This window comes from Poromitra crassiceps, assembly GCF_964638095.1.
Source record: "Poromitra crassiceps genome assembly, chromosome: 5".
Taxonomy (NCBI): domain Eukaryota; kingdom Metazoa; phylum Chordata; class Actinopteri; order Beryciformes; family Melamphaidae; genus Poromitra; species Poromitra crassiceps.
In genome coordinates, this window is record NC_139642.1 from 16,264,361 (window position 1) to 16,336,449 (window position 72,089).

General features: G+C 43.3%; 2 protein-coding genes across 2 annotated transcripts; both read right to left on the reverse strand.

Moving 5' to 3' along the window:
* Positions 1-26,385: 26,385 nt before the first annotated feature.
* On the reverse strand, positions 26,386-37,873 carry LOC310776339 (adhesion G-protein coupled receptor G7-like; the record flags this gene model as incomplete). The annotated part of the gene is made up of 9 exons (XM_083636535.1): positions 26,386-26,983; positions 28,047-28,215; positions 28,959-29,117; positions 29,981-30,062; positions 30,803-31,161; positions 34,205-34,317; positions 34,724-34,876; positions 37,175-37,300; positions 37,859-37,873. 9 exons carry the CDS (start codon positions 37,871-37,873, stop codon positions 26,720-26,722), a joined length of 1,440 nt encoding a protein of 479 aa, XP_083492661.1. The 3' UTR covers positions 26,386-26,719.
* Positions 37,873-45,648, reverse strand: LOC310776340 (adhesion G-protein coupled receptor G7-like; the record flags this gene model as incomplete). Its single annotated transcript, XM_083636536.1, has 6 exons — positions 37,873-37,898; positions 38,229-38,342; positions 41,193-41,341; positions 41,664-41,740; positions 43,784-43,924; positions 45,580-45,648. 6 exons carry the CDS (start codon positions 45,646-45,648, stop codon positions 37,873-37,875), a joined length of 576 nt encoding a protein of 191 aa, XP_083492662.1.
* Positions 45,649-72,089: the final 26,441 nt, after the last annotated feature.

Sequence of the window (72,089 nt, forward strand, 5' to 3'; positions counted from 1 at the left end):
CCCTGCTAATAATGTCAACTAATCAATGTTGACGTGCTAATAGATTAAGGCGTAAGGATACAGTAGTAGGCTACATGCTTGAATTCCTTATAGTTTTAGCTAAGCATTGTTCTAAGCAGACCGGATGGCATCCAGCAGATGATAGAACGCTCACCCATAAGACTTTTGAAGTTTCAGGTGACAGAAGGAATTACAGCGACAGTTCTAGTTCTCCACAAATGTTTAATACCCACATCAGGAACTAAGGGCTCATTTACTTAGAACTCATAAAAAATGCAAACCCCCACACATCTCTTGCTCAGTGAAAGGCTTCTATGAATAATATCTTATCAGGAGACTCATTCCTTTTGCATTTTCAGTTGTACTTACACACACTCACAGCAGCATGTTGGAAAAGATTATCATATTTAGCCTAGTCAAATACTGTATAAAACACACAGATACTGCTGTCTCTTCTACCACGACCTGGCAAACTCTTGTGTAAAATGTACAGATATTGCCATAACAGACCAAAAGCTATACAGTAAACACACATTTCTACGAATAAAATAGGAAAACCCCCATTTCATACGATGATGCATGGAACATTATATGCTCACAGTATTATGATCATGATCATCGAGGCAAAAAGGTGGTCCTGGACACAGCTATTGTAGCAGGAACTACCACAGAACCTTGCAAGATACAGTCACAAAACTTTACAGGTTGACATCAAAACAAAGGTCAAGTTTGAAAATGGGCGTGATCCCATCAAAGATGATTGAGTTTTATTTGGTATTGGATGTTATTTTATTTTTTAGCATTTTTGCCTTTATTTAGACAGGACAGTTAGGCAGATAGGAAAGGTGGGGAGAGAGAGAGGGGATGACATGTGGCAAAGGACCTCTGGTCGGGTTCAAACCCACGTTGGCAGCGTGAAGGACTGAGCCTCCGTCGTACGCGTGCTACCAGGTGAGCCACCAGGACGCACAGATGTTATTTGTTTTCTACACCCCAGAGAGCACAAAACGTTTTTTCAACATTGATTTTTAGTTGAAATCTGGGTGATATTGGGTTTGAACGTCTAAGACCTCATTTCACCCTCTTTTCAAGCGAGGTTCTCTGGGCAGTGGGCACCAGTGTTGGGCAAGTTACTTTCAAAATGTAATATACTACATATTCCTAGTTACTTTCATTTGAAAGTAATAAGTTACTTTACAATATTACTTTCTGTGTAGAGTAACTCGTTACTTATTACACTACTTTTGCATTACTTTCACCAAAACAAAAGCAGCAGCAGAATGACATCGCCGCCCCGGAACATCCCGAAAAATAATTTCAACCGCCTTGAAGTCAGTGTAAACAATCCAAAATTCTAAATGTTATTATTTTCCTTTGTTATTGTCATCTATAGTGGTTATTTGTATAAAAACACACAGTTTGATTAGGAAATGATTGTATCTTTTTTAAATTTGTGCTTTGATTGAATAAAATGTAACTCAATTTGTAACTTGAGTTACTTGACAAAGTAACTGGTATAATATTACTTTAATCCTATAAGTAATAAGTTATATTACTGAGTTACTGCTAAAAGTAATATATTACATGTAATATGTTACTTTTGTAATGAGTTACCCCCAACACTGGTGGGCACGCTATGTTATTGTAACAGACTGTATACGAGGCTCTGTGTACCCCCTGAGTTGCTGGTGTTAAATGAAGTTAACCTAAGCCGTACAGCCTACAGGCTATAACCGCACACACACAGTCAACATAATTTTAGTCTGTTACATAATATAATAGTCTCGTACACATCACATAAAATAACCTGTCCTCCTGATCGTTGAGCCTGTGGTATCGTACAATCGTGTAGTCTACAAGTTGTGTGCGAGATAGAGTATATATGTGCCCGGCGCCCTATGTATTATAAGTAAATTTATAGCCCTGTTCGTAGACCGCCGTGGCCACGTGGGAGAATGTGGTTCGAATCCCGTGTGAGGTGCTGCATTTTAATTTAAGATCCTGGTGAAATATGGTCTAAATGTGAACGGTCAATCAACGCCTGCAAATAGTCGGTGAAAAAACGTTCACATTTGAACCTTTCTTGTACGTTTTTTCAACGTTGACCCTAAACGTTTTTTTAAACGTCTTTTCAATCTAAAAATGCTCGTTGGGACTGCTCTTTAGTAGATAAGAAAAAAGGGATTATTTTAGTATTCAGAAACCTTTAGTTTCATTCTTTTTGAACACTTTGCTTTCGACTACTTTTTTATGACATGCCCTAAGACTCTTTCACAGTATAGTGTGTGTAGCTGACGTGGCCTGAAGTGGGTTGCTAGTGGATGAAGCTCCACCAAGTTGTAGACCATACAGACACACGTGGCGATGGTGTCCTGAGGCAATGAGCCTTTCACTGAAATTAGGAGAATGCAAAACACTAATCTAATCTACAGTGAACAAACAGACTGTCAGTTGATGTGTCCTGAACAGTCCAGGCGTGGATAAAAGCAGCTACATTTCTACTGAGACTCACAGACCGAGACCGTTGGAGCAGAGCAGATCATCACCTTATGCTGACACTCCTCTCTGATCTGAACGCTACCAAGCAGACAGCACACGCACAGACCGGTGAGTTTCCTCTACTTGACCATCAGACCATATGTTGTTTTTAGCATGATACGCAAAACAATGCAATGTCTCAAAATCAATCTTGCATCATTTATATATTTAGTTATAGACTATGCAATGATTATTATGGTATTTGGAGTCAATCTTAAGCATTCCTGCTGATTACTCACTCTTACACAACTATATAAGATATTCTCTAAGTGTAACATGTACCTTCCATTCATGGAAACTGCCTGGTGACAATCACATTTTTTTTGTTCTGGGATTTAATCTGGTCTGGCTTAATACAAATTGAGGAAGATACGTTATCTGGGACATGGTTTCAGTTCAGTTATGTTTATAGCCCCTTATCACAAAGCATGTCTCAAAGGGCTTTACATCATCACAGTTATATACTACATCATATACACAAAACATAGGTTTCATACTGTACATCATATACATCCTAGACATTTTACTAGATTCCATTATGATACTACACAAACACAGCATGTCTTTGGACATTACAACCACCTGAATGTATAAAATCATTGTATCTATCAATATAAGGTGGAGTAGTGAAAGCACACAGTAGGAAGATGAAACACTGGAGCAAAGCTGATCTCAGTGTCTGTTGATGTGTCTACAGAGCTGATCTTAGTACCTGTTGATGTGTCTACAGAGCTGATCTCAGTGTCTGTTGATGTGTCCACAGAGCTGATCTCAGTGTCTGTTGATGTGTCTACAGAGCTGATCTCAGTGTCTGTTGATGTGTCTACAGAGCTGATCTTAGTACCTGATGATGTCTCTACAGAGCTGATCTCAGTGTCTGTTGATGTGTCTACAGAGCTGATCTTAGTACCTGTTGATGTGTCTACAGAGCTGATCTCAGTACCTGTTGATGTGTCTACAGAGCTGATCTCAGTGTCTGTTGATGTGTCCACAGAGCTGATCTCAGTACCTGTTGATGTGTCTACAGAGCTGATCTCAGTGTCTGTTGATGTGTCCACAGAGCTGATCTCAGTGTCTGTTGATGTGTCCACAGAGCTGATCTCAGTACCTGTTGATGTGTCTACAGAGAGCTGATCTCAGTACCTGTTGATGTGTCTACAGAACTGATCTCAGTGTCCGTTGATGTGTCTACAGAGCTGATCTCAGTGTCTGTTGATGTCAGAGCTGATCTCAGTGTCTGTTGATGTGTCTACAGAGCTGATCTCAGTAGCCTACCTGTTGATGTGTCTACAGAGAGCTGATCTCAGTACCTGTTGATGTGTCTACAGAACTGATCTCAGTGTCTGTTGATGTGTCTACAGAGCTGATCTCAGTGTCTGTTGATGTCAGAGCTGATCTCAGTGTCTGTTGATGTGTCTACAGAGCTGATCTCAGTAGCCTACCTGTTGATGTGTCTACAGAGAGCTGATCTCAGTACCTGTTGATGTGTCTACAGAGCTGATCTCAGTGCCTGTTGATGTGTCTACAGAGAGCTGATCTCAGTACCTGTTGATGTGTCCACAGAGCTGATCTCAGTGTCTGTTGATGTGTCTACAGAGCTGATCTCAGTACCTGTTGATGTGTCTACAGATCTGATCTCAGTGCCTGTTGATGTGTCTACAGAGCTGATCTCAGTGCCTGTTGATGTGTCTACAGAGAGCTGATCTCAGTGCCTGTTGATGTATCTACAGAGAGCTGATCTCAGTGCCTGTTGATGTGTCTACAGAGAGCTGATCTCAGTACCTGTTGATGTGTCTACAGAGCTGATCTCAGTGCCTGTTGATGTGTCTACAGAGAGCTGATCTCAGTGTCTGTTGATGTGTCTACAGATCTGATCTCAGTGCCTGTTGATGTGTCCACACAGCTGATCTCAGTCCCTGTTGATGTGTCTACAGATCTGATCTCAGTGCCTGTTGATGTGTCCACACAGCTGATCTCAGTACCTGTTGATGTGTCCACAGAGTGCTGTGTTGCAGGATGGCCGAAAGCTTTCAGGCTGTGTGGATGGCTTTCCTCCTGGCAGCCATCACTATAATCCTTCTTCTGCCACAACAGGTTTGTCAGATAATCAGCCCAGTCGCCTGAATAAAATGTCGGCATTGTACATTAAGTAGAATCCACGGAAATGTCAAATATGAACATTTCTGAACAAAAATATGTTGCATTTCACGTTTGTAGATATGTGACATTATACACAGTATACAGCAGTCTTGAACGTAATGACAGTCGGAGGTTTAAGTAGGTGAAAGTCACACTAGGGAGGTGGGGTGGGAGTGGTGGACCCGTAGTGTTACAGACTTGTAACTCCCTCGTCACGAGAGTGCTGGTTTGAATCCCTGAACCAAACAATAACCCCAACCAAGTTGCTTTTGCTGCCTAAAGCCAACTAAAAGTTGCTTTTGTTGCCTAAAACCAACCAAGTTGCTTTGTTGTTGCCGGAACTTAATGGGCGATTTGAGCCGTGGCTCCTCCCATGACACGTTGCCAGGCCAAACCAGTTGGTGGTTATGCTTTGCCCCACACAGATACAAACGGAGATTCATTGATTTGTAGTTTGATGGCATCATCTCATTCTAGCCAGGTACCCAAAGTTGGCAACTCTGGTCTAATAACTTTTTGACGAGTTTGAGAGAGTTTTTCTTCTTCTTTTTGTCAACTAAGACTTTTCTCATCGACTAATCGACTATAGGGGGTAACCTAGGCAGGGGCAAGGGAGGCGGGAGTCTCTCCACAGAGTCAAATATTGCGTGGAATCCCCAGATGCTGTTTTGAGGGCGGCTCTAGGGGTCAAAATTGAATGACTGACCGGTCGTAAGCACCATCTGGGAAGTCGTCCTTGGGAAACTTCCTTGAAAAGGGTAGGCATTAAAAAAAGGCAGGGGATTGGATGAAGCATCTGTTCATCACCATCTATCGGGCTTGCTTCTCGCTGTCGACACACTTAAATCCAGCCTGCAGCTACCTCTGACGTTACTGATTGCTGCCCCCAGGATTTCAGGGGAACCAATCACTGGACAGGATTCCGACAGCAGTTTGGAGCTAGAAGTGTCCCAGTCCCAGAGATAGATCTGCAGCATGCAGTAATGTAGTCAACATAGTTAATATAGTGTATCAGACCCAGAGAGAGAGATCTGCAGCATGCAGTTAACGTAGCTAATGTAGCTAACGTAGTGTATCAGACCCAGAGAGAGATCTGCAGCACGCAGTAACGTAGTTAACGTAGCTAACGTAGCTAACGTAGCTAACGTAGTGTATCAGACCCAGAGAGAGATCTGCAGCATGCAGTAACGTAGTTAACGTAGCTAACGTAGCTAACGTAGTGTATCAGACCCAGAGAGAGATCTGCAGCATGCAGTAACGTAGTTAACGTAGCTAACGTAGCTAACGTAGTGTATCAGACCCAGAGAGAGATCTGCAGCATGCAGTAACGTAGTCAACATAGCTAATATAGTGTATCAGACCCAGAGAGAGAGAGAGATCTGCAGCATGCAGTAACGTAGTCAGCATAGCTAACGTATTGTATCAGACCCAGAGAGAGATCTACAGCATGCAGTAATGTAGGCTAGTTAGTGTAGCTAATGTAGTATATCAGACCCAGAGAGAGATCTACAGCATGCAGTAGGCTAACGTAGTCAGCATAGCTAACAATGTATCAGACCCAGAGAGAGATCTGCAGCATGCAGAGTTAGCGTATTAACGTATTGTATCAGACACACAGAGAGATGCAGTAATGTAGTTAGCATAGCTAACGTAGTGTATCAGACCCAGAGAGAAATCTACAGCACGCATTCACGTAGTTAGCATAGCTAACGTAGTGTATCAGACGTAGAGAGAAATCTACAGCATGCATTCACGTAGTTAGCGAAGCTAACGTAGTGTATCAGCGTAGGAACTCTCATGGGTCTGACGTTGAGGCTAGGGAGGAGTTTACTTTGTTCGAGCCGGGACAAGCAGCAAGAGCCGCTATCTGTGCTGGAGGACCAGACGGTATGCAACATATTTTTGTTCATGTGTTGTTCATATTTTACATTTCTGTGGATTGTCGCAACATACAATGTCAACATTTTATTCTGCCGATTTGGTTGCAGATTGTCATAATACATAATTATACTGAATAGTAATTCAATCTGCTCTAGTAAGCTTTGCATTGTCAAAATTCTGAAAATACACTTACACAAAATATATTACACCCCTGGGTCTATGTAGCGGAATGAGGAGAAAGCTTTATAACATTTTTTATTGTTTTAAGGGACAAGCACAGACATTTGAGACGCAAGTCAAAGACAAATGTAACAAATTGCCCAAACACCATCGTCATAGGTAAGAGCACTTTCTGTAAATACATCAAGAGCACTGGTCATGTTCCTCCTCTGTCTGTAGAGCCTCACCAGGTGCTGATGTCAGCATGTTCCTCCTCTGTCTGTAGAGCCTCACCAGGTGCTGATGTCAGCATGTTCCTCCTCTGTCTGTAGAGCCTCACCAGGTGCTGATGTCAGCATGTTCCTCCTCTGTCTGTAGAGCCTCACCAGGTGCTGATGTCAGCATGTTCCGCCTCTGTCTGTAGAGCCTCACCAGGTGCTGATGTCAGCATGTTCCTCCTCTGTCTGTAGAGCCTCACCAGGTGCTGATGTCAGCATGTTCCTCCTCTGTCTGTAGAGCCTCACCAGGTGCTGATGTCAGCATGTTCCTCCTCTGTCTGTAGAGCCTCACCAGGTGCTGATGTCAGCATGTTCCTCCTCTGTCTGTAGAGCCTCACCAGGTGCTGATGTCAGCTGTTAGTCTCCTCTGTCTGTAGAGCCTCACCAGGTGCTGATGTCAGCTGTTAGTCTCCTCTGTCTGTAGAGCCTCACCAGGTCCTGATGTCAGCTGTTAGTCTCCTCTGTCTGTAGAGCCTCACCAGGTGCTGATGTTCCTCCTCTGTCTGTAGAGCCTCACCAGGTGCTGATGTCAGCATGTTCCTCCTCTGTCTGTAGAGCCTCACCAGGTGCTGATGTTCCTCCTCTGTCTGTAGAGCCTCACCAGGTGCTGATGTCAGCATGTTCCTCCTCTGTCTGTAGAGCCTCACCAGGTGCTGATGTCAGCATGTTCCTCCTCTGTCTGTAGAGCCTCACCAGGTGCTGATGTCAGCATGTTCCTCCTCTGTCTGTAGAGCCTCACCAGGTGCTGATGTCAGCTGTTAGTGTAACATGATAGATCATGTTCTTCCTCTGTCTGTAGAGCCTCACCAGGTCCTGATGTCAGCTGTTAGTCTCCTCTGTCTGTAGAGCCTCACCAGGTGCTGATGTCAGCTGTTAGTGTAGCATGATAGATCACATAGTTATACACCTTTTGGTCCATTTTTATTGATGCAACATGAAGCATAATGCGCCTAGCAGCTAGCCAGGGTAAACCCAGCCTCCACGTGACCTCTATGTGCTATCAGTCAACAGATGGCGTCATCACTGTGCGCCCTTTATTATTAGCAAAGGAGCTACCCCGTTCTTTTAATACATCCATGGGAGTTACTAACATTAGACATTCAACGAGCGTCAAATGAGCAGGATTTTTTTTTTGCTCCAGCAGGAATTTCACTTCCGGTTTAGTGATTTTGCCTTCAAAGTAAAAGCATGATAAAAGCATTTTTTTTTTACCATAAAAATTGAAGTAGAAATCTAACTATGTCCAACATAATGAACATAAGAACACTAAGATGAACCTCTAGTTTAATGTTTGAATGAAAATAGACCTACAAAGAAGACGTGTGTTATTTCTTGAAATGCTTTCTACACTAATAGCAAAATGTTGGCAAGTGTAAAAAAATTAAATTACTTATATGGTCGATTCATAATAGTAGGCTTATACTTCTTTATTTAATGGGAAAGCTTATTAAACCCGTAGTTGCCTTATGAGCACAGTGCAGAAATCTCCAGCTCACACTGGTCGATAGAGGGTAGCCTACCTCTCACCTGATTATGGCCTCTCTTCATCAAGAGAAAAGATTATCAAGCTATAGGCTAGGTGACCCATTATGCAAATGAATGAATAATGTGGTCTTGTGGCAAGTAGGTACCATACTTGCCAGATAATTCTAAATCCATGCTTGTTGTGCTCTGCTCTCGCAGACCACCGGAAGGCCATTAAAATTAGCCCATTTTAAATAAATATAAAAAATCCAAAGTCAATCGTTGCAAGTCAAACTCACTTGATACATGCAGCTGCATAGTGCATCTGTCATAGGAAACTGATCTTGAAGCCTGATGTGTGTACATTTGATTGTTTCAGCATAACTAATAATGCATCAACAGCACTAGATATATTGTAGAATAGGGCAATGGCCCTTAATTAGATAAGCCGATGACATAAACAAAACATATTAAACCAGATTAATGAATAAAAACACAAAAAACAAGCACACATTACGTACATTAAGGCAGTGGTTCTCAAACTTTTTCACCTCAAGGACCCCTTAACTGACACAAATTAGACCACGGACCCCAATTTGATAAGATTTTGTGACAGGATCTCCCATTTGATAAGAGCCTTGCATGTTTTATTAGAGAAAGTGTATGAAACTCATGACCGACCCCCTAACCCTCTCAAGAACCCCTGGTCAAGCACTCACCTTGTTTGGCAATGGATCTAAGTTCTCCCAGCTTTGCAAAGCTCGGTCTGAAGGCACCCTTCCCTTTCGCACCATTTTCCCTGTTGGACGAATAAAATACACGCATTACACATGCCCCGCATTCCTTGTTTCCAGGCCGCTGCTCGGCGCATTATGCTTTGTGGTGCATCAATATAAAAAAAAAAAACTTCTCAGGGTGAGTTAAAAATCATAACTAAAGCTGGAAATAACGTCCAGGTTGTGAAAAAAAAGGGAATTCTCCTTTAAGAGTTTGTGACGAGTTTCTTAGTTGTGATGTCTGACTGTTCTTTAAATGTGCTGAAGATAAAACTGTTTTTGCTTCAGTTTATGAATGAGTGAAATTATTATGTTGATTTACTTCAGTGCGATCACTTGTGACACGTTCTGGGAGCAGTTCTTCGAGGCCGTTGTCGGGAAGAAAAAGTCCAAACAAGAAGATTACAACGCCCTGCTCAAGGCAGTGGACCTTCAAATACCCGCGAACCAGGTGAGAAAGCAGCAGTGTCAGTGTTCAGGTGTGAACCAGGTGAGAAAGCAACAGTGTCAGTGTTCAGGTGTGAACCAGGTGAGAAAGCAGCAGTGTCAGTGTTCAGGTGTGAACCAGGTGAGAAAGCAGCAGTGTCAGTGTTCAGGTGTGAACCAGGTGAGAAAGCGTCTGGTGTGAACCAGGTGAGAAAGCGTCTGGTCTTAACTACGCTGGTCGTAGCAATGCACGTCCATGTGAATTGCCGTGGAATGTGCCCTGATTGGCCCAAAAATGTGCCTCGCGCCGTCACCCACTACTGTATGTGCATCACAACACCCTCCCTCCTCCCACCCTCCCTCCTCCTGTGGAAGCTCCGGGGGGAAAATGGCAGCGATTAGTGCCAGGCAGTCTGAATGAAATTGAATGTAACGTTCCCAATTCTATGTATTCAATTCTAAAAAACGACCCTCAACATTTGGGAAGGCTAAGCCACACAACTAGTTCGTTATAATCGAACGTCATGCTTCGAAGGCGACTTTACGACAATGAGGACGGTGAGGACTCAATCACATCAGGTCTCCGCTGATAGACTACCACGGAGATCTCTTACAGGCACAGGCACCTTACGCCTCCTCCTGACCAGGCGTAATATTTACGACCAGTCTTAGTGAGAAAAAGGCTTACGCCCCGTTGGTGCAACCGGCGTAGCTGTTAGGTCGTAAAGTTACGACCGGCGTAGCTTAAGACCAGTCGTAAGACCACTTGGTGCAACTGGCCCCAGGTGTTCAGTGAGTGTAGAACACAATAATGATGTATTATTTGTGCTCTCTTAGCTCCTGCTGTACAGTGGAACCATAGAACTTTTGTATGTTGGGATCAATGTGGACCAAGACCACACCTATGTTCACGTTTACCATACCATATATGGTATCCTACAAGGCATGAAGTGGTGTGGACAGGCAGGCAAGAACGGTAATATTAACATTAATTTCAGTGTTACAGACTGTGCTTATGGCTGTGGTTCCATGTGCTATTTGTCTCTCTAACATTAGCCCTTTTCAGACATGCATTGATCTCCCAAAGATATCCAGACATGACTTAGATGGAGTTTATATGTGAACACAAGCAGCCGATATTTGAACACTAAAAGATATTGTCCAGAGTGAGTGAGTGAGTGAGTGAGTGAGTGAGTGAGTGAGTGAGGGAGTGAGTGAGTGAGAGAGTGAGTGAGTGAGTGAGTGAGTGAGAGAGTGAGTGAGTGAGAGAGTGAGAGAGTGAGTGAGTGAGTGAGAGAGTGAGTGAGTGAGTGAGTGAGTGAGTGAGTGAGTGAGTGAGGGGGCGTGTTCAGTGTTACAGTTTGTTGCACTTGTGATGAGTGTGATTAGAATCAGGTATGACTGTTGTGCTCTTCTCTCTCCTGTAGAGGTCATTACTGCAGGTTGTACAGACAATGCAGTGGATGAGTACTGGGCCGCCGTCTCAGCTGAGGTGAGTGTGTGTGTGTGTGTGTGTGTGTGTGTGTGTGTGTGTGTGTGTGTGTGTGTGTGTGTGTGTGCGTGCGTGCGTGCGTGCATGCGTGCGTGCGTGCGTGCGTGCGTGCGTGCGTGTGCATGTGCGTGTGCGTACATGTGTGTGTTACCAGAAAATATCAAAGTCACCCATGAAAATATTACTTGAGTAAAAGCCTTAGCTGATATGTTCTGTACTTAAGTATCAAAAGTATATATATTTTTTTATATTAAATATACTTAAAAGTATTAAAAGTACAAGTACAAGTAAATCCTGTTTATAAGAAAGCAAGCGGTCCGGATTTTCAGAATTTTGAGCTTTATTGTGAGTTTGCTTATATCTTTAATTTATAGTCTGCCAGATGGAGGTTGACTAAACATCTCATTTGAACTGACTGCAGCTTTAGGCTTTAGGCTATCATGGCGATGAGATACCTCCATGTCAAGGGGAAATATATAATCATCATCATCATCATCATCATCACCATCCATCATGGACATCTCCTCCATATAGCTACTATGCCTGGATATTGTCACAGTCAGATAAACAGTTAATCAATGTAATCACTGTAGAAATGGAATTTGACGTTACCTTTCTGAAACACATGGCAGTATTTGGGCTGTGTCAAAACAGCCACAGTTACTGTACGCCAGACTAGCAACGGAAATACCACGATTTACTTTCAGAATAAAAGGCTTCTCACCTTTGGAGAAACAAAGCATTTCAACGAATGAAACTGAAACTCGAAATACTTGTTGTGATGTTAAGATTACATATGGTGTGAAACTGTGGCTGTAAAGCATTACTCAAGATTAATATTAAGCTTAAGGATTTTATTTTGAAAGCCGTAAGATGGTGCCATACTCCATCATTGTGGACACAATAGAGAGCCGCAGGAACGAGTCCAGAAATCATCGATGTTCACTGTTTTCACCTATGGGAGTTTTGAATGGGTTTTTGGCGCGATGCTTCTTATAATCTCTCTGGGCAACGCTGGCTTAATCAAACGCGAACCAGTGTTTAGTAATATCATCTTCACACACGAGGACCACTTTTATGAGTTTTGAAGCTTTTACGTGCTGTTAAAAGGGCTGCTAGCTAGCAAACGGCTAAATGACACTACACTGTTAAGTTGATGGAGATATGTGTAGTCTTAGACTGAATTTCAATCATGGAAGACCAAATAAGGCATTGATAGAGCACCCCATGCTGTCATACCCCTCAACCCAAATGACGTCACTAAATGACGTCACCATCTCCGACGTCACCTTCTCTATGACGTCACCTTTGCAGTGTGACGTCAGTTGCCCAAATGACATCAGTTATGACATCATAAATGCCCTTCTCCCAAATGACATCAGTCATGACATCATAAATGACATCAGTTATGACATCATAAATGCCCTTCTCAGAATCAGAATCAGAATCAGATATCATTTATTCGCTATTATGTTATGTAACATATAGGAACTTGTTTTGGCATTAAGGTGCATTAATCTTTTTTCACATAAGAGCACAGTAACGCCACAGCAGCCATGGGCTGGTACTATATAAAGCCCCCATCACCACAGCTTAAATCACACTTGTGCAGTCATCACTCACCTTGTGTCAGCATCACGCATTCATCCAGCATCTCCAGAGCAAAAAGCTTCATCCCACCACCTCCCCAGATCACCACCAATGTCATGACTCCTGTTGGAAACAAATCCCCTTAGGGGGGATTTTCTATCTCATACAGCACTGACGCCCCTCCCTCATAGCAAGAGGAGCGTCACATCATGGAGTCATACGCCATACCCAAACTGTCTATTCTGATTCAATAAAGATTGTTGTATTACGAGTCTCTCATGATTGAAATACCGGTACGTCAATAACGTCACCACTTCAAAGGACGAACACGGAAATTCTCTTTCCCTCACCTGGTTCAGCCCCGTTCAGCCCGGGGTAATCAGTGCACACATCAACAACAGTCCAGGTTGAGTGCTGACATGACGTGGAAGCCTATGCGACAGTGTGTAGTTCTGGATTAGCTTAGCTCGAGCTTTTTACTTCTAGGGCTCGCATTTACGCTACAAAACTCATGAAAGTGGTCCTCATGTGTGAAGATTATCCGACTGAACTCTGGTTCGCGTTTGATTAATCTTGCATTGCCCAGCGACCGTATTTGAAGCATCGCGGCAAAAACCAATTCAAAAATCCCATAGACAGAAACAGTGAAGAACCAGGAAGTCCGGGACTTCCGCGTTCTGACTACAAAAATACGTCATCCCTGCGGCTCTCTATGTACAGAGAATTTAAAGTAATTAACCGTCGGATTTCAGCCTGTGGGAACTTGGAACATGGATGAAAAGACTTGGAAGCACTTGCAAGTTGCAACACAGAAGCACTGATTCGCCACAACACCAGCTGTTTGTTTGTTTTATAGTAACGAGTAACGAAGACGCTTTTGGGAAACTTATCGGAGGAAAAGTATAGATTTTATTACGGAAAACCCTAATCTTAACCAATTTTTTTTTTTACTTGCCGCACGTTTTCAGGAACAAGCAATTGTGGTGACCAATCAAATGAGTTTGGGGCGTGGGGCTTTCTTACATAAAGGCCTACTTACAGAAAGGCTTCAGGACTAGCTCGGGCCATGTGCTGTTGTTTTTCAATGGTTTGCCCTATAATGCTGTAAAGTAAATAGTTCCTGGGACTTTTTGCGTTGAGGAATTCAGTGTTGAGGTTTTGATGCTTTGAGCAGCCAGTTCTACAGCTACAGCTTTGGTTTCCTTCTTTCTCCCTCTGGCCTGATAAAAGCTGTTACAACTTTCCAGTTACCGGCTGAAAGAAAACTGTACACAGTTTACATGTTACATACCAGTAATAACACCTCACAGCTATCACCCCTGAAATGTATTACAATCCTGTCTGTCTGACATGAAAGTGATCGTGCTGAAATAACCTGCTGTTTTATGTTTTCACAGTTGACAAGGAAAACATCAGGTATCGTCACGGTGTTACTGGACGGACACAAAGACAAAGGGTACATGACAGAACCTCCAAAAGGTGTAGTTCGGTAAGTACAAACTGGTAAATCACATTCACTTGTATGTTTTATGGATCATTCTCATTCTCAAGCTCCTTATTCCAAGCGTTGTCTGGGGGGAGGCCCACAGTCTCAGACTTTGAAAACCCCTGTTGTAGTCTCATATCTAGTCTTGTACAGTATATGGGTGACTGAAGTTTAATTATCCACCTTATTTTTATAATGATGCGACGCACTGCCTCAGAAATGTAAAGTTTACCCATCTTTTTTTGTTACCACTACACTGCTCCACAGGAAATAAAGAGCTGCTCGACGTTTATAATTGATGGTCATTTAACTTAAGTACGGCAACCATTTTAGGGCATCCTCGTCAGTCAGAGTATAGGCTATCGTTCCTCAGTCTAAGCGTTGTCAGTTGTCATGTCTCCTATAGTAAACCGTCAAGTGTGCTCTGAAACACCTTCAGTCCTCACACGAAAACGCTGTCATTCCTCCTGCCTCACTAATCACTCAAACTAGCTGTCAGGCATCACTCCTCACGTCTCACACAAAAACGTTGTCGATCCTCCTGCAGACTAGCTGTCAGACATCACTCAAACTAGCTGTCAGTCATCACATGAAAACGCTGTCATTCGTTGTTTTTTGTTGTTCTTTCGTGTGTGATGGGGAAACCGCAAGAATGCCTCTGTGAAATGAGCAACAATTTCTTACAACTTCACTTTCGGTTGAGTGATTTTGCCTTCAAAATAAAAGCGTGTTTTTATTTATTTACAATAGATTAAAGTAGTAATCCATGAGACCCAACAGAATTAACATCGTAACACTAAGAGGAACATCCAGTTTAATAATCAAAGATTAAACTAGATGTTCCTCTTAGTGTTACTATGTTAATTCTCCTCCCACACAGAATTAACATAGTAACACTATGTTAGTAACACTAAATCTATATTTGTTTTATACACATTACCCCAGACCTCAACACAGTATGACATATATGGCACTATGAGGTCTATCGTTGCATCGGCCTATGAACTGTGCCCAACGCCAGACACAGCCCAGAGTAATGGGCGTGGACCAGCGCACTCGATATTTTGGTATCGGCGCTACAGGCGGCCTTAAGCATTATAACCACGCCTTTTAAGTGTAAAATTATGCACAATCTGGTCATTGGAGAAGTGCAGTAAACGAATCACAAGCGTCCCTTTTAAGCTCCAATTCCACAGAGCGATCCAGTAAAGCCAGAAAAGCCAAGCGCTCTGCTCCCCCCTCCCTTTCATCCCGTTTGTCTGTCTCCATATATAGGCTATTATTCCATATTATTATGCTTCTCAAACCAATCTAACTGCAGTTTAAATACTGCAAGCATGTAAATACGCTACACTATAGCAAGATCAAAGTGAAAAGAATGTTCTAAACGCATTGGCTAGAAAAAAATAGCCTATCCTTATGTCATGATGAGATTAGATTGGTGAAAGTTTGTCCAGAATGATATCGTTTTCTCTCCCCTGCTGCACAGCTAGGATGATGCACATGAATATAGCTTACATTATGTAAGGTCATTGCAGAAATGTGTTTTTATTGTAAAACTAAATTTGAAGTAGGGCCAATTTATTGGAGTGGACATCACAGTATAGGACATGACAGTAGAACCGCGTTACGCTGTCACTTATCTAAATCACGTTAAATCTGCGAGGGATATATATAGCCCCAGGATGATATGTTTCACATAGGGTTGTGTTTTGATTTCGCAATTTAATTTTGTCCAATATTGAAATGTTCTACAATTGCATGTTGTGTGTTAACATTACACATTATTTCTATCTACCTTTCTATCTATTTAGGCTAATTTGGATGCTATTTATTATCGAAATGTATTAGCCCAATGCATGCTGGGAGATTTCACATTTGTGGCTTTGGTAGGGAAGCCAGGCAGTGAACATTTGTTTGGGCAGAATGATCTCGTTTTCTCTCACCTTTTCTTCTCCCCCACTGCACAGGTAGGATGATGCAACATCCTCTGAATTTCACGGGCTCAAAACTGTCATGTTATAAAAAACTGTCATGTTATAAAAAACTGTCATGTTGTTATACTACGTACGGTATAACAACTTTTTTTTCCCATCGGACTTTGTGCCTGTCTGAGCGCACGAGAGAGGGAGTGAGAGAGAGAGAGAGGGTGACAAACTGTGAGATCAGCAGAGGAGAAGCTGTGCGTGTAATATCCGCGGTGCACTGAATAAGGCCTGGTTTTCAAAAGCGCAAAGCGCTAAATTAACGCGAGGGGGGAAGATATTGTTAGGCCAGTATTTAAGGCCGGAACGCTCATTCTGGCACTGCGCCACGCCTGTTTGACCTAAAGCGCATTTCGGGGCCTATAGCCATGTTGCTATCTTCCCGAGGCAACGTTTTTTTGCGTTTAAGGGCAGTTTTTGCGCCTAAGGCCGGTGGGAGAATAGGGCCCTATAAGTGAAAAATACAATATATGCAACCATTTCTTATTCAGCAGATCCCTAGTTTTGTACAGAATACCAACAGATTTAGCTAGTTTACTTTTAATATATTCTATATGTGGCTTCCAACATAATGTGAAACATATATATTTTCAGTGAGAAGGACAAGACACCGGATCCTCTCTCCCCAAAATCTAACCCCCCACCCCAAAGTCTATAAACCAAAAGGTACATGCCAAAGCAGTCAAGTCCGAAGTCCGGAGTGTGTGTGTGTGTGTGTGTGTGTGTGTGTGAGTGTGTGTGTGTGTGTGTGGTGTGTGTGTGTGCGTGTGTGTGTGTGTGTGTGTGTGTGTGTGTGTGCATGTCTGTCTGTCTGCAAAAAGACCTAACAATAGTAATTCACATGAAATGCATTTCCTGTTTCTGTTTGTTTATTCCAAGTTACATGTATCTTGCCCAGTTTGAAGTGCCGAACATGTCTAAAGATGTGACTGAGCTGCGTGTGTTAATGGTCAACATGCATAAGTAAGTACATTTAACAACATGTCGGCATATTAATGAACAGAACTACAGACAATATTTACCATGTGCTTAATTGTGTGGTTTTAAATCCTCAGATTAATACAAACACATTATGTTACATTATGTCATTTAGCTGAATGTGAGGAACACACATTTCAGCTGGATGTATCGGCCATCTCTGAAGCATTCTCTTCAAAACTTTATGGTTTTAGGAGTTCCTTTGCACTGCGTTGTTACTAGATATTAAAAAAAATTGCGCTCACTACAGTTAGTTCTTTCTAGGTTATTATTGGTTGTAACAGCTTAACATGTGTTAACGTGTTCGTGTGTCCCCCCCCCCCCCCCGTCGCGTTTACAAAGTCAATGCTTTTGCACTTCCTGAACATCCCTTTGACTAAAAAAAGGGGGGAGGAGGAAGTGTTGTGTTGTCTCGTGTTGTGATTCATTTTCCAATAGTCAGTCTCATTGTGAGGATAAATGTGCATTTTCCTGAAGGGATGAAAACACGTGTGAGCACACATCTCTGAAACAACTGAGAAAAGACCTCGACAGCAACAAAGCCCTCACTTGCAGATACATACAAGTGTAAGTTACCTTCACGACAACAGAACTGCCAGTTACATTCATCAATGAAGCACTAACTATTTTTCTTATTATAAAAGGGAGCATGTGGGCAATGTTTCTCTGTTCTCTGTTTCAATTTTTGTCCCACTGATTTATTTGATTTACTCATTCTTTCATTCACTTGTTTTTGTACTGTTTGATGTCTCTGTGTATAGTATTATTATTATTATTCATTTTGAAGTGTAATTTATGTTTAATTTATACAAATGCAATTTGCTAATTTGTATTTGGGTATGGAAATGCGACCTAAAATGTGTCTATTTTCAGGAACACCATGAAAAATGCTGCTCCTAAAGATTGGTGGAATACAGCCAGTGAGTATATTTCAATCAGGGGACACTAGTTGACAATGCTTTATTAACATGAGCAATGATTTAATTACACGTGAACAATGATTATGAATAAACAATGATTATGAATAAACAATAATTATGAAATGTTCAAAGTCTTTGGCGATTAGACTCCATCATGACTCCATCAGGGCCGGTTCCAGAACAAGATGACTAGGGATGCATCCTAGATAGGAAGGGGTGCAGATGCCCGGCCAAAGGCCGGGCCCACTTGGGCGGCCGGCCAAAGGCCAAAATTTGACATGTTATTTTACAAAAAGTGTGAAAAACTAAAGAAATTAGATTTTTGACAGATTTTTTTGGCATACATTATTAAATAGGTGCACTGCATACCCAGGTATTTGAACTAAAAGAAAAGAAAAGTCATTTTTGGGTTCAGCTCGACTTTAAGCTTGCCGCTAACAATGCACACCATGAAACGCTCGGCGGCATGCCTCCTGTGAAAGCCTCTTTGACGCTGCATCTTGATAGGCTGTCTTGCTCTATTTCCACGTCTGATTGGTCCATTTCAACCTCGCGCCCCCTGCCGCAGGAACCGCCCAGTGTTTCGCTGTCGAATCAAGCCTTTTTTCTTTTTTGAGAATCAACCATTTTCATTTTACTGAACTCCACAATTCAGGGGATCTGAAACACCTTCTTGTGTGTGTATTACTGTGTAGTAACACGGAGCCTCTCTCACATGGTAACATCACATGTTTGTGGTGCGGCTGTGTGTGTCCAAGACGAGTCAGGTCAAGTGTATTTATATGTTATATCCGAATCATATAACAAAAGTGATCTGGAGACGCTTTCACAGCAGGGAAAAGACCCAGGTCTTTATTTTAGACACAACAATTGAAACATTTCTCACATGAGCAATGAGGTGAGCTGCATAATAGCGGCAGTCATAACAATCATAGGCTAATAAAAGTAAAAAAACACAACTAGTAATAATAATGCACAGTGCAGTAATAACGACTATAGTAATAGTAAAAATAGCCTGACCCGTATTTATGAGAGCCTAAATTAAAAATGCGTACCACAATACTTCATCACTTGTATATGGTATAATTTTTCTATAATACAATCATCTATTTAAGATTAACTGTACCCATACGTACTTAGGCTGTAAGCATATTCTGTTTTTCTTACAATGAGTGCCACTAATTTTGTTTATAATTTTGGAAATAAACATGAAGACATTAATAAATAGAAGAGACATAATGACAACAAACTATGTAAATTAAAATATTAAGAAAGTTTCTTTTAGGCTTCATAGCATTCTGGACTGTTACACATTGACAGCAACACATTGAATAACCTACAGGCTGTGTGTGTGTGTGTGTGTGTGTGTGTGTGTGTGTGTGTGTGTGTGTGTGTGTGTGTGTGTGTGTGTGTCTGTCTGTCTGTCTGTCTGTCTGTCTGTCTGTGTGTGTGTGTGTGTGTGTGTGTGTGTGTGTGTGTGTGTGTGTGTGTGTGTGTGTGTCTGTGTGTGTGTGTGTGTGTGTGTGTGTGTGTGTGTGTGTGTGTGTGTGTGTGTGTGTTTTTGTCGGAAAATCAGCTGACCCATCTTCCAGTGGCGGTGCCAGTGGATCAAACCAAGTAAGTAGAAAGAGCCGTTAATATCGAACATACTTTGATAACATCTTGATGAGGAAGGAATGAAGAGCTTATGGAAAATGTTTTGAATCATTAGGACCAAGGGGCCAAAGCCAAGGGGAAAGACAAGGGGAAAGCCAAGGGGAATGCAAAGGGTAAAAACGGAAGAAAGAGAAGAGGCCTGGAGGCACACAGAGGCATGGACATTCACACAGAGGCTTGAGTTTCAGGTAAGTTTCAGGAGATTTGGTTGATCAGTGTTATGACATGAAGAGGCGAGCCCTCTCTTATTTAGACTTGTGTTGACTAGAGATCCAAAGATCCAGAGAGAGATCCAAATATTTCGTAAAATGCTATAAAAATAGTTTTCACTTGGTCAAACCAAGCAATTCAGCTATATTCAACTATGGCACGAGGCGAAGCCGAGTGCCATAAACCCTGTACCAGTGGTAAATGTGGCCACAACCCCCTTCCTCGAGTGGTAAATTTATTTTCTACAATAGCTACCACATAATATAAAAAATACACAATTGTAACATTCAATTCATTTATTTACAATCATTACTGGTTTCAGAATACATTTATCCTTCCGCCACAGAATATAGTTCCATACACAAGATCAATGATTGCACTAAACATTTATTTGCCTTTGAGCCAAAAAACAACTAACCTATTCCTTAACAGGATTCACGTTCTTTGTTCACTTCACCTTCATCTTCATCTAACCACTGCTCAAAACTCAATCCACCCAGTAAATCAAACGTTACTACGAAATCGGACATTTCCTTGTTAGAGATTTGTAGACTGACAGGCTAACAGTGGGCGGAGTCAGCACAGGTGTTCTTCATTCATCAGGGAGCGGAGTGATACTGCGGTTGGAGCCGAACTGTAGATTGTTGGCCTATTTACCACTGTTGCTAGCCAATCAGAATCCAGTATTCACTCATGCTGTTGTAGAAATATATATATATACACACGCACACAAACACACACCACACACACACACACACACACACACACACACACACACACACACACACACACACACACACACACACACACACACAGACACACGTGTATATAAACCTCTATTTTTTTTTTATTTTTTTTTTGGTTTGTGTGAAATGTTCCATGGTCTCCCCAGAGTCCCTTTAAGATATTTACCTAGTGATTATTCAGATGTATATATATATATACCGGTATATATATATATATATATATATATATATATATATATATATATATATATTGTAGCGTATAGTAGCCTATAATAAGGGTTTCCTATACATGTAATACAACAGTACCTCTGGTGGCACCTTCAGGAATTGCTCTTTAGAAATGTTTCTGTTTAATGTCCACCCCCAACAGTGAAATGAAATATCCGCCCTTGGGTTGAAGTGCTTGGAACTCACAGTGCCACCTGCTGTTCATTCTGCTACATCTACAACAACATGAAATGAAAATCTATCAAGACTCAAAGTGATTTTGTCAACACAGGAACGTGTCATTTTCTGACCCTCTCTTTGCGCTGATGATGACTGAGGTTTTGTTTTGTTTTGTTTGACACTGGTGGCTGGTTTCTGTGATTTTCTCTGTGCTTTTTAATAAAGCTTCAGCAAAGAGTGGAACTCAGTCTATCATTTCAACTGCATCTCATTCATACACATAACTTTCATGGAAAGGACAAAACAACAAACTACTGTACTTACTGGACACATGATAGGCAGAGGTCCATTATCTGAAGTTATTTTTCATATGATTACATAATACAGTTTTGTTTCATTGAATTATTCATCTTTGTTCATTTCTAATTTTCTATACAACTGCTACATAATTTGATGGTTCTGTTTTGGAAACAACAGAAATAGGAGTAACTCACAACTACAGTACCATTCAACTCTTTCTTTGTTTTCCCTGCAATTAGGGAAGGCAACTTCAGCTTCATGGTTATTTCCAGGAAACTTCCTACGAAATTAACAGTTCTAGGAAATTGCAGACTCGTGTCTACATTTATTGTGACCAACACAGAAAGCTGGATATTGTAATAATAATAATCTCCCAAAAAGTGTAATTATTTATTAATAAAACTATGACAGTAACGTTTCAAGCAAACATGATGCATTTAAATTCTACTTTTTGGGACCATAAACATAATTAGCAGACATTCCTATTTTCAGAATCAGAATCAGAATAACTTTATTGATGCCGAGGAGAAATTGAGTCATGCTGCAGTTGCTTACACCCGTGGAAACAATATAGACATCAAAACATTTTAAGAGGCGTAGGAATATACCATAAAACAAAATAGGAGTTACTTAAGTGGCACAATTTATGTGCTGCCTTCAGTCCTTATCAAGTACCATTTAGCAAAGAGTGAGATTTATGAGGTTCGTAATATTTCCTTATATACAGGTGCATAATATTTCCTTATATACAGGTGCATACTATTTCCATATATACAGCAGTGTGAGTGATAGTCATAGTAATAATAATAATACTAATAAAGAGTAGGGTGCATTATAGGTTGGTCAGTAATATGAACAGTGACATGAATCAGTAACAGTGTGGATTATTTGATTATTGCCCAAATTGCAGTGTTAAGCAGTTATTGCACATTGAGTTTATTGCACTGTCAGAGTAAGATGACCAGTAGCTACATGAGTTTGTTGCACCGTCAGAGTAAGATGAACAGTAGCTATGAGGTTATTGCACCGTCAGAGTAAGATGAACAGTAGCTACATGAGGTTATTGCACCGTCAGAGTAAGATGGCCAGTAGCTACATGAGTTTATTGCACCGTCAGAATAAGATGACCAGTAGCTACATTAGTTTATTGCACCGTCAAAGTAAGATGACCAGTAGCTACATTAGTTTATTGCACCGTCAGAATAAGATGACCAGTAGCTACATGAACAGCCAGGATATTTGACTATTGCCCAAATTGCAGTAGTAGCAGTTATTGCACGTAGAATTTTTTTCTATTGTTGCCCACTCAGATCTCATCATTATCAAAGTGGGTTTTAGATTTGAGGTCCATGAGAGAGTCCATTTATATCATGTGGATTGCTGGTTTTGCCGTGATCCTATATTATGAAAAATATTTGGGGATTTTGGTTGAAACCTGAAACCCTGTTTTCTCATGCATGAATGGAAGTCAGAGGGCAGTTGGTCAGGTCAGTGTGTGTGTTGCTCAAGGGCACTTGAGCAACTACTAGCAATGCCCGGGTTAAATAGGCACAACAATACAAATACAACTGCGTCTTGTGATTGGCCCGGAAATGATGGTCAGGACATTCCCAATGGTTTCCACTTTACACACTGCCCATGACCTTCCCCGGATCATAAGACACCACCATTTTCAGCACAACAACTTTCCTGGTGGTGAACTTTTGTAATTAAGAATTATAGCCATTATTTATTATTTTAAATTAATTTGACATCTTTACTGTAAAAGACGTACCACTAAGTGTGTGTGTGTGTGTGTGTGAGTGTGTATGTGTGTGTGTGGGAGGGGGGGGGGTCAAACTCGCAGCCACGATGCAAGAATATTCTTTTAATGGTAAAATATAATACAACATTTTGACAGAAGTCTTCTTCAGGGTTAAGTATTGTACTAGAAACATAAATGCTGTCTGCATGTACGCATGGCCAGTAAGCAGATAGGAGAATAAACATTCACTTTGTTACACACAAAGCAGGAGAAAAGTACAGGATAACCAAAAATAAAATAGATACAGTGGAATCCGCTTATAGTGATCACGGTTATAGTGATCAACCGCTTATATTGATCAAAAAGCTTCGTCCTGAATCATTCCTATACACACAAATAACTTGCTTATAGTGATCAATACTCCACTTACAGTGATCATTTTGGGCCATGTCCCACGTGAGAACAATGGAAAACATGTTTAAAACTACAGCAAATAAAATAAAAATTAAATTAAAGTTGAGGCTGACGCACAAGTATGTTTTCCGCTTTACCGCTGCACTACCCTGACGCCCACTTCAGTGGACCTTTTGACTTATTGTGCAGTCGTCTCCGCCATGCTTTCCTCTCTCTCCTCTGCTCTCAGCTGAGTGAGAGCACACAGAGACACAGAGCAAGTAGGGTGGGACTGATATCTGAGATCTCTCACACTCGCGTTGTGTTGGAGCGGAAGTAGTCATACATGTGTACATGCATAGCAAATCACAACAAAAAACAAAAACGATATAATGAAGTAGCCCGCAAGACTGAAATGACTAATTGGCCAAACGGAAGGCCAGATCTACCATATGGGCAAGTGCCCAGGGGCCCTCAACAAGAAGGGCCCTCCAATAAACTGTGTTTATGCTGCATGGCTGACCCATAAAGAGATTAAAGTGAACAGGCATAATCATTTATACCATCAATTTTCATTGCTCCTTTGATTCAATAAGGCCATTTCTGCATCCCAAACACTCAGGGAGGTAACCTTTGCACCCCACTTCAACGCCCCAGCAGAGAAATCCAGCACCTGTATCAGATCACATGTCCAACACCTGTATCAGATCACATGTCCAACACCTGTATCAGATCACGTCCAACACCTGTATCAGATCACATGTCCAACACCTGTATCAGATCACATGTCCAACACCTGTATCAGATCACATGTCCAACACCTGTATCAGATCACATGTCCAACACCTGTATCAGATCACATGTCCAACACCTGTATCAGATCACATGTCCAACATCCATAGGCGCTGATTTATGTTTCTGCCAGTGGGTGCCCATGCCAACACAAGCCACAAGCCCCCCCGCCCCCAATGCTATAGTGTGGCGGCCGCCGCCACCCCCCAAAAGATGGCCACTTGAAGCCAGATTAGAAGAATATTAACATAGATTAGACTGTTGTGATGTAATTATTCAGTCGCCTTTTCTCCCTCACCTCCGTGTCACCTCTCCCTGCCCAGCTGCCCTGAGTTAAGCCCTCTGATTACACAATAATTTTGTGCCCAGACAGACCAAACCAGTTTAGCCTTTAGTTTAGACAGTTTATCCAACTTGTTCTCACTCCCATATATCTAATAATATATATCATCATCCTGTCCTCTTTGAACACTGCAATCTGGCTTTGCTAAACCCTGCTCATCTGCTATTAATTTATGCCTTTACCTTTGCTACTAGGACATCCAAGCAAGTTCTGACAGAGAGCAATGCCATTGGAGCATTGGACAAACACATTTGCATATTTCCCCATGCCTTGTTCCTTGTTCCTTACAAACTTTCCTTACACACTTTTGACATGGAAGTAACCAAATGAAATAAGTGCTGGGTGGAAATAATCATTAGCCTATTCTTAGCATGCAGTTTTGGAACATTCAATAAAGACAAATAAAAAATAGACTCGACACCCTAAGTGATACAGACATGGTATGAGAGTGGTATATATACCCGTCACACCAATTTCCGTTTCAGTGTAGAATGGTTAGTTCCTTGCTCTGCTCTCCCCTAGGAGCACTGGGAGCAGGGGATTTGTCCCTCTCAACTTCTCAATGTATAGACAAGTTTCCTGGGCACTTCCGGTTTGCTTCCGGACTCGGCCGCGATCGTGTCTGTCGCTTCCGGTGTTTGTGAATACGGAGAAGCGTAGCGTAGTAGCCATAGCGACCGCTGAAAAAATGCAAACTTGGGATCATTCTGCGAGTCTCCTATCTAATGAAAGAGTGTCTATCCCACACCCGTTGACAGTGGACACATGGGAAGATAATATGTGTAAATGGCCGAACGTAACTACAGGCAGGATTATAGCGTATTTTGAGGAATCAATGGCGGTGGACGGCAACGCGATGAACTATCTCAAAAGCTCCGAAGCGTCAGCCAAACTAACGTTAGGTTACAGTCCTCTCCTCTGTCACAGTCAGTCAGACTAATGTTAGGTTACAGTGACAGTACTCTCCTCTCTCACAGTCAGACTAACGTTAGGTTACAGTCTTCTCCTCTCTCACAGTCAGTCAGACTAACGTTATGTTACTGTCCTCTCCTCTGTCACAGTCAGTCAGACTAACGTTAGGTCACAGTGACAGTACTCTCCTCTCTCACAGTCAGACTAACGTTAGGTTACAGTCCTCTCCTCTCTCACAGTCAGACTAACGTTAGGTTACAGTCCTCTCCTCTCTCACAGTCAGTCAGACTAACGTTAGGTTACTGTCCTCTCCTCTGTCACAGTCAGCCAGACTAACGTTAGGTGTCTCTCCATTCAAAAACAACCCAGTTTGCCTTGATCACTGCAAAACATGACATGCCATGTGTAGCCTCCACACAATAGGGCTACACACGGTAAATCGTGGTAAATACGCAGCACAATACCCGCCGTGGTAAACAGAAGAAGACTGGGATATTAACTTTAAGGCGACTCACTTCTAGACTTGAATGAAATTGTATTCACCTACTATCTGCTCCGTGGATTACCATTTTACAATTTCGGAGACGAAATTGTAACATAGCAACGTTGGTCCACAAACGCTGCTATTTAAAAAAAAAATTGGGAGATCGGGTTGGGATTATAATGTTAGTTTGCCGAGTCGCACCTGGTAATCCAGAAATGGCGTTATGGTACCTTTGTCTACTTGTAGATCATCAAGAAACTTTAAATTAATAACGTTAGATGTGTTTAACAGAGCTGTATATCGGGTCTAGCAGCTGATCAGCAGCTCAGACAGCCTCAAACACGAGGTGATTGTCAGCTCTATAATTCGCAAAATAGCAGTGGATGGAAACGCGCACTGTGTTTTGTGACAGCCACGCACTGCACAATGTGTTCCAGAATAACCCATTGTTAATAACGTCTGCTAACGTTAGTGTAGCTGATGTTATCGATCGTTGTAAAAAAGTTTGGATATTTCGGCTGCTGCCTTCTGATGTGCTCGCTGCTGTGGACGCAATGTGGACTTAAACGGAAGCCGGGGACACGAAAGGCTGCTATGGCGCCGCCCTAGGAACGGCCCAGGAAACTTGTCTATATTGCCATTAGGGACAGACAGACACATCTCTCTCTCCCTCCCCCCCACAGCCAACATCCGCATCAGTGGCAGCCTGGGGGCAGACACCTTGGGGGCAGGGTGCACTCGAGTTGATTTGAATTAAGTTAATGCCAGTGCTTTGCGTTTCCTGTTCTTTTCTTTCTTTCTTTTTGCTCTGGGTGCAGGCAGAAGCGGTATGCCTGATGGCCGTGCAGAAGGCTTTCTTGAAGGTTGGTGTTCTTGCTGTGAAGAAGATGAATATCTGAAAACCCTGGAGAGTGAGCATGAAGAAAGTGGTTAGGATCACTCTTATTTTCTTATTGCTCGAGTTGATTCTTAGCTCAGGAAATGAAAAAGTGACTCTCTGCTGTTCCCTAGAAATTGACGTGCCTTTGAGGAAGGCACATAACCACCAATTGCTCCAGTGGAGGTGATCAGTGGCCACCAGGTGGAGCTAGTGATGGGCAGGCCCATTCTTTTCAAACAACCGGATCATTCAAGTTCATACATGTAAATGTATCAAGTTCATACATGTAAATGTATCGAACCTTCTGAGTTGTGATACTTTTTGCAAAAAACAGTGCCTGTTTCTCTGTGACACACCTACACAGAAACACAGTGCCTGTTTCTCTGTGACACTCCTACACAGAAACACAGTGTCTGTTTCTCTGTGACACTCCTACACAGAAACACAGTGCCTGTTTCTCTGTGACACTCCTACACAGAAAAACAGTGCCTGTTTCTCTGTGACACTCCTACACAGAAACACAGTGCCTGTTTCTCTGTGACACTCCTACACAGAAACACAGTGCCTGTTTCTCTGTGACACTCCTACACAGAAACACAGTGCCTGTTTCTCTGTGACACTCCTACACAGAAACACAGTGTCTGTTTCTCTGTGACACACCTACACAGAAACACAGTGTCTGTTTCACTGTGACACACCTACATAGAAACAGTAAAGTTGGTCCAAAGAAGATGAGGAGGAACCAAAGGTATAAAAGAGATACATGGCTATTGGCTAGCCAAACATTTATTTAGGAAATTGGTTCCAATTGGTTCTAATGTTGTCCATTGATGCCAGTTAACCCCCAGAAAAAGAAGAATACGAGCCAGAATATGGATATTGTTATAACTGGGCACTGGTATGTAACAATTGGTACAGAGGGAGATAGAGTTTCACAAATATCTTCTGGAGCCAGGCCATTTAGTACTTTATACAGTAAGTCATCAATAAAATCTTAAAATCAATTCTAAAACTAACCAGAAGCCAGTGAGAGGTAGGTACTCTAAATAATATTGTACCACAAAGTGGTTGTATTCTTCTAACCAACCTGTGTGGTGGTACAGAGGCAGAAGACGATGCTTAAGATGAGATGGGCCACTCCCTGCTCATGGTTGGTACTGAGCACCATGTAACCCAGTATCCAGGAAAGGCCCAGTAACACAGCCACTGAAAAACTAGTGAGGAACTTCTTCCCCAAAGACTTTGTCTGCTTGGTACTGCACAACAGAAAGAGTAGGATTGGCCGTTATTCTTTAGTAAAACATAGAGTAAAACATTGCAGATAAATACATGTAAAAGTTGATACTGCATGATGGCTATTATCAATAATTCTTGTCCGATGCTGATAATATTGATTACAAAAATATAAAAAATATGACTACATGACTATAGTGACAGTTACTTACTGGGGCCTTCTTTTTAAAATATGTATGCTCCCTCTAGGTTATATCATCAGAAGACAGCATTGAATTCTATGCTGATGACACTCAAGTATATTTACATGTAACCAAATTTGTGACACATTTATATAACTAGTGCAGTGTCTGTTCCCCTCCCTCCCCTTTCCCCCATTCACACATCATGTCCTCCCACTCGTATTTCTAACCCTAACCCTCCCACTCGTATTTCTCTCATTTCTTATATAACTCGCCCGTTTGGAGTAAAATAAACAATATAAAAGGGGGTGATTGGCAGGTCGCCTGTCCAGTGATCGCGCAGCTTGCCGATCATGGACCAATAGTAGAGCGGAGCTGCGGCTCATGGGAAACCCCCATCTCCCGTGAGCTGTGCAAGGACACCAAGATGGCGACTCACAACACTTTGGTGCAAAACGTGAGTCCAAAAGATAGTGTGGTTTGTCCATATTATTTAGGTGAGTGGTTCAAACAGAGCAATAAGATACCTTCAAACAAGAGTTAGCTAAAGAGAATTATCAGGATCAATCTGTGTCCAACATCACCTGTTTAGGTTGGGATTTGTTCTGCATGTCTTTAGTACAAAGAAAAACAACAGTACAGCATTGTAGATGAGGACCAGGCCAACTGGAAGGAGGAAGCCCCAAAACATTGGTTTCCCAAAGTCAAAGCGTCCGTCGCTGTCCAGAGCTGCAAGCCAGCAACTTGAGGGTAAAAAAAGAAATAATAAAATAAAAAATAAAATAGTGACAGTACCGTAAAATTAATAAGAGCTCTTTGATTCTGAGTGACTGACACCAAAATCGGACGTTTACCGCAGATATTTTACATCATGAAACATTTTCTCATATCAAACTCCACTGTAGCTCCTGGAAATATCTGGACGTCACGCGATCTTTAAAATCCCAAAGTGAAAAGGAAAAACATAAACATGTAAGAAAATTAAACATGTTGTCCCCGAGCATTGACGTAGTTCCACTCTTGATTCAGTCACATTCATTGTCAATGCCGCCCTCTAGCGGCACAAAGTCGACATTACAGTGTGACTAACAAACTAACGAAGAGGCCCCCCCTTTGGCGGGGGATAACTAACATAGCAACATCTATAATAAAGGCAAAATATTTGCGCTTTTAGCACTTTTATTGCCCTTTTTGGCGACACCTGATGTGTCCAAAGGGAACCTATTTGTTAGAACAGAAGAGACGAGTGCAGAGAGACAGACAGAAGACAGACAGAAGAGACGAGTGCAGAGAGACAGACAGAAGACAGACAGAAGACAAGAGGGCAGAGAGACAGACAGAAGAGACAAGTGCAGAGAGACAGACATAAGAGACGAGTACAGAAGACAGACAGAAGAGATGAGTGCAGAGAGACAGACAGAAGACAGACAGAAGAGACGAGTGCAGAGAGACAGACAGAAGACAGACAGAAGAGACGAGTGCAGAGAGACAGACAGAAGAGACAAGTGCAGAGAGACAGACAGAAGACAGACAGAAGACAAGAGGGCAGAGAGACAGACAGAAGATACGAGTGCAGAGAGACAGTAAAAGACTGTAATTGACCCACAATTCCTCCCGTCTGTATCCCAAAGGTGTGTGGACACTGTAGGTAGCTCCTAGTGTGATCACCACGATGACAGCTGGTACTCCTAAAATCACACAGGAAATCAAACTAGTTACAGGTGGCTTGAATTCAATATCAACAACGCTGAAGAAGGATTCGTGCTGCAACAACCTAGGATACTTTTTAAATAAACAACCTATAAATTATCAGTTTGTTTTTATGCTACTATGGTCTGTATTCTGTCAAGGTAAGCAATAAACCAAGAAACGTCCACATGGGTCTTGCTCACTCTCACATATTCACTTTTCAATGCAGACCCACATCCCCCTGGCCACTCTCTCTAGCCACCCTATGAACCCTGAGCCTCTATGACCTCCCTACAGTATCCCTATCCTCTACTACCTTCCTATCTCGAGCTTCTCCCTGAGCCTTTCCCTCACCACACCCCTTCCCACCACCCACACCCGCTAGCCATTCCCCCTACACACCCATCCAATCGAAAATCAATCAGTAGCTACTTTTTTATGCATTAAAATTCAAATGGTGTCGGAGGCGTTCTGTTGAAAATGCAAACATTAAAACCATTCATTTCACTTCAGTAGTTTCACAAAACCGGCCAATGTGGGAGCACCCTGATGAGAGCTCATTTGACCTGAAATGCGTCCGTCACTTTGAACTTTTCATTACCCGTGTGACACAAAGACGAATACATTTTGGCTATCCCAACAAACACTATTGTAAAGAGCACCTATTGATTGTTTCCTGCGGTACCATTGTGCTCCTAATCTTCATTCATTTCAAATATTTGAATGTTGAATCTCATACCCCATCCAATAGTAATGCTGAGGGGGATGAAGGCAGGTGGAAGACTGAGGCGCATTTTCTGGATGAGAAACATCAACTGCGTGCCGAACACAGCGTTCCACACAAAGGTCGCCAGCAGGAAGAAGTGGAGAAGAGCCGTCACTGCCGTGCAGCGGCCCTGATCTGGCTCAACATGGACGTCTGAATCAGGGACGGTGGTTTGGGTGCTGGTGGCTTCCACCTGGGTGCTGCTGGCTTCATTGGGGTTGTTGACTCCGGAGAGGAAGATGATGCTGAAGGCCAGCAGACTGATGCAGATACTCACCAGCACAATTGTGGTGATCCGGGCCTTCCGGCGCTGCTGAGCTTTTGCTTGAAAACTGAAGAAGTTGAAAAGCAATCCTTAAAGGCTATTTCTGGTTAGTTTGAACCTCCTGGGCCTCATTGACCTAGCATCATAAAGATTGATTGTGTTAAAACAAATCAGTGAAGCCACTGTAGAGCTTGACATAGCTCTATTTTGTCAGGAACGCTGTCCATACCCTCAATGGCCAAAGCAAACTGTAACAGCTAAACCCAAAAAGCGATTAAAATACGTCAACACAATAACAATCACGCTGCATTTAACATTTTTAGTGAACAGCTATCACATTTCAGTTAAAATAGTCAATTTGATACCTTTTTTTTATTTAGCAGTGCTCAGTTTACTTTGGTGGCTGCTGCTTTTCTACCACGTCCCCACATCCAAATTTGCATGATTGGCCAACTACCACAGACAATACAGTACAATACAATAAAGTACAATTGGTTGTATTATTGTGAATATAACAAATTCTGATCTGTAATTATGCCAGGCTGGAGAAAAACTACCACAGCAGATTGTGGGCCCTATCTTGGTACAGGCCTTGGGCGCAAAAACTGGCGTTAAACGCAAAAAAACGTGCCTTGCGCCTGCCTCGGGAAGATGGCAACATGGTTTTAGGCCCCGAAATGCGCTTTACACCAAAGAGGCGTGGCGCAGTGCCAGAATAGGCCAGAATGGGCGTTTTGGCCTTAAATACCGGCCTAACGATATCTTCCCCCCTGGCGTTTATTTAGCGCTTTTCAAAACCAGGCCTTATTCAGTGCGCCGTGGATATTCTGTGCGTATTTACGCGCAGCTCTCCTCTGCCTCCTCACACTCTCTCTCACTCCCTCTCTCTCGTGCGTCAGACAGGCACAAAGACCAATGGAAAAAAGTTGTTATATCGTAGTTTTGAGCCCCTGTCATTCAGAGGCTGTTCTCTCCCCCTCTCTCTCAAACACTCCCTCTCTCTCGCGCATTAGACAGTCCCTCTCTCTCTCTCACTCCCTCAGAGGCTGTTGAGCCACATGTGAAATCTCCCAGCATGCATTGATGCTAATCCATTTCGACAGGAAATATCAACCAAATCAGTCTAAACTGCCTAAAGTGGTACATAGAAATAATGTTTCTGTTCACACAACATGCAATTCTCGAACATTTCAATATTGGCGAAAATAAAACAGAAATCCAAACACAACCCTATGTGAAACATATATGTAATCCAGGTGGTATAAATATCCCTCGCAGATTTAACGTGATTTAGAGATGAGTGACAGCCGTAACACGGTTCTACTGTGATGTCTTACTGTGATCTCCGCTCTGCAAGACTTGGCTTCGCCTACTTCACATTCACTTTTACAATAAAAACACATTTATGCAATGACTTTTACATAATGTAGGCTATATTTATGTGCATCATCTGCAGCACTGGAGAAGAAAAGGAAGCGAGAGAAAACGATATCATTCTAATCTGGACAAACTTTCACCAATCTAATCTCATCATGACATAGGCCACATGGGATAGGCTATATTTTTCTAGCCAATGCGTTTAGAACATTCTTTTCACTTTGATCTGCTATAGTGTAGCGTATTTACATGCTTGCAGTATTTAAACTGCAGTTCGATTGGTTTGAGAAGCATAATAATATGGAATAATATATGAGACAGACGGGGATGAAAGGGAGGGGGGGGAGCTCAGAGCGCTTGGCTTTTCTGACCGGACTGGATCGCTCCGTGGAATTGGAGCTTAAAAGGGAAGATTGTGATTTGTTTACTGCACTTCTCCAATGAGCAGATTGTGCACAATTTTACGCTTAAAAGGCGCGGTTATAATGCTTAAGGCTGCGTGTAGCGCCGATACCAAAATATGTGCGCTGGTCCAAGCCCCCTAATCTGCCCTGCGTCTGGCGTTGGGCGCAGTTCATAGGCCGATGCAACGATAGAGCCCTGTGTCTATTGCTGTGGGCACGAAAGACCTCCTGTAATGGTCATATATATATATATATATATATATATATATATATATATATATATATATATATCCACATGTGGCTATATTTCAGTATTTATGTTATGCCTTGTCTTAACTCATTGAGTGCCAATGACGTCGATCGGCGTCAAAGTAAATAGTAACATTCAGTACCAATGACGTCGATCAAATGCGTTTTTTGACGGTGGGACGTGGATCAAAGCCTCAGGCATCTCCTGTACAAATATTGTAGCTATTGAAGGTGTATAACCTATTTTACGGACTCATTAGGTGGCGACAGTGCTCTCCAGATTAGAGAAAGGTCAGGAAAACAGCAGGAAAAAGCCCCGTGATGAAAGAGAAACCGCTCATGCTGCAGCCAGAGCCATATAGATTGCTCTGGCTGGAGCTGACGTTGGCTGCGAACAGCAGTCAATCCGCGCCCACAACTGAGCCTCTCTGTCTCTGCTGTATAGTTTCTCCACACGATTAGCCGCCAGAAAAGCAGCACCCGACGCCGAAGGGCCAAACCATTCTCAGCAGTCCGGTTTGGCTTTTCCGTGTCGCGCTGGGAGCCGGCGCACAAAAACGGAGCACTCCGAAAATAGATGCTGGGTGCGTGAGGCTGTGTGTTAGTGTGGGGAGGAGTTTGCAGCTGAGGGGGGGAGAGGGAGGTGGGGCACGCAGGGCACCACACAACTACACCACGTCACTACATCAGAAAATATTAGCTTCAGACTCAGTGAATGTGCTTGAAATGCTTCATTTCACAAAAGGCGGAATATCTCAGCTTCTAATTTGAAACGCCTGTTTTTGCTCAAAACAACCTATCTTCTCCGGCTCATAACTAAAGAACGGAAAATGGTATCAATAAACTTTTTTTTGCTGATGATACAATAGAGTCTCCTCGTTCTTTGTGCGTGTTCGGTGTTTACATAGTAATATCACACAATATTCTGTGGACCTCGAGAAATAACTGAAAACGCTCTGAAACTCTGGCACTGGGAGCGTCCGTTCTCCAAAAGTGGCTGGCACTCAATGAGTTAATGTCCTAATGTCTGTGTCTTGAGATCAGGTTAATTTCTGCATGTGGAGGAAAATAAGGTGTTACCTTTCCGTAATGTGGTGAATGATTGTTATTGTTAAGCCAATGATAGAGAAAGATAGTCCAATGACGGACATATAGCTCAGGGCTTCTGCATATTTGTAATTCTCCCTGAATATCTGTTGGAGAAACAAAATCAGAGGACAGAATCAAACAATCAAACAGTGATTTCTCTACACATTAAAAGTATGTTACTTTTATATTTGACATCACGACAACAGAACAGCACTTCTGGGTGCCACTGCACCAGTAACTTAAAGGTTGCAATTTTTAGAATTGAGTGAATTCAGTAAATAGTACAGCCTTGCTAACAGTGAGACACTCAAGGCTGACTCCATAGAGTCCCATTATAAAGGCTGAACAAAAAAGCCTTAGTGCAAACAGTTTTGGTGCTATCTGCAATCCAGTAATAAGAAAAAAGAAATCATATTTCTCCGTTTACCGTCATCCTATCTGTAATGTTGGTTTGGTAAAAAAACAACAACATTTGAATGAAATTGCCACAATAGAGCCAAAGCACGTTACCATGAGTGCAGCGAAGTTAGTGGTGTGGCTACAGAAACATTGCAGAACTCCATCCGATGCGTTGCCCTTGGTGCAGCCGTGAGTGCTCCAGTCACCCAGTTTGTAGTCCCAGAACACACAGGCGTAGTCATACAGCGCTGCATTGGTGATGATCTAAAACATCAACAACAATAAATACATGTTGCCGGGTTCTGTGACATTAAGGTTAATTTTGATACACTACTGTGTACTTCGACAAAAGCAGCAGTGTTTACAATTATACTTTACTCCAGCACATAGTAAAACAAAAGAACGTTTGTGGGATATGTGTTTGGTCATCTTCCCTTTTTTTTCATGATAAACTAAATAAAATCAGATATAAGCTGCGGCATTGTGATGTAATCTGAGAAGTGCTGAACCAGGAGCCCAGCCGGGCCCAGAGGCCTGTATATGACTTGAATGTCAGCTGACGGGTCATGCTTGACGTGGAGCATTTGTAAGAGGAACGCGCTTTGAATGGTGCTTAAAGGAGAACTTACCTCCAAAACACTTTTTTTCAGCTTTTAACCAATATATATGATTTTGGGGGTGATGTGTGAAGAATTCTGGTCAGAATTTCCACATTTGACACCAAACTGTTGCCATTTTACCATTTGTATCATTTTTCAGCAGCATATCTGGCATAAGCGCCCTCTAAGGGTGGAAAACTGCTTTTTTTTGTGCCCTCAAATGAATGGGATATTTGGTACAACCTGACGTCACGGTGGGTTTAGCGCGTGCATCTGGTGCATCTCCAAAGCCTATACAACTAGGCAAGATGGAAAAACCTTACTTAGTATCAGGCTCCAGAGGGCTCTAACTGAAGTAAAAAAAAATCTGTTTGCTCTTAAAATACTGAACCAAACGTTGTCAAAGTTGGCACATGTCTTAATTATAGTTAGTTTCCCGCTGAATGTGTCATTACTTTATTGATATCTTACCTGGATAAGCTCGAATGATGATGTTTATATTATCAGTCCGAGTTGCAAGCACTGTCTCCAGCCCAGGCAGGCGAGAGTCGTACTGTTACATGGACGAGCCCCAAGCTCCGCGGGCGCGCGCAGCAGGCCAGCAGCAGCTGGGCTCTCTGTGCTCTGAGAGCAGCAGAGAGAGCAGTCTGATATTTCCGCAAACAAATATGGTTGCAGTTTAGCGCACATGTAAAATATAACGCTATACTACGACGTGACAACGTGACAAAGCTTCTCTAAACACATCGGCTACTATCATATTTCCCTGCATCCCTCCTACTGAGATTATATCGGTAATGATTTTGGACAGACTGAATGCGCGGAGGAGGAGGAGAGATCTGCACTGCAGCTGTGCCCTGAGTAGCCCTGAGAGACACTCGCCTCGCTCCGACTACTGTGCCCGTCTGTGAAAAGCGTCCTGTCCAGTCGCACCTTCGCAAACAGATGCGGGATTCCCTCAATCCTGTACCCAATCTCAGACTGTATTCTCTAAATCGCACACCAGCTATTTCTGTCTGTGTTTGTTTGTTGCTCCGTGAGGTTAGAGCGCCCCATGCATGCAGCAGGCTGTTTCGCCAGCCTGGGTCTGGCAGGAGGGAGGAGGCGCAGCCTGCCCTGCACTGCGCTGAGAGGAAAACTTTTGCACAACTTTTAACAAGAATCACGAAAAGCCCCCAAACTAAAATGAAAAAGGGACTATATGGCAACTTGGACGAGGGAATGACGTAGAGAAATCTCGCATTGTGTTACCCCAGAACGGGGGGTTTGTCGTATTGTGCGGTGTGCTGCTGTTAACAAGCCCATGTCACTTTGCTCTCGTAACGTAGTTTGAGTAGTTTCCATAGAGATACATGCAGAAAAATAATTAAATTTCTAGTTCGCCACTGAATTACCAAATTGATATAACTTTCAACCATTTTGAGCAAAGCTCTTTCCAAACAGGCCACCAGCGTTGGCTAGTTGTTGATATTTATAAAGATATGGCCCCTCTCAAATAAATTATTTTTGAGGCAGTAGGCAAACTGTAATGGCGTCGATTTCCGAAAAAAAATCTTGACTTAACACAGCCAAAGAGTCTAGTATAGACAAGAGTATATGTCATTTCTTGGTTTTTTCCATAGGTATTTTCAAATCACTGTTCTAATACATATCTAGGGGGTAAGTCCTCCTTTAAGAATTATTCACAGGTGTGGCCATGGGCCGGCTGGGCGTTACATCAATCAAACCAATCAGATTCCCATCTCTCATTCCCTTTAATAATAATAATAATAATAATAAACGAGCGCGCATAGCTAGGCATGATGGACTAGGCATGCCTAGTAATTCATAATTCCATAACAACTGCAATATTGCTACAGTCCTACACTGTTGGAAGTGGACAGGGTCAGGCTCAGATATGCTCCTTTGAATAATGATAAAATATCCATATAGTGTAAAGGTGATGACAGCTTAGTTATCTTACTGTGGGTGTAAACAGCATTTCCACATAATCCACAGCGCGGTCGTGACCTTTGACCCTGGCTGACAGGACCCTGATGGAGGTGGACTGCTGCCTCCTGTAGAGCCGGGATGTGAAGAAACGATCGTTCTGGTAGAGAACAAAACCCACAGAGACGTTTGATGGCTTTCGCTGTCCAGCCACAGCTTCTTCACACGCAAGAGATCAGACAGAGAGAGAGAGGAATGTCAATTATTATTAGTAGTATTCATAGTAGTAATAGTAATGAATGATAGTTGATGTTGTAGCTGTAGCAGTAGTGGTGATTGTCCTAATATTACAAGCAGATTCCGAGCTGCTTTTAATGTAAAAGGTAAGTCCAAGAAGCCTGCATAGTGAATTTGGTGATATTCTGACTTGTTTATGATGTTCTCATACGACATTAACCCCCGAAGTGCCAGCTCATAGAGCATTGAATCTCTCAATTGGGGATTTATCATGAGAGATTATAGAGTTTGGAATCTAGTGGTCAAAATGACCACTTAACCACCAAGGTGCCAGCTCATACAACATTAACCCCCGAGGCACCAGCTCATACCACATTAACCCCCGAGGCACCAGCTCATACAACATTAACCCCCGAGGCACCAGCTCATATGACATTAACCCCCGAGGCGCCAGCTCATACGACATTAACCCCCGAGGCACCAGCTCATACCACATTAACCCTTGAGGGGCCACCTCCTTACTGACACAGCACAACAAGAACAACATACACACACAACAAGGGGCCGGAGTCCCACCAAACTAGTAATAACAACAATAACAATAATAACAATGTAATAATAATAACAACAACAACAACAACAACAACAACAATGTAATAATAATAATAATAATACTGTAGTACAGGTACTTATTCCTGTGGTGATAGAAGCACTAGCAGTAGAAACTGCAGTATGTAATAATGTATTGTTGTTTTTTAATAGTAGTAGTGGTTTTCAGAGTCTGAAGTGTCTTTTTTGCAGTGGGAGGATGGTTTGTTGTGACTTTTCCAAATAGAGGGAAAACTTCTCACCGTGGGGGAATCGTATGTATATCAGAACGTCGACTAGGGACTCGTTTTCCACCACAATTTCTGAAGTATTGGTGTTCAGCTGAATTCGGTCCGCCACAAAACTGCCAGTAGTTCCTAAACAGTGGGAATCAGAATTGTTAGTATTATTACCATAACCTTTATTTACATTGCATTACTAGGGGTGACCCCAAATAGTCAACGATTCGGCAATTTGTTCTAAGGAGCCTTAACTGATGTTACATCAGTGCCTATGTCATACAGGGCCGCGGGAAGTACGGGTGCTGCAGGTGCTGCAGCACCCCCTAGTGGCGAGATGATTTTTTTTCCAAAATAAATAAATAATAATATATATATTTTTTTACAAATGTAATTAAAAATATTTTGCAGTGCACTATGTTCCTTTCTTGTTTGGGAATGTTTCGGGAAATGATTGCATTATTGATATACTGAAAATGTAGCCTATTTAAATAGAATTATCAACAATAACAATTAAGGAAGTTACATGCTTGCAGGCTAGAGAAGAAGAAGAAGCGTGCATGAGCGCACATGTTGTGTTGAACCAACCAACAAGTTAAACCAATACGAATTGTTTAATCTGGCAATAAAGAAATGTGAACTTGACATGCTATTTTAATAGCCTACTCAAAAATGCACCTCCCACTATACAGCAAAGACAGGAGTCAATGTTGCGGGCCCCACCGAGAGTCCCTTCCTCCCAGTACCCCCTGCTTAACTCATTGAGTGCCATGGACGTCTTTCGACGTCCAATTAAATAGTGACGTAGAGTGCCACGGACGTCTTTCGACGTCCAATGCGTTTTTTGACGGTGGGATGTCGATCAAAGCCTTCCGCATTTCCTGTACAACTATTGTAGCTATTGGAGGTCTATAACCTATTTTACAGAACCCTTAGGTGGCGACAGTGCTCTCCAGATTACAGAAATGTCAGGAATACACAGCCTGAAATAGCCGTGATCAAAGAGAACCCGCTCATGCTGCAGTCCAGAGCCATGTAGATTGTTCTGGCTGCAACTGACGGTGCGTGCGAACACAGTCAATCCGCGCACACGACTGAGCCCTTCCGCCTCTGTCTGTCTGTCAGCATAGTTTCTCCACATGATTAGCTGCTAGAAAAGCAGCAGCCGACACTCAAAAGCCAAACCTTTCACTGCAGTCCGCGTGTGGCTTCTCCATGTTGCGCTGCCTGGGAGGCGGCGCACCAAAAGCACTCCGAAAATAGACGCTTGGTGCGTGAGGCTGTGTGTTACTAGTGTGGGGAGGAGTTTTCAGCTGAGGGGGGGGGGGGGCACGCAGGGCAGGACACAACTACACCACATCACTACATCAGAAAATATTATCTAGAGTCAGTGAATGTGCTTGAAATGCTGCATTTCACAAAAGGCTGAATATCTCAGCTTATAATTTGAAATGCCTGAAAACGCTGAAAACAACCTATCTTCTCCGGCTCATAACTAAAGAACGGAAAATGGTATCAATAAACTTTTTTTTGCTGATGATACAATAGAGTCTCCTTGTTCTTTTTGCGTGTTCGGTGTTTACATAGTATTATCACACAATATTCTGTGGGCCTCGAGAAATCACTGAAAACGCTCTGAAAACTCTGGCACTGGGAGCGTCCGTTCTCCAAAAGTGGCTGGCACTCAATGAGTTAAAGTGACTTCCAGCGGCCCTGATGTCATAAGATGATTTTGCTCTTATGACATCACTGATGACATCAGTCTTATGACATCACCGATGACCTCATCAGTGATGTCATGATGTAGAATGAACAAGTTACATCACTGATGACATCACTTCCAGTTGGGTGACATCACTTCCAGGACAAAAATCACAGAGTCCACTTGCTATGATGATGATGGTCATGATTAGATGATCATAGAAAGCTTTTGCCATTACTAGAGGTTTCACAGACTGGAGTGGACTAGTCAACCTGTAGGCGACTAGTTGACTCCAGTTGCCTCCAGGCTCAGACAAGTTGCTGGGGATTAGAGGCTCATTTGTGAACAGCCTCTCAGAGCCAATCAGGACTCTGCTATTTCACATACCTCCAGGTTGGTCCCGCCTATATGAGTTAACCCTGGCTGTTTTGAGACCTTTTTGATGAGAATTTATCATTTTTATTATGTGGAAAAAATTAAATATATCTCGCATGAATAGTCGACTTCATTTTGGGAGTAGCCTAGTCGATGACTATTGAAATGCAGTGGTCGTGAATGCCCTAGCTGTTACTATAGGAATGGTTGAAGGATCATGGGAGTCATTATTCTTATGCCAAGTTTATTTGAGTGTTTCAGCTCTTTTGTCTGGTGTGGAAAAAATGGAAGTCAATCTCACAAATGAGATTATGGATCATGAGAGAGAAAAAAGATTCCTCGCTCAGTCGACTTGTCCAATCAGATTCGACTATGTATTACATTACATTACATTACATTACGTCATTTAGCAGATGCTTTTGTCCAAAGCAACTTACAATAGTACATTTTGTCAACAGTACAGTTAAACTAACTGTGCATCACATACAGTTAAGACTTTCAAAAGATATAGGTAGCATTTGTTGATTTTATTTATTATTATTATTTTTTAAATAAGGGTAAGAAGATTAGTTCAAGAAGGATCCATAGTGGAGGGCAAACACAACATAGTTTACCCTCCTCTTTGAAATGAGGCAGAGTTTACTCGCCTAGTGCCTACAGTATTTTCAGATCACCTGTATCAATCAATGAGGAGGGACAAGGTGGGTAAACTACTCACCTTGGATAGTTTACCCACCTCTGTATTTATCACTACACCCCTGGGTGTAACGTATTTACACCTAAACCAACCTATATAAACAGGGAAATTGATGGAGCATGTTCTTTTCCATTCTGAGAGAGACTAACGTGTGATGTGATTGGCTATAGGACCAGTAGCTCACCTGTGATTGGCTATAGGACCAGTAGCTCACCTTTGAGTGAAGTGAACTGGACTCCCTGAGTGCTTTCAGCAGGGATTTGGGCCGACTGGATGACCAGGTTGGGCTGGACCACCTGATACTGAGACGTGTTCAGATCCACACTTTGCATCAGAGAGAGCTGCTCCAGGGTCTCTGTGATGCTGGGCGGGGATAGTGGACACATGCATCAGACACACATAACAGACGTGCACATACAGGCAACCAGACAAGGCGTGTTCTTTACCACAAATGTACAGCATGTAATGTTTGAATTATTCCCTTCCCTAAATGTCTGCAACGGACGTAAAGTTAAAGTGGTGCATGGAATAGAATTCGTGCAGGAGACACGATAGCAAATCCTCGTTCTCAATTGTAAATCCTGGGTTGTTGGACAACCCTAACGTTTTATCACGGAGAAAGCTACGCAGCCCAAGACACTACCGAAGTTCAACGTCACTTTAAACCCTATAGCCCAACCCGTACCTGTGATGTTCAGGCGCAGACGGTACACTGGAATCCATCAACTGGCTGACTGTAGCTATTGCTGCCACCCTAATTCTCTGTAACACAAACATTAGCATAGGCGGATAGAGAACAGCATAGAAAGCATTGTACTCCCATAATAAAAATACAGTTGAGTTCATTTACAAACCAATATCAGTGAAAAAAAACCTGTTACTTGATCTCAATTTAACATCTCTGAAATTGAGAATTGAGGCTGTGAAAGTGTTATCCTTGGTGGCCGAACGAACACACCAGACGCCAAAGCCGAACTGAAGCTTGAAGCAGACTCAAGCTGATCCGACACCAAATTGGTCACACCAGAAAGTCTCTCTTCCTCAGCGGCCGGCTCAGAGCTGCTGCTCTGGCCCCTCCCACCCCTCACAGGCCCCTCCCACCCCTCACAAGTTGCATTGACTGTCTGCCTGGCAGCTCGGGATCAGCGCGCAGCACGCTTGGAAAATAGAACAGAAGCTGAAACTATTGGATCAGCGTGGCCTTGGCGTGGCGTCAGTGTGGTGTGCGGTTGGTGTGAACGGACTCGTCTGTTCACAAGGACGCTGAATTGAAACTGCGTGGCTTTTGCGTATGGTGTGAACGTGCACTTAGGGAGCCTGGGGTTAGGGGTTAGGGCCAAGGGTTAGGGGTTAGGGCTGGAGCCCACCGTGCTGGAGCCGTGCAGGAGCTCTAGCTGGTCCACCGACACGCTGCACGCCGCCTCGCTCAGCTGGTTCTGCTTGTGGGCTGTCGGCACATAGACGCACCATCCTACAGTCTATGCCTGGGGCTGATGTGAGCTAAGTTGATGCACTGCAGTCAAAACAATGTTCCATAAGCATAACGGAAGTAAGTAACGTTAGGCATATTTTACGACTATTACATTATCCACACAAGACGGCAACGTTAGCGAACCTTCTGGGTGTTGAATTGATTATCTATATTACATATTAGTTAGCAAGCTAACGTTATCTAATACAGCAACACCAGCACATTAGCGTTAGCTTGTGTTAGCTGCTCACAACTGCCTACGTCCCCTCGGGTTGTCGGTTGCCAAGGACTAAGCGACCTAGCGATGTGATGCAGGAGCTATGGTGCTGAGCCTGGCATGTGTTTGTGCTTTAGAGATGTGATGCAGGAGCTATGGTGCTGAGCCTGGCATGTGTTTGTGCTTTAGAGATGTGATGCAGGAGCTATGGTGCTGAGCCTGGCATGTGTTTGTGCTTTAGAGATGTGATGCAGGAGCTATGGTGCTGAGCCTGGCATGTGTTTGTGCTTTAGAGATGTGATGCAGGAGCTATGGTGCTGAGCCTGGCATGTGTTTGTGCTTTAGAGATGTGATGCAGGAGCTATGGTGCTGAGCCTGGCATGTGTTTGTGCTTTAGAGATGTAATGCAGGAGCTATGGTGCTGAGCCTGGCATGTGTTTGCGCTTTAGAGATGTGATGCAGGAGCTATGGTGCTGAGCCTGGCATGTGTTTGTGCTTTAGAGATGTAATGCAGGAGCTATGGTGCTGAGCCTGGCATGTGTTTGTGCTTTAGAGATGTGATGCAGGAGCTATGGTGCTGAGCCTGGCATGTGTTTGTGCTTTAGAGATGTAATGCAGGAGCTATGGTGCTGAGCCTGGCATGTGTTTGTGCTTTAGAGATGTGATGCAGGAGCTATGGTGCTGAGCCTGGCATGTGTTTGTGCTTTAGAGATGTGATGCAGGAGCTATGGTGCTGAGCCTGGCATGTATAATTTAGAATAGCGCCACCATCTTGCCGGCATGGGGTTACGGCCTTTCCTGAGTAGTGGGGGGAACCCACCTGCCAAATGTGGTTGCTCTGGGGCTCACGGTTTCTGAGGTGCCCATCTTTTAGCACAGAAAAATAATCCCCATGTAGTCTGGGAACCTGACAAATCTGCAAGCTCGTTTTCTATTTGCGCTGCAGATGCACTTGCATTGGGAATTGGTCTGGCGGTGTCCACGGTGCTTGGACCCCTAAATAGTGACGGTAAACAAACCGGTTGAAAAACAAGAGATGTTAGCCCCTCTTGAACCCCTAATAATGTGCAGGTGTCTGTCTCTTCTTTGTTGCAGTGGTGGAAGAGGCGTTTCATACCTCGGTGACTTTAGGAGACAGCAGGAGTGTGTTGGCGATCTCAACTGCAGTGATGACGTCTTCAGCAATCAGTTGATCAGGTCTGGAGGTCAGGATTTGAGTGCTGGCCGCTAACTTCTCTAAATCGGCTTGGCTGGTAAGCTGAGAGATTAAGGATATTTGTTTTATTTAGAGATGTGCAAAAATGACCCTTCCTAACAAGTGATTAATTCTCATATTTAATCTTTAAAAAATTCTTAAAACACATGAAAAAGAAATGTGCCAATGGAGTGTGATCACTTGAAGTACATGTACTGCAGTTTTGTCTGTTTTGGGATTTGATCACTTGTTTTTGCCAGTAGATGGCCAGGAACAGTACAGGTTAAGCGAGAGGGTATTTGAGGGTTTAAGGGAGGAGAGCATGTGTTCTCACAGTTTCTTGTATGTCACTGAGCGTCAGGTTACACTGTAGCTCCTCAAAACTCTGGAATCCTGTCTGGTTTGTACATCTTGCTGAGGCCCGCGGGATGCCAGCTAGACAGGAAAGGTGTTGGACACAAAGAAATACCCTTTAATCATCAATATGGGAGAGAGAACCTCATATTCTATTCATCATTTCAGAAGAACTGAAAAGTAAAACTATGGATGGGTGGATAGATTGACACATTGGGTCAGTGAATGGATAGCTAGATTATAGGTAGATGAATAGGTGAATGAATGGATGAGTGGATGGATGGATAGATAGATGGGTGAATAGATTGTAGATCTAACTGTAGGCCTATAGATGGATGGTAGGTATCTACTCTACAGTGTCATGGTTGAGATCAATTTACCACTATTTGTTCCTTTAGGACAAACTTCCTCAGCATATCCAAACCAGCCGATAGGGGTGCGTGGAAAGTTGAATATGCCCATTATTTTCGCGTGGCAGACATTTTCTAAGAGGAAAAGGCAAGTTTAATTAAACAATTAAAGGTATACTATGCAACTTTTTTAGCGTCCTTCAAATGTAAACACACTTTTTTATATTTTGTATATCTTAAAGTCATATTCTTGAAGAGGAGGACAATCTTATTACATAACAATTAATCGTATTAATTGTTATTATTGCAATGCACGCACACTCACACACAAGGTTCATTAGGGTTCTATATCCTCTACCAAACCATCAAAATGAGTCTGATGTCACGCTGGCGTGTTTGTGTAGAAACATGATTTTATGAGAAAATTAGATTTGTGTTGTTTTGGGCTTTCATCAGATTTGAATTAAATAAAGCCTTTGTGATGTGGTGAATTTTATGGAACGATTCCTAATACAGGAGGTTGAAAGGTTCTAGCTAACCATCTATTAAGCCAGGAACACTTTCAACCAGCTTTATATCATTACAACATCAGCAGTACATCAGAAAACTGTAAAGAGTTTGGCAGTCATTCATTAGTTTGACAGTTATTGAGAGTGGATTTGAGTTAAGTTGTGGACCAGTGATGACATTATTTGTGCATGAATGTCATCACTGGTCCTCAACTTAACTCAAATCAACTCTCAACAATAACTGTCAAACTAAATGAATGACTTCCAAACTGCTGATGTTGTAATGATACAAAGCTGGTTGAAAATCGGCGGAGTGTTCCTTTAAGGGTTCTTATTATTACTCTTTATCTTCATATGGTTCTACATTGAATTAAATATCAGAACATTAAAAGGTACAGGACGGACAAACCCTGTTTTGGTCAGAATGCACCAATGCAGTTATGGATAACCCCCCCCCCCCCCCCCCCCCCCACACACACACACACACACACACACACACACACACCTGCTGAGCACGTCTCTCCAGTCCATTCATCAGGACAGATACAGACACCAGCCAGCAGCTGTCCTCCATGAACACAAACCAGGGGGCTGGGAGTGGGAGTGGCTTTGGGAGTGGGAGTGGCTTTGGTGGTAGCTGCTGGGAAAGTGGGATTTTTGTCAGTAAGGAACACTGTAAATTGTTGTGGAAGTCCAGGTTAATGACAGGGAACACAGTAATATAACGCATTACCAATAGGATTTCAGTAATATTATATCAGTTACTATGTCAAGTAATGCGAGTTAGAAGTTGAAACGGCAGAACGTCAAATCAAACCAGGAAGAAAACAGATGTCATTTGAATGCAGATGATCTGGTTAGATTGAACAGACTGAAGCTAATCAACAATAATGGCAGATATACTAAGATGTAAGACAAGACTGTCAATGATGGACTGGGAGGTTAATTTGCATATGGGGAAGGGCCAATCTAATGTATGTATATACCTCATTTAAATACCATACAACTTCAATTAAAAGCAGAGTCCCATAGAGGCAGGTCCTTTTTACTGGCAGGGTGTGGCTACACGTTTTGACAAATAGGAGATACCGGGTAATATAGTTGTAACATGGGTCAGTTGTAACAGTTTCAATTTTAGGAGGAAAAAGCTAATTCTGAGGTAAGAAAGAAAGTATTTTTTCTTTACTTATTATTGTTGTGATAGCATTGCATGCTTTGTAGTTAAACCACTCAAACCTAAAGTGATAATACGGAAGATTTTCATATAAATAAATGTCTGTAAAGTCACTTTATATCATCAAGTGAGTTAACACAATGGTGATTAAGCCTATGACTCATTGATGAAAGCCCTTGCATCTCTCTGTATTGCAAGTGTCTATAGCCCCCAAACTAAAAAAAACAGAAAGATATCACAAGCGTGCGGCGCAGAGTTCTTGATGTGTTTCGTCTCACCCAGCTGAAGTGTCCAGCAGGGAGGGGGCAGGCGGAGTAGGAACAAGTTTGACTACCAGTGTTGCCAGATGCAGGCGCACGCGCGTGTGTTAGGTAGGTGAATGGACGACCTTACCTCTCACAACAGTCAGCTGTAAGGTGGAGTTATGGCGCCCTCTGCTGTTTTGGGCCTCACAGTAATATCCTCCACTGTGTTCAGGTGTGATGTCAGTGATGGTGAAGGTCTGTCCTGATGCTTTTGGAGAGGCGTCATTCTTCTTGTACCAGCTGTAAGTAGCTGCTGGGTTGGCATCACTGCTGCAGCTCAGAGTCACTGAACTGCCCTCCACTGCGTCACCAGAGGGACTCACCAACACTGAGGTGTTCCTGGGACCATCTGGAAGACATGGATTAACATGGATTAACATGGATTAACATGGATTAACATGGATTAACATGGATTAATGAAACAAGATGTGTTGTAACAATGACACATACTGCAATTAAACAATTAGTAGTAAAGATATCTGAGGCAGCATCTGAACATTTGGAAGTCGGCTTGTGACTGGAAGTCTGATGGTTTGAATCCCCAGAACAGCTGGGAAGATCTTGTTGAGAACAGTGAATATGTAACGCTCTCCTGTCCCTCAACCTCTGCTGTCACTGTGCCCTTGAGCAAGGCACTTCATCTCCAAGTGCTGCAGTGGAGCTGCTCAGTGAACTAGTCACACACTGTGGTTGTACTGGGAAGCTCCCAGTTGTGAAAGTGAAGCAGGAAAAATATATATACTCAGCTAAACCTTTCCCTGGTTAATAATGGTTAAAATAATTTGACAGATTAAAAATGTTTGTTTGTTTGTTTGTTTGTTTGTTTGTTTGTTTGTTTGTTGTCTGTTTACATTAAGCATGTGTTTTATCATGTATTTTATCTGGCTCCACCAAGTGGTGTTATGTCAGTGACACACTGTGGAGTAAACTCACACACTGAAGCAGAGGGGAAAGCCTCAAGTCCTTTTACAGCACAGGAATAGCTGTCTTCAGGACCAACGTTGCCTGGATAAGAAGAAGAAGTTTCTCCCATAACTTTCTGTCCATTCTTGAACCAGACGTAGGAAGTATGAGCAGCTAGATGACAGCTGCTGTGACACTTCAGCTCTGCCTGGGTAGAGAACTGGGATCTGGTCACCTGCACCTGGAGATCTGGATATGTGAACATGGAACAGAATGTCATTAGACACTAAACCTTCAATTACACACACACACACACACACACACACACACACACACACACACACACACACACACACACACACACACACACACACACACACACACACACACACACACACACGATAGTCAAAATACCATTATGTTATACTGTAGTGTCTATAGACTCTACACAGTATCTATCTAGTGTAGACTAAAGCTTAATTCATACTTATTAGAAAGTGTCGCTCAGCACATGGTCGCAGACGAAAAAGAAAGTGTCGCTCATGGTGTTGCATTTATACTTCAGTGAACGTTCGCTTCTGTTCAACGGTCACGTGACACTCGAACGCTATTAAATGCTGACAGCCAAGAGAAGAGAGGGAACGCACAGTGAAACCACGTCGGAGGCAAGATGTAACGTACTTGACTGCATCCGCATATAAACGACACACAACTCACCTCCTCTCTCTCTGGGAAATGCACAATGTTCTTTGTGATTTTCACGAAGTCATACATCAAGAACAGGCTGATAAAAATAGCGGAGACACGTTCATTCATTTCACTCGAGTGAAAACCAAAACAAGGAAGCCAAGCGCGTGCCGTCTATATAGCCAATCAGACTTGCGCGATACTATGACGTAGTCAGCGACACTAGACATTTCACCAGGTAGCAGACACTGCTGCTCGCAGACACTTGAAAGTGTCGTTTAAGTCGTCATTTCTGTCGGCGACCGTTTCAAAAGTGTCGGCAGACGAAGCATAAATTGGGCTTAATTTGTTAGTGAGTTAAATTGATCGTCCAAATAATCTCTGAATGAGCTGAACACAAATTCATATAATCTCTATCAATTTGACATGAAACTGTTGTCACCATATTCAACAGTATTGTCCACATTCAGATGTCATCAGTTAGTTTAAATGTACCATGCTGTTGTATATATCAGTTTGTGTTCAACATACCTGTGACGCTCAGAGTTGTTCCAGGAAAAGCTGTTCCCCAGTTCCACCACGATGTTTTGAACATGAAGCGATACTGTTGTGAGTCTCTCTCTCTCAGGTCAGTGATTGTCAGAGTGGAGCTTCCTCTCTTTCTTGTCTCCTCTGTGTGAATCATCTGAACACGACCTGCAAACTCTGAGTCCTCACTAAAGTCATCAGGCTGTGAGGAATGCTGCCATCGATCTCTATGTGTGGGACTGAACCACAATGTAAAGTCAACATCCCAATAACTGTTGTATGTGGAGGAAATGTTCACTGATGAGCCCTTCAAGGCACAGATGTGTGTGTTGCTGTAAGTCACTCTGTTGCAGGTTTGACCTCCGTCGACACCTGAAAGATAAAAGAGTTTTTAAACATCACTGTTAGAATGACATCTTTTAAATACATGCAGTCATGCTACAGTGCATTAGGTAAAGGTGTCCAGCAGGTGGCGCTATGTTAGTGACACACTGTGGAGTAAACTCACACACTGCAGGAGAGCGGAACTCCTCAAGTCCTTTTACAGCACAGGAATAGCTGTATGAAGGATGAAGGTAGGCTGTTACAGAAGAAGTTTCTCCACTCTGTCTGTATCCACTCTCGTACCAGACGTAGGAAGGAGGAGCAGCTAGATGACATCTGCTGACACACTTCACATCTACCTGCTGATGTCTGACTGTTGATGTGTTCACCTGCACCTGGAGATCTGATATGGGAACATGGAACAAAAATGTCATAGGGACTAAACATTCAATCTCACACACACACACACACACACACACACACACACACACACACACACACACACACACACACACACACACACACACACACACACACACACACACACACACACACACACACACACACACACACGGTTCGAGTTATGGGGCAGGGGGTGTGTGTGTGTGTGTGTGTGTGGGGGGGTGTAATTGGTCTCTCTCGTGAGCTCCCTCTCTCTGTCTCTCGCGCGCTCTCTCTCTCTGTCTCTCTCTCCCTCGTGTGCTCCCTCTCTCTCTGTCTCTCTCTCTCCCTCGCGTGCACCCTCTCTCTCTCCCTCGCGTGCTCCCTCTCTCTCTGTCTCTCTCTCTCTCTCTCCCTCGCGTGCTCCCTCTCTCTCTGTCTCTCTCTCTCTCTCCCTCGCGTGCACCCTCTCTCTCTGTCTCTCTCTCTCTCTCTCCCTCGCGTGCTCCCTCTCTCTCTGTCTCTTGCGCGCTCCCTCTCTCCCTCTCTCTCCCCTCCCTCTCTCTCTCTCTCTCCCTCGCGTGCACCCTCTCTCTCTGTCTCTTGCGCGCTCCCTCTCTCTCTCTCTCTCTCTCTCTCTCTCTCCCTCTCTCTCCCCTCTCTCTCCCCTCCCCCTCCCTCTCTCCCTCTCTCTCCCCTCCCCCTCTCTCCCTCTCTCCCCCCCCCTCTCTCTCTCTCTCTGACAGCCTGCATCTTTGCACAAAGCTATCAGATGTTAATTGGCACAATTGAAGACAGTTGAAGCCTCAAATCTTTCTCAGCAGGATCCAGTCTTTGATAGGCTATTTAGTCTTCACTAAACACTCTGCTGCTATAGCCTATTACAAAGAACATTAAATTAGGCTATCAATCCAATGTTTTTATTTCTCCTTAGTGCTCTTATTGTAACATCATGTTTTGTTCAGATCAGCCAGTCATTTTGTAGCCAGCCTACTATGGTTCAGTATATTTGTTCTACTAGACAAGTAGACAACTAACAACTAAACTAGACAACTAACTTTATTGTTATTGTGTTTGGAACGCATAAACATGGCATGTGATGTGTTCACATCTGTTGTTGGAGAATAGGCTGGCCAGAGCCTGTTTAAAGCACTTTTAAAGCATATACTTGAAAGAAGGTGAGTGAGAAAAGGAGCCAATATTGATGGTTAAGAGTAAGACTGAATAATGACATCACTAATAATCTAATCTAATCCTATTGTTCATTTAAAATGAGATATTGCTCTAAATCTGGCTTCAACACTTTGAGAAAAATGGCCACAGATTTTAGGGGCCCTCACAATTATCTCAGATGATAACTTGAACCCTGCACACACACCTCCAGCATTTAGGAGTGCAGTGCTCGTTCACCCTATAGAGCAGACAAACACACACCTCCAGCATTTAGGAGTGCAGTGCTCGTTCACCCTATAGAGCAGACAAACGTTCGCTCTCTCTCAGCAAATTTAAGGGTATTTCACCATTGCTATGCTGACGATATTTAGCTGTACTTTTCTTTTAAACCTGACAGGACTGGAGATTTTAATGTATTGCATGATTGTTTGTCTGCAATTAAGGATTGGATGCCCATTGCCCAGTAACTTCAGCTAAATGCTGAGAAAACTGAAGTTGTGATTGTCTCTGCTGCATTGACAGTACATAATATCTGGACCACCTTAGCTATATGTTTTTGACACGGCAAAATGAAGCTCACTTCCCGATATTGTTTGATTTCGTTTGATTGGATGAATGGATTTTCCTGTTGCATTGTGGGAAATCTGTTCAAACCTGGAGCCGGGAAAACAGGAAAGGGCGTGAGCGTGGACGGGACTCGGGGAAGGGTTTCCGGTTTCCTCCGCCACGGCATCCATCTTGTTCATGTTATTTTCCCTGCTAGCCGTTAGCTTGGCTAACAAATGTTGTTAACGTTAGTTGCTATTGCTAGCCTTGCTCCATTGCTGTCACAGTGAATACAATAGCCCGAAGAAAAACCAGAGTATTATTTCCTCCAGACCTCGCGCTGCGTCACCAGCCTGCCGCTTGCATCTTCCACAAAATCGAGGTAATCTTATTTTCTAACGTAACGCTAATTGCATAGCATGACATTAACGCTAGCTACATGTCCATTTGTCATTACAGGAGGACGTTAGACTAGAGTAGCATAAGTTAACGTTATACAACGTTAAACAGTATTGCATGCTGCACAGATTCGGACGTAGACAGAAAACAAACGCAGTTCTGTTTACCTAGGTTACCTCTTTGAGATGAGGCAGACTCAAAGCATACTCATATGATCTACCAGCTAATAGCGTTATATATCTAGCTAACGTTAGATGAGGGGGAACAAGCTGGGGGTTCAACTCCTCTGGATAGTTATCCACCTCTGCATTTACAGTATTTACCAATCGCACGTAGTGTTGGGTAAGCAAACGTTAACGTTATACAGTGATTAACAGTGTCTAATTCGTTTCTTCCAGGGGGTAGCTGCTGTCCAGTACCAGATGGTACACACAACAGAGGATCATGATTTGAAGATCAAAGCTATAATATTCTGTTCTCCTGAGATTAACTATACACGTTACTGCTGATCAGTTGTTTCAACATAGGAAATTGCAATAACACACAAGCCAAATGCTGACATGAGAGATTTGCTTTGAACAATTGTAGCTATCTGCCAGTGACCGGAGAATATTGTTATATTTGCTTGTTTTAATGCTTTTGTCAATAAACATTGTCAACAAAGATAGCCTTGTTGTATATTATCATGTATAAGATTGTTGATGTCGAGTGAACACAAACCAAGGATTGGACGACGGAGAAACTTAACCGACCAGCAGTCTGAGTCTGCTTCAATCAACGAATGCTTTATATTTATTGAAATGAAATATGGTGATATCTGGTGGTCTGAAATTACTCTCTCTAGCTAGGCTAACTGGCTCATATTATATCATATTATTGTAACGTCTGAATCAGCGTTTCATAATAGCCTTACGTTTATAGCCTGGATGACGTTAGGTAATGTTACCCATCCTTCCATTGGTGTTACACGTTATATTTTTAATTGAGCTTTGCCTCAACACAATTGTGTATCAGCTTTAAATGTCCAATATATACAGCGTTACACAAACGACCAGCAGCATTCAAATGTGCAAAAACGTTATATTTATTGAAATGTGGTGATCATGTCACAAGTCACATTACATAACGATATAGCGTTAGGTGTTCTTTTGATCAACAGACCTCGGGGGCTCTATACTGTTGCTAGCTAGCTAGCCGCAGATCAGCTCTGAAGCCCCAACTTCAGATCTGCCCGTCCACTAAAACCCGATTTCGATATAGCGTTTTAGGTGTTCTTTTGATCAACATACCTCATCACGGGGATCTATACTGTTACGTGTGTCTACTAACATCATTAAAATATCATAAGGGTAACGCTGTTTCTGTTATTTTACTTTTATCTCTGGCTACGTTGCTAGCTAGCTAGCTAGCCTGCCTTGGCAACTGGTTGGGATCATCTGATTTCCTGTGGCTGGTGTAAATCAAAGAAAATCCCGCCCCCAAAGTTATAATTTTTATCGGCTCTTTTACTCGAAATGGGACCATAATTTAGAAAACGGAGCCCAGGGGAGCATGAAAAAGACTTGAAATTGTTTATTCAGACCATAAGCTCATTCGGAAAATGTTTATTTAAGACACAGAACGAGAGAGAAGTCGGCTCATTTTTACATTGGAGCCAATGTACGTGTCGTCACTTCCGGACCTGACGTGCGCCCCCCTGCGGACTTTTCGAATTAATGGAATTTCACGACTGGCTTCATACATTACCTAATTCTGTTGCCCACTGCTCTGCTGATAGCAGTGCTGCTAAGATTGGCTCCCCTTAACTCTAATGTGCTCCAACCTGATACATCCTGGTGTTATCTTCCATCAGGCTATGTGCACCTTGACAAACACATCAAGTCCTCGTCCCGTACGTGTTATTTCCATCTTAGAAATATTGCAACGCTCAAATCTGTTGTATCCCAGCATGAGTTGGAAATGATCAGACATGCCTTTGTTTCATCACGTCTGGACTACTGCAATTCTCTTTTTATTATTTGTCTCAGCAAGGCATCTCTGGATCACCTCCAACTGCTCCAGAATGCTGCTGCTAGATTGTTGACCAGGTCAAGTAGGACATGTCATATTACTCCTGTCTTGGCCTCCTTGCACTGGCTTCCTGTTCACTTCAGGATCCAGTTCAAGGTTCTGCTGATTACATAGAGGGCCCTGCATGGTCAGGCACATATCTGTGTGACCTGCTCCACTCACATGTCCCCAGCAGGTCACTGAGGTCTGCTGACCAGGGCCTATTGGTTGTTCCCCGCACCGCACCAGGATCAAAACCAAAGGTGACAAAGCCTTTGAGTCTGTAGCTCCTATAGGTTGTGGAACGCTCTTCCTTGGGATTTGAGAGCTGCAGCCTCTGTGGACATTTTTGGGGCCGGTTGTGCATGCACAGCCAGGACCCCTACATTCGACTCTGTCGCCGATTTGCATATTTGAGCACCGATTCAGGTTCTAAATGTCTTTCCACACTCCCAGCATGCATTTCGGCATAAGCAGAGGCACAGAAGCAGAGAAGACGCCATAAGCTCCGGAAAGTTTTTTACAATTTAAAGTTTTATTTCATCACTAAATTAATTTCTGATGACTTTTGATGCCTACAAGCAGGGTAGTAGGTTTCAATAAGTGCCACTTTACGAACATTTATCGCGAAAAATGGCAAAAAGTTCCAGAGCACGATTGGCTGCATCTACATCAGCTGTGTTGCTGCGCGCATAGCGTACTGACGGTCATCTGTCTATCTGTCTGCACGCGTGCACACACACACACACACACACACACACACACACACAGCAGCGCCGCAGCAGGCAGAGGAGAGGTTTCTACACACCGCCGACGAGACTCATCTCTGCTCTGCCACTTCGAGTGCACAGCGCTTCTGTCTCCCTCCCACCGTGTGCTGTGTTCTCTCTCTCTCTCTCTCTCTCTCTCTCTCTCTCTCTCTCTCTCTCTCTCTCTCTCTCTCTCTCGTCCAGAGAGAGAATGTAGAACGCAAAACATCGTTGTTTTCATGTGTGTAAGCTATGGATGCATGTTGTGTGATTGGAAACTGTGTGCACTGTGTACAGTTTGCATAGACTGAAGGTGCGTACTTGTGCGTACATGTACTAAATAAATGTATGTTTTCTAAAGGTGTACTAACTCACTGTAAAACATGGAATGTACAATTTGTCAGAAATTGATTAAAAAAGAATTAAGCCTAATTATTAAAATCTAAAGTAACCGTAGTTATTGTAGAACCTAAATGGTTTCATAATTGGGAAAATAGGTCCAGATAAATAATTCTGTTTTGGATTGCGGTGCGTGGGACCCTTACATCATGTCACAGCTTGCTTTTCAGTTTGAGTGTGGAAGAGGCTGTCTGACAGAAAGAAAAAGCAAAAATAATAATTGGGGAAAAAATAAAACGGAATTTAGAAATAAATCTAAAGGATCTCATTGCTGTGTTTTGTCTGTGTATAAATAGTTGGTGGTACAGGACATCGCCATGCAGTGCAGAAATGGCCTGGCCATGACCTGGCCTTGTTTAAAAAGCAGCTAAAAACGCTTCTGTTTAGACAACCGTTTGTTTAAACTTGTGTTGACTGAATTTCTGTAACTCTGACACAGTTACAGTGCTGTCTTCTGTATTTTACTGTTACTAGTTTTGCATTGATTTTTTTGTGTGTATTTTAACCTGTGAAGCACTTTATGAGTCCTCTCTGTGAGAAGTGCTATACAAATAAAATGTACTTACTTACTTTCTCTCTCAAAAACAAACATTTGGAACTGGGGGCACCACAGCGGTGGTGGTCTGTACCGGGCACATTTTGAAAGCTAGAGTGAAGCTAAGCTAAGCGAGGGAAAAACTGCCATAGCCATTTTCAAAGGGGTCATTTCAGCTATTCTAAGGCCATGTCCACACGGAGACGGAAGCGATCTTTTTTTTTTTCGTTTCAGAAAAGTTTTCCATAAACATGGAATCGTTTCAAGAAATGTGTGTATCCACATGAAACCACTGAATACCACTGACACCGCTGTAGAATAACAGAGAATAAGACAATCTCGTCAATAATGGCATACAACCTCTAGGGGCGCACAGTCTATAATGTGTATCTCACTGTAGCGAGCAGCTTAAACCCTTGGCTTTGAGGGGAGGTTTGCCATGTCGATGAATAAAATGATTAAACCTATACAGGCAAATGCAGAGCTGTTCAGCAGGGCTGATGGTCTCCCTGTAGCCTACAATATAGAACGTTAACTATCGGTGACGTTCCTGATATCATCCACTTCCATGATCTTTAGACATGTTGCAAACACATCCCAGCGTATTGGCCGCTCCTGCACATCACAGCACGGGCTAAATGATGCAACATAAATATACATTATATAAACTCATGGCATAAATGTGTTTTTATTGAAAAAGTCAGTCAAGTAAGCTCATGTCTTGTTGGAGTGGACACGAGCGGACATCACAGTGCAACCAACCGCGTGTTCCTCAAACCTCTCACTTCCCTATTCGCGTTGTATTTACGAGGGCTATATATAGGGCAAGCCGAGTATGTCGGTTACACTCAGGGTTTACATTTCATTTCATTTCATTTTGTCCAATATTAAAATATTCCAGAATTGCATGTTGTATTAAAAATAAATATAATTTATATCTAACACGTTAAGCCTGATTTTGTTTGTGTTATTGTAAAAAGCCTTCTGGGAAATATCCGATGAAGGGAGGGTAGGGGTGGATGGGAAGAGTCAGCTGTGGAGCCCTGAGGATGCTGTTATCCGTGTCCACTTGTTGCTGACGGTGGTAATAGAGGAGCATTATATTTTGCTGCAAGATCCCCAACCCAACCCAACAGGCTCAGTAGCTGCTTATAGCACGAACGCTACTGCCATGATTGTTATTGTTGCTGGTGGAGAGAGGTGGGGCTATGGCGTCATCGGTTCAGGAAAGATGCGTATGGGTTGTAAACACGGAAATGCAAGGGTGGCGTCTTCAGATTTAATCACTCTGGGACCCGTTTTGAAAAATTAGCGTATACTCCCAGAACGTATAGTCCCAGACCGCGGTTCCATCTGGACGAAACGTCTATATGACAAAAAACTTTAGCGGATACACCTAAACTCGTCTCCGTGTGGACATGGCCTAAGTCATCTCCTTTTGTAATAACTAAAGTAATATTTATTCACTTCCATTCACTGAGCCTCCCCTGAAACTTTTTGGAGCCCCCCTGGGGAGGCCTGCCTCCCACTTTGAAAACCTCTGATATATAGTTGAATAGCCCTGACCTACAGTAGGGCATTCAGGGGATATACAGTATGGCTTTCCTATGTATATTTACAATAAGGGATTTACTATTTAGAAATAATTGTCCCCTCAGTCACTTGATTGTGGAGCTGTTTGTAACTGAAGTAACACATGGTGTGATCAAATAGTTACCTGTGACAGTCAGATTAACTCCAGGTGAAGCAGTAGAGCTCCCAGCTGGATGGTTTGTTGTGAAGTTGAACTTGTACACAGCTGAGTCACTCTCTCTCAGGTCTGTGATTCTCAGGCTGCAGTTCTTCGGATCACCACCATACTCCACACGACCGGCATACTCTGAGTCTGTTGTCATATCCACAGGTTTACCACCCTCCTCTTTAAACCACAGCGTCTTCTTAACCGTGACATTAAGGTGATCTAGGTAGGCTGGGTATGTGTAGGAGCAGCTTATGTCCACTGTAGATCCTTTGATGGCACAGATCTCAGGAGCAGTGTAAGTCACTCCCCAGCCATCCTGAGCCTGTACCACTGTAACACAGAGCACACCACAAACCACATCACATTCACAAACACATGACAGGATAGGGCTGTACCACTGTAACACAGAGCACATCACAAACCACATCACATTCACAAACACTTTACAGGATAGGGCTGTACCACTGTAACACAGAGCACATCACAAACCACATCACATTCACAAACACATGACAGGATAGGGCTGTACCACTGTAACACAGAGCACATCACAAACCACATCACATTCACAAACACTTTACAGGATAGGGCTGTACCACTGTAACACAGAGCACATCACAAACCACATCACATTCACAAACACTTTACAGGATAGGGCTGTACCACTGTAACACAGAGCACATCACAAACCACATCACATTCACAAACACTTTACAGGATAGGGCTGTACCACTGTAACACAGAGCACATCACAAACCACATCACATTCACAAACACATGACAGGATAGGGCTGTACCACTGTAACACAGAGCACATCACAAACCACATCACATTCACAAACACTTTACAGGATAGGGCTGTACCACTGTAACACAGAGCACATCACAAACCACATCACATTCACAAACACATAACAGGATAGGGCTGTACCACTGTAACACAGAGCACATCACAAACCACATCACATTCACAAACACATAATAATAATAATAATAAATCAAATTTATATAGCGCCTTTCTAGAAACCCAAGGTCGCTTTACAAGTCAGGAAAGGGGGGTAGGGAAAAGGGGCAGTAGGGAGGGGGGGGAGGACCCAGAAAAAAGAAAAGAAAAAAAAACATGACAGGATAGGGCTGTACCACTGTAACAAAGAGCACATCACAAACCATCAGTTTTTATGCCTGTTACCTAGCAACAGGCACCACTTCCTTATTTCTCAACTGGTGGATTTCTGTCTTTGAAAAACCGAAAATCATTCATCTGGAGCAACCCCCCTACACTTCCGGTTGCTCCAGATTAATGATTTTTGGTTTTTCAAAGACAGAAAAGTGGATTTTATGCAACAATTTTATAAACTATATGTATTTGAAAGAAGAGGATGTTGGCCATCGGATAGTATCTTCACTTCACGTGTTTGGTTCAGGTAAGGGTTGTTTTTCATAGACGTGAGAGCGGCACGATTGTTTGATTGGAAATGCGTTGATGGTCGGCGGGCGCTAATGCTCAGTATGAGCAAGAAGCGCCCGGCTAGCGGGGTAAGTATCTATTAACGAGCGTTTTGTCAGCACACCATTCGGGTCCAGCATGAGCCTTTCGGGAAGTTACGCCTGTTGACATTTTGTTGGTTTTGTAAATGTAATAAAAGCACAGCCATAACGTTAGAGACTCAAGTTAGCAAAACGCCAAACAGTTAGCCTAACTATAAAGCTCAAGTTGAAGTTAGGACAGCCTAGCCCAGTGATACTCAACTGGCGGCACGCGGGCCACATGTGGCCCGCGGGCGCCCCCTGTGTGGCCCGCCATGGAATTGCATTTTTTTTTTTTTTTACAGTGCACCTGAACGCAACATGCAAGATACCCGCTGAATAAGTGTCCAAATGTTCATGTAATTCTGGCCAATACTCCACTTCTGTTATAGCATTTCAGTCTGGAATATGGAATATCTTTCAATAATCTATGATTTAGCTGCTAAATTGTCAAATCCCGCCGTCTGCTCGCTACCCAGGCACTTATGTATGTACTTAACCTAAGTAACTATCCGGTGTGCACAACATTGTCAGTCTAAACTCCGTCTGAGACCTACAATCCGCTAGTTGCAAGTTGAGTATCCCTGGCCTAGCGGGTATCTTAAAGTTAGAAGAGCTTTTTGAAGATTTTGGGGAGATGCTTCTGTAAAACATTCTTCCTATCTTAAATTAGGATGGGGATATTGACTTACGAACTGTTCATCTGTAATGGGTATTTTCCTAAATCAGGTCCCAACTCTAATTACCATGTTGCCAAACAGTTAAGATAGGATTTTCAAGTTAGGAAGATATGGCCCCTGGACTACATTCCCCATACTGTAACCAGTTTGACATTTGCATCATCTCAGCTCCACTGTGAAGTCAAACAGGGAGGATCTTAGTACCAAGAGGAAAAGTGGATTTTGTGGTTAAGCTTCGAACTCCTCAGAATGACAAGTGCTGATCACCAGCTGCCATAATGCTGGTCGTGTTACACATCTAACACATCTTGCTGCTGAGCGCAGCGTCAAACACAACTGTTAATAGATGCTGATCAGGTGACACCTATCACACCCAGTACAGAGGACTCCAAGGCTCAGTAGTATCATCATATGGAGATGGCACACTGATGTGAGAGCATCATAAAGTGACCTGGTGGTTTAGTATGGATACACAATAATAACATCATCATGTTGATATGAGAAAGCAGAGTTAAATACTTTGCTTTGAAAATGTGTGTGAGGTTGTGGGTTTGAATCCGACCCAGGACCTTTGTCACATGTAACTAGGGGCTGTCCTCGACTCAGGATTCTGCCAGTCGACTCGGATTCGACTGTCCAATACGATTATATATATATATATATATATATATATATATATATATATATATATATATATATAAGAATATCTTGATTGATCTTTATTTCACCCTTTACACATTAAAACAACATGTTTGTAGCCTGCATGAATAAACAAATTAAAGTGTAAAGGACATTGCTGCTGCTTTGAAATGACATGTCCAATGCCTAGGCTACAGTTCTTCTCAAGACTAATAAGGCCTAAATAAGTCTAAGCAAGAAATAACTTATTAAATTTGATTGGGGGGGGGGGGGGGGACCTAGTTAGTTTGTTCCGGGGAACAATAACAGTGTGACACAAGTCGGATATCCTCATGATCAGCAGCTAGACCAGCTAGACTAGAACGAATGTTATGTTATGTATATGTTGTTGATAACAGTTTTAAAGTCAGAAAGAGAGCTTTAACCGTCCATTCTGTAGGGTCATAGAGACAAGACGGAGCAGAATGAAACAGATGCCACTGGTCACCCTTTGTGTGGGTTTTACAAAATGCAACCAATGGAAAAGCATTAAAACAAGCTTGTGAGTCATTCTCGTAATGCCATTCCCCTCAATCTGTCACTCAAACCTTGAAGCTCCTCCCCTACCTCCGTCTGAAGCCTTTTGCATGAAATCAAACCGGTTCCGGCTCGTACACTGGACCGGACCGGTCAAACCGGAAATCGACCCATGCCTAGTGTCAGCTGGAGTTTAGTCTGATAATGTTGTGCACACGGATAGTTAGTTAGGTTAAGTTAGTTAGGTTAAGTACATACATGTGCCTGGGTAGTGAGCAGATGGCGGTATTTGACAATTTAGCTGGAGCTCAGTCAAACTTTATTTCACGTTAGTTTTTATTGTGAATTAGATTCAAATTCACAATGAAAACTAATGTGAAATTATTAGAAAATGGTCGGGGGGCCACTCTGCACCCTGTCGCGGGCCGCATCTGGCCCCTGGGCCGCAAGTTGAGTATCACTGCCCTAGGGGGGTCTCGGGGCATGCCCCCCCGGGAGAAAATCGTTCACATTTTAAAGTAAAAACGAATCAATCTGGTGTACTTTGAGAGCAAAATGAAGAGGCTACATCTCTGAAGAACTACACACATCACATTAATATCCTCTTTACTGTTCTGTTGCTTTACAATGATGAAAAGATAATTGTCTCGCTATATATATTCTGCATACAGTTAGAATGGTAGATAGAATACTGCTTGCTTAAATACAATATAAAATACTATACCAAAATCACTTCCAGGGGAGAACTCAAGTACAAAGTAACATTTGCTTTGTAGGCATACACCAAAGTAAAATAATAAAATAACAAAAGGGGAATTTCCTAACTTTGTTTGTAAATGTTCAGGATGAAATTATCCTAGAGCTCACAATAGGTCATTTTACACAGTAAAAAACAGAAGTAAAAAACATTGTATCATCACATTTTGAAATGGTTACTGTGAGGCCATATTGCACCAAACATTCATGTGATTGGGCTCTTTGGATTCACAGGACTCATACCCAAATTATACAATTCCATGACTGTTTTGGCACCACAGTATTGAAGTATGATAAAGCATGTGACCTGCTGTTGTTTCATAGAAGCCTGCAGGCATTTCCTAGAAATGCTCCCCAACCAGCACGACAATGAATCAAGTAAAGGCAAGCTTACATGTATTATAGGGCAAATGATATAAATGACAAAGTGCTTTGACTGCAGGGCAGTAAATGTAACGTTAGTCACAGCATCATCATTGCTCCGTTCAGTAAGCATCCATGTCCATTTCACATTTCATGTAGGTTGCATGAGATTGATCCCTATGCCAAGTCTGTGCAGGGTGACAGCATGATTTCTCTATGCCAAGTGTTTGTAGGGTGACAGCATGATTTCTCTATGCCAAGTCTTTGTAGGGTGACAGCATGATTTCTCTATGCCAAGTCTTTGCAGGGTGACAGCATGATTTCTCTATGCCAAGTGTTTGTAGGGTGACAGCATGATTTCTCTATGCCAAGTCTTTGTAGGGTGACAGCATGCTTTCTCTATGCCAAGTCTTTGCAGGGTGACAGCATGATTTCTCTATGCCAAGTCTTTCCAGGGTGACAGCATGATTTCTCTATGCCAAGTCTGTGGAGGGTGACAGCATGATTTCTCTATGCCAAGTCTTTCCAGGGTGACAGCGTGATTTCTCTATGCCAAGTCTTTCCAGGGTACAGCGTGATTTCTCTATGCCAAGTCTTTGCAGGGTGACAGCATGGTTTCTCTATGCCAAGTCTTTGCAGGGTGACAGCATGATTTCTCTATGCCAAGTCTGTGCAGGGTGACAGCATGATTTCTCTATGCCAAGTCTTTGCAGGGTGACAGCATGATTTCTCTATGCCAAGTCTGTGCAGGGTGACAGCATGATTTCTCTATGCCAAGTCTTTGCAGGGTGACAGCATGATTTCTCTATGCCAAGTCTTTGCAGGGTGACAGCGTGATTTCTCTATGCCAAGTCTTTGCAGGGTGACAGCATGATTTCTCTATGCCAAGTCTTTGCAGGGTGACAGCATGATTTCTCTATGCCAAGTCTTTGCAGGGTGACAGCGTGATTTCTCTATGCCAAGTCTTTGCAGGGTGACAGCATGATTTCTCTATGCCAAGTCTTTGCAGGGTGACAGCATGATTTTCAAGATTCACGATTCAAGATTTTTATTGTCACTCCGTGGTGCAAGTATCACGTGTGAAATTCTTGTGCTGTTGACTCCGTTTACAACATAGTACAAATATAACAGGGCATATGAGTGCAAAAACAACAAGAGACACAACAAGAAATAAGGCAGTAGAGTGATAAGACAAGTCAGAGACAGTGGCATATTCACTGCACATAGGTGCACATGTCATGTGCATACTTTAGATGTACTTAAACATTTTAAATTCGACGTATTTGACGTACAGGTGCAAATAGCATATACCTAATTAAACATACGATTAAACATTAGACATACATAATGGTAGCAGCTACAGTACGGTACAGTACAGCTACTACACTATTTGTGTATGTTAAGGAGTCTCGTGGCCTGCGGGAAGAAACTGTCCCTCAAGCGATTTGTGCGTGCTTTTGGGACCCTGTATCTCCTCCCTGAGGGTAACAGGGAGAACAGGCTGTTGTGGGGATGGTTTGTGTCTTTGATGATCTTCAGGGACCTCCTGAGGCACCGCTGGTTATACAGCTGATGCTACCAGCAACACTGTTGAAACTGTAGCTGGAGAGATGGGGCGCACCAGGTACAACATAGAGAGGAAGAGACTGGTTGAGCTTTTGGAGATAAATCTGTCTGTGGACTGCATATCAAAATTGCTGTGCATTTCAGACAGTACAGTCAATAGACGGATGAAGGCGTTTGGTCTCTCCGCCAGACAGAGCTACAGCAATGCCACAGACGAGCAATTGGATGATGCAGTCCAACAAATAAAAAACGAAATGCCGACAGCAGGCTATCGGATCGTCAAAGGGAGGCTGAAGTCCATGTGAATGCACGTCCAGTGGAGAAGAGTGACAGCATCAATGCACCGGGTAGACTCGCTTGGGATTCTTTCCAGACTGACTGCACTGAGCTGCATTGTGCGGAGAACATACTCTGTCAGGGGGCCCCTTTCACTATGGCATGTGGACACTAACCACAAACTGATCAGGTCAGTATTGTACATATTATTAAAACAAAAAGGTTAATATTATCATGCAGACACTAACATTTCTTGAATAAAAATCCAGGTTTAAAGTAGGTATGTAGTTCTTTATTATGTGCCCACCAGGTACAACATTATACTTTTTGGTGCAGTGGATGGCTACTCCAGGAAGGTATGATTTCATTGATTGATTGATTGATTGATTGAGTTCTTTATTGATAATGAATACACAGTATATACAATATACATATATACATACACAGGCCCACCATTATCAAAAGGATAAAAACGCAATAAAGCTGACAGCTTATTTCCATTGCGGTCCTCATGATGACTGTTATAGAATGTGTACTGTTGTGTGTATGTCTGGATGTGTGTAAGTGTGTGATAGTGTGAGTGCCACAAGCACTTGTCAGAGTCTGAGGGTGATGCATGGGTGTGCCTGCCACGCAGGGGGGAGAATGATATGGGAAAGTGGGGCACAGTGAATAACCAATAAAAATAAGCATAAAATAAGATAAAAGACAATTTGTGCTATTAAAAAATAAACCCATCAAATCCTAATAAAAACATACTTTAAAAAATAATCAAATAAAATAAATAAAATAAATAAAATACTATAAGATCTAATAACATATAGGGTCGAGTGAGACACCGGCTCAGTTACTGGCTGGCCGACAACAGGTCGCCCCCCACCTCAGTCACCTTGGCTACCATCAAATCCATCCTACATGAACCTATACTGGACAATATTTTATAATATACTATAGCATTACATATCATTACCATACAATATTATATACTATATAATAATATAGATATAATATAATATATAATATAATAATATAATACCACAATATAACACAACACATTAAGTCCAGGTTCTATTTCTCCTGATCCAGTTCTTGACTTTACCTTTGAAGGAGGGATAGGGGCTAATTGTCTTAATCTCAGCTGGGAGACTGTTCCATGCTACTGCCGCTGAATAAAGAAAGGAATTTTGGCCGATGCATCTTTTACATTTTACTGGGACCAAGTCTGTGGGGCTCCCTCTAGTGCCATGCCCATGTACGTCACTGACCTTGGTGAAGTAATGTCTAAGATATTTTGGGACAGCATTGTTAACTATCCTGTGGACCATGCCGAGTTTGATTTGTGATACTCTCTCCTCTACTCTTAGCCACTTGAGGCTGTCGAAGTGAGACTGTAGTAGGTGAGTCCTAGGATTCAATTGTAAAATGAGTCTGACTAATCTATTTTGTGCTGTCTGGAGCCTGTTTTTCAGTGACACTGCGATGCCGGTGTACCAGGAGGAACATGCGTAGTCGTATTGACACTGAACCAGTGCTCCCGCTAGGATTTCCAGAGCGTACCTGTTGACATAGGTGGAAATCCTGGAGAGGAATTTCACTCTCTGGTTGATCTTTTTGGCTACCCTCTGCGCCATGCTCTCTCCTGATAAGGTGTTGTCCAGCACACAGCCCAGATATGTGACCTCCTCCCTAGCTGAGACCTCTACGTCTCCCACCACCACCCTAAACCCCGGAGACCTCCTCAATTTGATGGTAGAACCAAAGAGAATGGCTTCTGTCTTACCTAAGTGGAGGGACAACCTGTTATCAACCAGCCAGCAACTGATCCTGAGTAGTTCTCGGCTCAGTATGATTTCTACCTCCCCTTTATCCTGGTGTGAGACCAGTAGAGCCGCATCGTCCGCAAAGAGAAGCAAGTCACATTCACAGGCAGATTTCATGTCATTGACATATAAAAGAAATAAGACTGGACCCAAAATGCTCCCTTGAGGCACCCCGCAAGTTGGCACTAGTGAGGATGACATAATGCCATTCACTTCTACCACTTGCTTCCTCCCCCTTAGGTATGACTCTACCCACCTTAGCGAAGCACTGTTAAAACCCATAGCCTTCATTTTGAATAACAGTATATCATGGTTCACGGTGTCAAAGGCTTTTTGTAAATCTAATAAAACCATTCCACAATATCTGCCCTTGTCTACTTCTGTTCTGATTTGGTCTGTCAGGTACAGCAAACATGTGTCTGTGGAGTGAGATATTCTGAACCCCGACTGATACTCATACAGGATGTTGTTTGTTGACAGGTATTCATTTATTTGTTCAAAGATGATCCTTTCCATTACCTTTGACACCGTGCTAAGGATCGAGACAGGACGGTAATTCCCCGGGTCTAATTTGTTTCCTTTTTTGTAGATAGGAATAACTCTGGCTGATTTAAGATCAGTGGGAAACTGCCCCTTTTCAATGGACTTGTTTAAGATAAATGTTATACATGGAGCAATTGTCTCCGCTGCATCCCTCAAGAATCTGGCGGGAATCTTGTCCTGTCCTGTTGCCTTCGCAGGGTTGAGGGCCTTAAGTTTCTTTTCTACCGTGTCCTCAGACACACTTGAGAAAGAAAAGGTATCTGCCAGGATACCTTTCTTCCTGTAAAACTCCCCCACCTGTCTTTCTCCATATTTGCCACTAGGGCTGGGCAATTTATTTACTAGTTTGTTTGCTATTGTAATGAAGAACGTATTTATATAATTAGCTACATTGGCATGTCCTGTAATCAGTGTGCCTCCTATATCTAAATTCATATTTTTTGCTTTTGTCTTGAGCCTGTTCCCGTATCCCGTCATTTTCAGACACTTCCATAATTGTTTAGGATTTGACTTATTTTCTGTTATTTTTTCATTGTAGTATTCCGCCTTGGCTATCTTAATTAATCTAGTTACTTCATTTCTAAGTGTTTTAAACTCAGTATATAATTGCTCTTCGCTATTTTTTCTAAATCTAGTGAACATGTCATTTCTGGACTTTATTGCTCCAATTATTTCGGGGTTCATCCAAGGCTCCGATCTGACTTTAATTCTGATGGTTTTTTCTGGTGCACTTTCATCTACTGCTTCCAGAAAAAGGGATTTGAAAAATCCCCAGGCCTTGTCAACATGCGCACAGTTGAAAACAGGTGACCAGTCCGTGCCCCTTAACTTTTCTTTTAATGCCTCACTATTGTAGTTCTTCATAGAGCGGATCCTAATAGTGTTGTGGTAGTCAAGGGCTGCCCTCATAATCCTTCGTGTACAAAAGATTATTGAGTGGTCACTAAGACCGCAGTCTATTACACCACAGTTGGAGATTTTTGACTTATCTGACACCAGGATTAGATCAATGGTGGTCTTGGAAGAGCTTGTTATCCGAGTGGGTTTGTTTACTATTTGTTTGAAGTTAAAGGTTGAGCACAAGTTCTGAAATGCCTTAAACATTACATGGTCACGTCTTGAGACATCGGTGTTAAAATCACCCAAAAGTAAAACCTCACCATTCATTAGCTCTTTGTGTTTGGAACATAGATCTTCAAGCTTATTGTAGAAATCGCTCTGATCTGGAGGTCTGTAGCATACTCCTACAAGGATTGGCTTGCTTTTGGGCAACAAGATATTGGCCCAAAGTGATTCTAACTGATCCTCGTTGAGATCAGACCTTACATTGAATACAATATCAGCCCTTATATAAATACAGACCCCCCCCCCCCTCCTATTTCGATCTTTCCTAGTTACTGTGTAATTTTCAATTTCAATTTCTACATCTGATATTGATGCATCCAACCATGTCTCAGTTATACATATTATTCCTGCCATGCTACTGTTTACGAGCTGTCTAATTTGGTGAATTTTAGGTATAAGACTTCTCACATTGAGATGCATTATGTGTAAGCCCTTTGTTTTACAAACGTCTATAATTTCTGCATTCGTATACTGCCTTGCCTCCTCCTCTGCTGCTGGACCTGAAGTCGTCGGCTCCTGCCCGCAGGGAGTCCTTTGAGGCCCGTTGTTTGGTACGGCAGACGGTGCTCTGCTGTGGCGCCTGGTCCGCTGTGGTCGGCCGCTCGGCTCCTCTGCTGCACGGCCCGACGCTGTCTGCACGGACCCGCCCGGAGACCGCTCCTGTCCGCTGATCTGCCCGGTCCTCGTTGCTCTGGTGGGCATCCTGGTTTGCTGCGCTGCTCCCCGGATCCCCTCTGCTGCTCGTCTCGGCGCTGTCAGCCCGCTCCCGCAGGGAGTCCGCTCCTGGTCCTGGCCGTTGATCTTTTCGGCCCTTTCTGCTCTGCTGGGCCTCCTGGTTGGCTGTGGTGCTCCCCGGATCTCCTCTGCTGCTCGGCTCGGCGCTGTCAGCCCGCACCCGCAGGGAGTCCGCTCTTGGCCGTGGATCTGTCCGGCCCTTGAAGCTCTGGTGAGCCTCCTGGTTGGCTGTGTTACTCCCCGGATCTCCTCTGCTGCTCGGCTCGGCGCTGTCAGCCCGCACCCGCAGGGAGTCCGCTCTTGGCCGTGGATCTGTCCGGCCCTTGATGCTCTGGTGAGCCTCCTGGTTGGCTGTGGTTCTCCCCGGATCTCCTCTGCTGCTCGGCTCGGCGCTGTCAGCCCGCACCCGCAGGGAGTCCGCTCTTGGCCGTTGTTCTGTCCGGCCCTTGATGCTCTGCTGAGCCGCTTGGTTCGCTGAGCTGTAACTCGGATCTCCTCTGCTGCACGGCACTGTGCTGTCTGCCCATACCCACTAATAGTCCTCGGTTGGTCACTGTTAGCTTCTAGGCTAACAGGGCCTGTGTTAGCCCCTTGGCTAGCTGCTCGGCTAGCATTGCTAACATTAGCATCTTGGCTGGCTAACCAGCTCGCTTGCTCACCAGCATGAATTACTGGACCTGGGCACGGGTGAATGTCGCCAGAAAGTAGGAGGCATATGACGATGACCGAACGAAGATCCCCTCCACCTTTCCGCGACACAGGACGCATCTTGCCCCGCTGTAGGACGTGGATGATCGCCGCCCGCCCGTAGCCAAAATGTTTGTCCTCCGTGTTATTGTCGTCCTGAAGGTAGAAGTTTGGGAAATTTACCATTCTTTCTCCTACTAGTGCTTTTTCTGTCTTTACGTATCTTAGACTCGATAAAGCAGTAACGACCGTCAGGATGGTTAGCAAAATCAATGCTCCGCGAGCCGTGGTGGACACCGACCCGCCTGCTGCCGCCATTGCTGGTGAATTCCACCGGGTATTTTCATGAGTTGGCGTTCTTTGTGTCAAATTTGCTATAGGGTGTAATCAATCCAAACAATTCAATGTTCCATGCAGATGGTTGATGACAAATAAAAGGAAACACTGGAAGGCTTAAGGATGTTTGACTGCCAGGTTTAGCTGTAAAATGCATTCAGTTTCCATCTGTTGACATGGGAGAAAACGTTTTGAATTATTATTCTGATTTATCACCCTAATGCCCCACTATACTGCATGGTAGGAAGTGAGTGACCCTTCTGACAGCACAGTGTCTCAGTGGTTAGCACTGTTGCCTCACAGCAAGAAGGTCCCGGGTTCGAACCCTGGTCTGTCCCAGGAACTTTCTGTGTGGAGTTTACATGTTCTCCCCGTGTCTGTGTGGATTTCCTCTGGGTGCTCCGGTTTCCTCCCACCATCAAAGATGTATGTTAGAGTTAATACTCCTGTCGGTGCTCCTGACCAAGGCATTGGCAATCGAACTGGAGTTGGTCCCACTGTGGCTGCCCACTGCTCCTAGTTGTAGGAAGGTTCCTAGTAGAGGATGGGTCAAATGCAGAGGATGTATTTCCACATGGGGATAAGTAAAGGATAAGTTAACTTTCCTAGCATGCAGGGTTGCCACCGGTCCTTGAAATCATGGAAATGTTGTCAATTTGTTATGAGTTATTTTGACACACGTTAGTAAATAGGTTTGACACAGCACAGTTGAGAAGTGTTTACACATTCAAGCGCCTCGCTCTCACTGTAATTATTGTCTGAGGTACTGTAAAGCCTGCTAGTTCTCATTCTCTCAAAATTCTCAGTGTTGTAGTAATTAGCCTTGATCTGTGTTTCAAACTATATCATGTTGAGTCTGTGGATTTGAGGGATTTGGGCCTGGAAAGTCCTTGAAAAGTCCTTGCATTTGATGTTTAAGAAGGTGTGGAAACGTTAATGACTCATTAAGGCAGTGGTTCCCAAACTTGGGTAACCATACCCCTAGGGGCATGTGGACGTACTACATGAGAGAAAGGATAAAATGGAGGAATGTAAGAATAAATCATGAAAATGAACGAAATGTTGGAAATGGGGGAGCAGTTGACTAATGGGGGAGCAGTTAGGCTAATAGGGGAGCAGTTGCCATAAGCGTCAAAGACGACTTCCATGGGTTTGCATTGAGTTTAGTCGGAAAGCCCAAGTCGTTTCATGTGTCGCTCAAGGGTACCATGTTAGTAACAAGCGACGCACAAGGGACGGGACAAAGCGTCAATATGCTACGCGCTCGGAGTGAGAACGGGTTGGAATTTCACACGTGTTGTACATCGAGACGAACATCTTGCAGCTATCTTGCATTGGGACCGGTGAGCTTTTCCTTCAAGTTTAATGATCTCTTGTCTTCATTCACAGTACTGTCTAGCCAACAAATTATATTGTGTGATACTGTAGCTCTCACAAGCATATTGTACTCCTTTCTGTCTACTTCTGTCCAATATTTGGAGCTGTTACTCTAGAAATTGGCCGTTATTTATTTGGGAATGTCTCTCACCTCATATTGTTGTGACGTGTGGCTTGCCTTGCATAGCAACTAACCAAGGGGGCAGGACTTAGCGAAGGGTGAATTGTAATGTCTAATGGCTCTCATGTATAAAAATACAAATAAAGTTTTACTTCGTTTCGAACTCAAGCTCTCACTAGTGCCTTAAACGCTGCAACGCAGCCCTATGGAAGACTGTTATTTTGCTCCAAAATTACTTTTCATTAAAACCTGACCACCCACCCGTATGGTGGCGTGGTACCCCCTGGGACTGACACGGATCCACGTGACTACGTCACGTCCTGCCAGCCCAGGGATAATCACTTACGCTTTCTTCCAGCCGCTGATAAGACGTGTTTCTGAAAGCTCCACGGTTAACTAGGAGTTAGCTCTTTTTACATAGCTTAGATACTAGGCTCGTTCCGGCTCATTTGCCCACCTCAAGAGGGTCGCGTGGACGGGATAAAGCAGGCTTCGGGGACCCGACCCTGTACCCTTCACCCTGCGGCGTCGGAACAAGTCATCAAAGCTAAGAGTATCTTCCTTAGTTAACTGTTTATTGCTACCGCCGTGTAGCTCTACTGCTATCGCCGTATAGTGGTTATTGCTGCCGCTGTGTAGCTTTGCTTCGCTCCCCTGGCTGGGGCAGCATTTTCGTTTGAGGGCCGATTTAGGTCCGCGCTCAAACTGTTAAGCTTTGCATACGTGCAAATAGCTTGTACCACGTAGCACAGGAACAAAGAGGCTAAGTAGCCCAGTTGTTACAGATAGCTACCTTGGCACCCATGCGGGTAGCTTTCGTGTGCTAGGTACTTTAGGCGCCGGCTTTAGAGCGCGCGCGTTAGATAGTTAGCTAGTTTGCTCAGTGCAGCTAGCTTGGACTACCTTGTAGCACTCTAGCTATCTGGCTGCGTCCCCAGACAGGGTAACGCACCCGGTTTTGTGGCAGATAGCTAACGTGCACACGTGCAGTTAGTGTCTGTGTGCTAAGTACTTCGCGCCAGCTACCTCTGTGTAGGGCGTGCCTTAAGCAGAGTAGTAGCTAGAAGCCATGCTCTTCAGTTAGCTAGATAGCTAGCTTGCTCCCGTGCAGCCAGTATCTAGTGATGTGTAGCACTCCAGCTCTTACCGTTGCAGGCTTAGCTTGCACGTTAACCCCATTAGTCCTGTTAGCAGAGAGAGGGGGGAACAGCTAGGTGCTGTATTAGCTGTAAGGCTACGCTGGCCGGTTACGACCAGCACAATTAATTTGATGTGTGCATGCCTAAGGGCAGGAGCACGCCGCACAGGCGTTGCTGTGACCTACATAAATGTAGTGTAGCTTTACTGGCGTCTGGGATTTTAGCTGGGCGATTCGCTAGCTAGGTGAGCTCGCCCCGCACCTTGTGTGGGCCGCTTCTCTCAGTACTTACGCCATCTTAGCCAGCTTGCTTGTCTGCTAAGTGTTGCTTGCCTCGTGCAATTAGCATCTACTAGATTGCAACTCCCTTTGAGGAGTTTCTTCTGAGATTGACTAGCTTCGCGGGCCGCTGGCCTTTGCTTGCGGTCACGCTTGCTTCCCCGTGTTACTCAGGGTAGAGACGCGATGCACCGGCCTGTACGCAGGCTTGTGTTAGCGCACGCTTGTCTCTCAGTGCTTATGCTAGCTTAGCTGGTGGCTTCCACGTCTGTTCTCTCGGGTTAACAGGTTGTGGGTATTGGTGCCCCCCCTTCGGGATGGGCTATTGCCACTTACGTTACCATTGCACGCGCACGTTCGCTAGCCTCCGGGTTGCTTACTGTCTAGCCTGTGCTTCTTGCTAGCCTGCTAGCTGGCTTAAGCAGTACTCCCGCTAATAGGGTGCGCCCTGCGGGAGCTTGCTATTAGTGGTTAGCTTCCTGCTTCCTCTTGCTACTGAGCAGGGAAGGTCAGGGAGGGGATGGGCCGTGTGTAAAACTACTTTGGCCGAGTATGAATCGGCACGTTAAGTGCGTGTTCTGCCTTGGGCATGAGCACGCTGCACAGGCGCCTTGAACCCTCGGTCTTGTCCGCAGCTA